Here is a 72089-nt window from a genome sequence, read left to right as displayed (position 1 = left end):
GGCAGCCTAGAAAAGTAAAAGCCCTCCAAACCATACCCAAATACTCTGAGCTTGTTGGCCATGTCCATTTTCCTCTATGAGTTCATGGTGACCTAACCCTAACCCTAAGTGGAATTTTACTCCTATGGGATTTTCCCATGTATTTTACCAGGAAACATAGATAGGGCAGCCTAGAAAAGTAAAAGCCCTCCTAACCATACCCAAGCACTACGAGCTTGGTGGTGTCAATTTTGCTCTATGAGTTCATGGTGACCTAACCCTAACCCTAAGTGGAATTTTCCTCCTATGTGATTTTCCCATGTATTTTACCAGGAAACATAGATAGGGCAGCCTAGAAAAGTAAGTGCCCACATAACGATAACCAAGCACGCCGAGTTTGTTGACGGTGTCCCTTTTGCTCTATGAGTTCATGGTGACCTAACCCTAACCCTAAGTGGAATTTTCCTCCTATGTGATATTCCCATATATTTTACCAGGAAACATGGATAGGGCAGCCTAGAAAAGTAAGTGCCCTCCAAACCATACCCAAATACTCCGAGCTTTTTGGCGGTGTCCATTTTGCTTCTATGAGTTCATGGTGACCTAACCCTAACCCTAAGTGGAATTTTACTCCTATGGGATTTTCCCATGTATTTTACCAGGAAACATTGAGAGGGCAGCCTAGAAAAGTAAAAGCCCTCCAAACCATACCCAAATACTCTGAGCTTGTTGGCCATGTCCATTTTCCTCTATGAGTTCATGGTGACCTAACCCTAACCCTAAGTGGAATTTTACTCCTATGGGATTTTCCCATGTATTTTACCAGGAAACATAGATAGGGCAGCCTAGAAAAGTAAAAGCCCTCCTAACCATACCCAAGCACTACGAGCTTGGTGGTGTCAATTTTGCTCTATGAGTTCATGGTGACCTAACCCTAACCCTAAGTGGAATTTTCCTCCTATGTGATTTTCCCATGTATTTTACCAGGAAACATAGATAGGGCAGCCTAGAAAAGTAAGTGCCCACATAACGATAACCAAGCACGCCGAGTTTGTTGACGGTGTCCCTTTTGCTCTATGAGTTCATGGTGACCTAACCCTAACCCTAAGTGGAATTTTCCTCCTATGTGATTTTCCCATGTATTTTACCAGGAAACATAGATAGGGCAGCCTAGAAAAGTAAGTGCCCTCCAAACCATATGCAAATACTCCGAGCTTTTTGGCGGTGTCCATGTTGCTCTATGAGTTCATGGTGACCTAACCCTAACACTAAGTGGAATTTTACTCCTATGGGATTTTCCCATGTATTTTACCAGGAAACATAGATAGGGCAGCCTAGAAAAGTAAAAGCCCTCCAAACCATACCCAAATACTCTGATCTTGTTGGCCGTGTCCATTTTGCTCTATGAGTTCATGGTGACCTAAACCTAACCGTAAGTGGAATTTTACTCCTATGGGATTTTCCCATCTTTTTACCAGGAAACATAGATAGGGCAGCCTAGAAAAGTAAAAGCCCTCCTAACCATACCCAAGCACTACGAGCTTGGTGGTGTCAATTTTGCTCTATGAGTTCATGGTGACCTAACCCTAACCCTAAGTGGAATTTTCCTCCTATTGGATTTTCCCATGTATTTTACCAGGAAACATAGATAGGGCAGCCTAGAAAAGTAAGTGCCCACATAACCATACCCAAGCACGCCGAGTTTGTTGACGGTGTCCATTTTGCTCTATGAGTTCATGGTTACCTAACTCTAACCCTAGGTGGGATTTTCCTGCTATGTGATTTTCCCATTTATTTTACCAGGAAAAATAGTTAGGGAAGCCTACAAAAGTAAGTGCGCTATTAACCATAGCCAAGAACTCCGATTTTTTTGGTGGTGTCCATTTTGCTCTATGAGTTCATGGTGACCTAACCCTAACCCTAAGTGGAATTTTCCTCCTATGGGATTTTCTCATGTATTTTACAAGGAAACATAGAAAGTTCAGCCTAGAAAAGTAAGTGCCCACATAACCATACCCAAGCACGCCGAGTTTGTTGACGGTATCCATTTTGCTCTAAGAGTTCATAGTGAGCTAACCCTAACCCTAAGTGGAATTTTACTCCTATGGGATTTTCCCATGTATTTTACCAGGAAACATAGAAAGGGCAGTCTAGAAAAGTAAGTGCCCTCCAAACCATAGACAAATACTCCGAGCTTGTTGGCCGTGTCCATTTTGCTCTATGAGTTCATGGTGACCTAACCCTAACCCTAAGTGGAATTTTACTCCTATGGGATTTTCCCATGTATTTTACCAGGAAACATAGAAAGGGCAGTCTAGAAAAGTAAGTGCCCTCCAAACCATACGCAAGCACTCAGAGTTTGTTGGCGGTGTCCATTTTGCTTTATGAGTTCATGGTGACCTAACACTAACCCTAAGTGTAATTTTTCTCCTATTGGATTTTCCCATGTATTTTACCAGGAAACATATATACGGCAGCCTAGAAAAGTAAATGCCCTCCAAACCATACCCAAATACTCTGAGTTTGTAGGCGGTGTCCATTTTGCTCTATGAGTTCATGGTGACCCAACCCTAACCCTAAGTGGAATTTTACTCCTATGGGATTTTCCCATGTATTTTACCAGGAAAAATAGATAGGACAGCTTAGAAAAGTAAGTGCCCTCCTAGCCATACCCAAGAACTCAGAGTTTTTTGGTGGTTTCCATTTTGCTTTGAATTCATGGTGACCTAACCCTAACCCTAAGTGGAATTTTACTCTTATGGGATTTTTCCATGTATTTTACCAGGAAACATAGATAGGACACCCTAGAAAAGTTAGAGCCCTCCTAACCATATCCAAGCACTCCGAGTTTGTAGGTGGTTTCCATTTTGCTCTATGAGTTCATGGTGACCTAACCCTAACCCTAAGTGGAATTTTAGTCCTATGGGATTTTCCCATGTATTTTACCAGGAAACATAGATAGGGCAGCCTAGAAAAGTAAGTGCCCTCCAAACCATACCAAAATACTCCGAGCTTGTTGGCGGTGTCCATTTTGCTCTATGAGTTCATGGTGACCTAACCCTAACCCTAAGTGGAATTTTCTCCTATGGGATTTTTCCATGTATTTTACCAGGAAACATAGATAGGGCAGCCTAGAAAAGTAAAAGCCCTCCAAACCATACCCAAATACTCTGAGCTTGTTCGCCGTGTACATTTTGCTCTATGAGTTCATGGTTACCTAACCCTAACCCTAACCCTAAGTAGAATTTTAGTCCTATGTGATTTTCCCATGTATTTTACCAGGAAACATAGATAGGGCAGCCTAGAAAAGTAAGTGCCCTACAAACCATACCCAAATACTCCGAGCTTGTTGGCGGTGTTCCTTTTGCTCTATGAGTTCATGGTGACCTAACCCTAACCCTAAGTGGAATTTTCTCTTATGGGATTTTTCCATGTATTTTACCAGGAAACATAGATAGGACAGCCTAGAAATTTAGAGCCGTCCAAACCATACCCAAATACTCCGAGTTTGTAGGTGGTTTCCATTTTGCTCTATCAGTTCATGGTGACCTAACCCTAAGAGGAATTTTAGTCCAATGGGATTTTCCCATGTATTTTACCAGGAAACATAGATAGGGCAGCCTAGAAAATAAGTGCCCTCCAAACCATACCCAAATACTCAGAGCTTGTTGGCCGTGTCCATTTTGCTCTATGAGTTCATGGTGACCTAACCCTAACCCTAAGTGGAATTTTACTCCTATGGGATTTTCCCATGTATTTTACCAGGAAACATAGATAGGGCAGCCTAGAAAAGTAAATGCCCTCCAAACCATACTCAAATACTCCGAGTTTGTAAGCGGTGTCCATTTTGCTCTGTGAGTTCATGGTGACCTAACCCTAACCCTAAGTGGAATTTTACTCCTATGGGATTTTCCCATGTATTTTACCAGGAAACATAGATAGGGCAGCCTAGAAAAGTAAGTGCCCTCCAAACCATACCCAAATACTCCGAGCTTGTTGGCCGTGTCCATTTTGCTCTATGAGTTCATGGTGACCTAACCCTAACCCTAAGTGGAATTTTACTCTTATGGGATTTTCCCATGTATTTTCCCAGGAAACATAGAAAGTTCAGCCTAGAAAAGTAAGTACCCACATAACCATACCCAAAGACGCCGAGTTTGTTGACGGTATCCATTTTGCTCTAAGAGTTCATAGTGACCTAACCCTAACCCTAAGTGGAATTTTACTCCTATGGGATTTTCCCATGTATTTTCCCAGGAAACATAGAAAGGGCAATCTAGAAAAGTAAGTGCCCTCCAAACCATACGCAAGCACTCAGAGGTTGTTGACGATCCATTCTTGCTCTAGAGTTCATAGTGACCCTAACCCTAACCCAAGTGAATTTAATCCTAGGGGATGTCCCACAGTATTCGTCCCAGGAAACATAGAGAGGCAATCTAGGAAAGTAAGTTGCACTCCAAACCATACGCAAGCACAGAGTTTTGTTGGTGTGTCCATTTTGCTTTATGAGTTCTTGGTGACCGAACACTAACCCTAAGTGTATTTTTCTCCTATTGTATTTTTACCATGTATTTTACAGGAACAATATATACGGCAGCCTAGAAAAGTAAATGCCCTCCACAAACATACCCAAATACTCGAGTAGTTTGATAGGCGGTGTCCATTTTTGCTCTATGAGTTTTTTTTTCCCCATTTTTGGGGACCTACCCCTAACCCTAAGTGGAATTTACTCTTATGGAAATTTTTCCATGTATTTTACCAGGAATCATAGATAGGACAGCCTAGAAAAGTTAGAGCCCTCCTAACCATACCCAAATACTCCGAGCTTGTTGGCGGTGTCCATTTTGCTCTATGAGTTCATGGTGACCTAACCCTAACCCTAAGTGGAATTTTCCTCCTATGTGATTTTCCCTTGTATTTTACCAGGAAACATAGATAGGGCAGCCTAGAAAAGTAAAAGCCCTCCAAACCATACCCAAATACTCTGAGCTTGTTGGCCGTGTCCATTTTGCTCTATGAGTTCATGGTGACCTAACCCTAACCCTAACCGTAAGTGGAATTTTAGTCCTATGGGATTTTCCCATGTATTTTACTAGGAAAAATAGATAGGGCAGCCTAGAAAAGTAAGTGCCCTACAAACCATACCCAAATACTTCGACCTTGTTGGCGGTGTCCATTTTGCTCTATGAGTTCATGGTGACCTAACCCTAAGTGGAATTTTACTCCTATGGGATTTTCCCATGTATTTTACCAGAAACATAGATAGGCAGCCTAGAAAAAGTTAAGTGCCCACATAACGATAACCAAGCAAGCCGGGTTGTTGACGGTGTCCCTTTTGCCTCTATGAGTTCATAGGGACCTAACCCTACCCTAAGGTGGAATTTACTCCTATGTGATATCCCATAATTTTACCAGGAAACATAGGATAGGGCAGCCTAAGAAAAGTAAGTGCCTCAAACCATACCCACGCACTCCGAGTTTGTTGGCGCTGTCCATTTTCCTCTATGAGTTCATAGGGACCTAACCCTAACCCTAAGTGGAATTTTCCTCCTAAGGGATTTTCCCATGTATTTTACTAGGAAACATAGACAGGCATCCTAGAAAAGTAAGTGCCTCCTAACCATACCCAAATTACTCTGAGGCTTGTGGACATGTCCAGTCCTCTTGAGTGCATGGTTGACTAACCCTAACCCTAAGTGGAAGTTTACTCTATGGATTTTCCCATGTATTTACAGGAAACATAGATAGGGCAGCCTAGGGGAAAAGTAAAAGCCTCCTAACATACCCAAGCAACTACGAGCTTGTTGGGTCAATTTTGCCTCTTATGAGTTCATGGGGACCTAACCTAACCCTAAGTGGCATTTTTCCTCCTATGTGATTTTCCCATGTATTTTACCAGGAAACATAGAGATTAGGCAGCCTGAAAAGTAAGTGCCCACATAAAACGATAACCAAGCACGCCGAGCTTTTTGGCGGTGTCCATTTTGTTCTATGAGTTCATGGTGACCTAACCCTAACCCTAAGTGGAATTTTCCTCCTATGTGATTTTCCCATGTATTTTACCAGGAAACATAGATAGGGCAGCCTAGAAAAGTAAGTGCCCACATAACGATAACCAAGCACGCCGAGTTTGTTGACGGTGTCCCTTTTGCTCTATGAGTTCATGGTGACCTAACCCTAACCCTAAGTGGAATTTTCCTCCTATGTGATTTTCCCATGTATTTTACCAGGAAACATAGATAGGGCAGCCTAGAAAAGTAAGTGCCCTCCAAACCATATGCAAATACTCCGAGCTTTTTGGCGGTGTCCATGTTGCTCTATGAGTTCATGGTGACCTAACCCTAACACTAAGTGGAATTTTACTCCTATGGGATTTTCCCATGTATTTTACCAGGAAACATAGATAGGGCAGCCTAGAAAAGTAAAAGCCCTCCAAACCATACCCAAATACTCTGATCTTGTTGGCCGTGTCCATTTTGCTCTATGAGTTCATGGTGACCTAAACCTAACCGTAAGTGGAATTTTACTCCTATGGGATTTTCCCATCTTTTTACCAGGAAACATAGATAGGGCAGCCTAGAAAAGTAAAAGCCCTCCTAACCATACCCAAGCACTACGAGCTTGGTGGTGTCAATTTTGCTCTATGAGTTCATGGTGACCTAACCCTAACCCTAAGTGGGGATTTTCTGCTATGTGATTTTCCCATTTATTTTAACAGGAAAATAGTTAGGGAAGCCTTACAAAAGTAGTGCGCTATAACCATAGCAAGAACTCCGATTTTTTTGTCGTGCATTGCTCTATGAGTCATGGTGGAACTAACCCTAAACCCTAAGTGGAATTTTCATCTATGGGATTTCTCATGTATTTTACAAGGAAATATAGAAAGAAAGTTCCAGCCTTAGAAAAAGTAAGGCCCACATAAACATACCCAAGCACGCGAGTTGTTGACGGTATCCATTTTGCTTAAGAGTCATCGTGGAGCTAACCCTAACCCTAAGGGAATTTTACTCCTATGGGGATTTCCATGTATTACGGAAACTAGATAAGGGCAAGTCTAGAAAAGTAAGTGCCCTCAAAACATAGACAAATACCACGAGCTTGGGCCGTGTCTATTTTGCTCTATGAGTTCATGGTGACCTAACCCTAACCCTAAGTGGAATTTTACTCCTATGGGATTTTCCCATGTATTTTACCAAGAAACATAGAAAGGGCAGTCTAGAAAATTAAGGTCCCTCCAAACCATACGCAAGCAGTCAGAGTTTTTTGGTGGTGTCCATTTTGCTTTATGAGTTCATGGTGACCTAACACTAACCCTAAGTGTAATTTTCCTCCTATTGGATTTTCCCATGTATTTTACCAGGAACCATAGATAGGGCAGCCTAGAAAAGTAAGTGCCCACATAACCATACTCAAGCACGCCCAGTTTGTTGACAGTATCCATTTTGCTCTAAGAGTTCATAGTGAGCTAACCCTAACCCTTAGTGGAATTTTCCTCCTATGGGATTTTCCCATGTATTTTCCCAGGAAACATAGAAAGGGCAGGTAGAAAAGAAAGTGCCCTCCAAACCATACCCAAGCACTCCGAATTTGTTGACAATGTCCATTTTGCTCTATGAGTTCATGGTGACCTAACCCTAAGTGGAATTTTCCTCCTATGGGATTTTCCCATGTATTTTACCAGGAAACATAGATACGACAGCCTAGAAAAGTATGAGCCCTCCTAACCATACCCAAGAACTCTGGGTTTGAAGGCGGTGTCCATTTTGCTCTATGAGTTCATGGTGACCTAACTCTAAACCTAAGTGGAATTTTCCTCCTATGGGATTTTACCATGTATTTTACCAGGAAACATAGTTAGTGTAGCATAGAAAACTAAATGCCCTCCTAACCATACCCAACAACTCCGAGTTTGTTGGCGGTGTCAATTTTGCTCTATGAGTTCATGGTGACCTAACCCTAAGTGGAATTTTCCTCCTAGGGTATTTTGCCATGTATTTTACCAGGAAAAATAGATAGGGCAGCCTAGAAAGTAAGTGCCGTAATAACCATTACCAAATACTCGGAGCTGTTCGCCGTGTACAGTTGCTCATGAGTTCATGGTTACCTAACCCTACCCTAACCCTAAGTAGAATTTCGTCTATGTGATTTTCCCCATGTATTTTACAGGACACATAGATAGGGCAGCCTAGAAAGTAAGTGCGACTACAAACCATACCAAATACATCGAGCTTGTTGGCTGGGTGTCCATTTTGCTCTATGAGTTCATGGTGAACTAACCCCAAACCTAAGTGGAATTTTCCTCCTATGGGATTTTTCCATGTATTTTACCAAGAAACATAGGTAGGGCAGCCTAGAAAAGTAAGTACCCTCCAAACCATACCAAAATACTCCAAGTTTGTTGGTGATGTCCATTTTGCTCTATGAGTTCATGGTGACCTAACCTAAGAGGGAATTTTAGTTCCAATGGATTTCCCATTATTTTACCAGGAAACATAGATAGGGCAGCCTAGAAAATAAGTGCCCTCCAAACCATACCCAAATACTCAGAGCTTGTTGGCCGTGTCCATTTTGCTCTATGAGTTCATGGTGACCTAACCCTAACCCTAAGTGGAATTTTACTCCTATGGGATTTTCCCATGTATTTTACCAGGAAACATAGATAGGGCAGCCTAGAAAAGTAAATGCCCTCCAAACCATACCCAAATACTCCGAGTTTGTAAGCGGTGTCCATTTTGCTCTGTGAGTTCATGGTGACCTAACCCTAACCCTAAGTGGAATTTTACTCCTATGGGATTTTCCCATGTATTTTACCAGGAAACATAGATAGGGCAGCCTAGAAAAGTAAGTGCCCTCCAAACCATACCCAAATACTCCGAGCTTGTTGGCCGTGTCCATTTTGCTCTATGAGTTCATGGTGACCTAACCCTAACCCTAAGTGGAATTTTACTCTTATGGGATTTTCCCATGTATTTTCCCAGGAAACATAGAAAGTTCAGCCTAGAAAAGTAAGTACCCACATAACCATACCCAAAGACGCCGAGTTTGTTGACGGTATCCATTTTGCTCTAAGAGTTCATAGTGACCTAACCCTAACCCTAAGTGGAATTTTACTCCTATGGGATTTTCCCATGTATTTTCCCAGGAAACATAGAAAGGGCAATCTAGAAAAGTAAGTGCCCTCCAAACCATACGCAAGCACTCAGAGTTTGTTGGTGGTGTCCATTTTGCTTTATGAGTTCATGGTGACCTAACACTAACCCTAAGTGTAATTTTTCTCCTATTGGATTTTCCCATGTATTTTACCAGGAAACATATATACGGCAGCCTAGAAAAGTAAATGCCCTCCAAACCATACCCAAATACTCCGAGTTTGTTCGCCGTGTCTATTTTGCTCTATGAGTTCATGGTGACCTAACCCTAACCCTAAGTGGAATTTTACTCTTATGGGATTTTTCCATGTATTTTACCAGGAATCATAGATAGGACAGCCTAGAAAAGTTAGAGCCCTCCTAACCATACCCAAATACTCCGAGCTTGTTGGCGGTGTCCATTTTGCTCTATGAGTTCATGGTGACCTAACCCTAACCCTAAGTGGAATTTTCCTCCTATGTGATTTTCCCTTGTATTTTACCAGGAAACATAGATAGGGCAGCCTAGAAAAGTAAAAGCCCTCCAAACCATACCCAAATACTCTGAGCTTGTTGGCCGTGTCCATTTTGCTCTATGAGTTCATGGTGACCTAACCCTAACCCTAACCGTAAGTGGAATTTTAGTCCTATGGGATTTTCCCATGTATTTTACCAGGAAAAATAGATAGGGCAGCCTAGAAAAGTAAGTGCCCTACAAACCATACCCAAATACTTCGACCTTGTTGGCGGTGTCCATTTTGCTCTATGAGTTCATGGTGACCTAACCCTAACCCTAAGTGGAATTTTACTCCCATGGGATTTTCCCATGTATTTTACCAAGAAACATAGAAAGGGCAGTCTAGAAAATTAAGTTCCCTCCAAACCATACGCAAGCAGTCAGAGTTTTTTGGTGGTGTCCATTTTGCTTTATGAGTTCATGGTGACCTAACACTAACCCTAAGTGTAATTTTCCTCCTATTGGATTTTCCCATGTATTTTACCAGGAAACATAGAAAGGGCAGCCTAGAAAGGTAAGTGCCCACATACCATACCCAAGTACGCCGAGTTTGTTGACGGTGTCCCTTTTGCTCTATGAGTTCATGGTGACCTAACCCTAACCCTAAGTGGAATTTTACTCCTATGGGATTTTCCCATATATTCTACCAGGAGAAATAGATAGGGCAGCTTAGAAAAGTAAGTGCCCTCCTAGCCATACCCAAGAACTCAGAGTTTTTTGGTGGTTTCCATTTTGCTCTATGAGTTCATGGTGACCTAACCCTAACCCTATGTGGAATTTTACTCCTATGGGATTTTCCCATGTATTTTACCAGGAAACATAGAAAGGGCAGTCTAGAAAAGTAAGTGCCCTCCAAACCAGACGCAAGCACTCAGAGTTTGTTGGCGATGTCCATTTTGCTTTATGAGTTCATGGTGACCTAACACTAACCCTAAGTGTAATTTTCCTCCTATGGGATTTTCCCATGTATTTTACCAGGAAACATATATACGGCAGCCTAGAAAAGTAAATGCCCTCCAAACCATACCCAAATACTCCGAATTTGTAGGCGGTGTCCATTTTGCTCTATGAGTTCATGGTGACCTAACCCTAACCCTAAGTGGAATTTTCCTCCTATGGGATTTTCCCATGTATTTTCCCAGGAAACATAGAAAGGGCAGCTAGAAAAGAAAGTGCCCTCCAAACCGTACCCAAATACTCCGAGTTTGTAGGCGGTGTCCATTTTGCTCTATGAGTTCATGGTGACCTAACCCTAACCCTAAGTGGAATTTTCCTCCTATGTGATTTTCCCATGTATTTTACCAGGAAACATAGATAGGGCAGCCTAGAAAAGTAAGTGCCCTCCAAACCATACCCAAATACTCTGAGCTTGTTGGCCGTGTCCGTTTTGCTCTATGAGTTCATGGTGACCTAACCCTAACCCTAAGTGGAATTTTACTCCTATGCGATTTTCCCATGTATTTTATCAGGAAACATAGATAGGGCAGCCGAGAAAAGTAAAAGCCCTCCTAACCATACCCAAGCACTACGAGCTTGGTGGTGTCAATTTTGCTCTATGAGTTCATGGTGACCTAACCCTAACCCTAAGTGAAATTTTCCTCCTATGTGATTTTCCCATGTATTTTACATTGAAACATAGATAGGGCAGCCTAGAAAAGTAAGTGCCCTCCAAACCATACCCAAATACTCCGAGCTTGTTGACGGTGTCCATTTTTCTCTATGAGTTCATGGTGACCTAACCCTAATCCTAAGTGGAATTTTCCTCCTATGTGATTTTCCCATGTATTTTACCAGGAAACATAGATAGGGCAGCCTAGAAAAGAAAGTGCCCTCCAAACCATACCCAAGCACTCCGAGTTTGTTGACGATGTCCATTTTGCTCTATGAGTTCATGGTGACCTAACCCTAACCCTAAGTGGAATTTTACTCCTATGGGATTTTCCCATGTATTTTACCAGGAAAAATAGATAGGGCAGCTTAGAAATGTAAGTGCCCTCCTAGCCATACCCAAGAACTCAGAGTTTTTTGGTGGTGTCCATTTTGCTCTATGAGTTCATGGTGACCTAACCCTAACCCTAAGTGGAATTTTACTCTTATGGGATTTTCCCATGTATTTTACCAGGAAACATAGATCGGACAGCCTAGAAAAGTTAGAGCCCTCCTAACCATACCCAAGCACTACGAGCTTGGTGGTGTCAATTTTGCTCTGTGAGTTTACGGTGACCTAACCCTAACCCTAAGTGAAATTTTCCTCCTATGTGATTTTCCCATGTATTTTACCAGGAAACTTTGTTAGGGCAGCCTAGAAAAGTAAGTGCCCTCCAAACCATACCCAAATACTCCGAGCTTGTTGGTGGTGTCCATTTTTCTCTATGAGTTCATGGTAACCTAACCCTAATCCTAAGTGGAATTTTCCTCCTATGTGATTTTCCCATGTATTTTACCAGGAAACATAGATAGTGCAGCCTAGAAAAGTAAGTGCCTTCCAAACCATACCCAAATACTCCGGGTTTGTAGGCGGTGTCCATTTTGCTCTATGAGTTCATGGTGACCTAACCCTAACCCTAAGTGGAATTTTACTCCTATGGGATTTTCCCATGTATTTTACCAGGAAAAATAGATAGGGCAGCCTAGAAAAGTAAGTGCCCTACAAACCATACCCAAATACTCCGAGCTTCTTGGGGGTGTCCATTTTGCTCTATGAGTTCATGGTGACCTAACCCTAACCCTAAGTGGAATTTTACTCCTATGGGATTTTCCCATGTATTTTACCAGGAACCATAGATAGGGCAGCCTAGAAAAGTAAAAGCCCTCCTAACCATACCCAAGCACTACGAGTTTGGTGGTGTCCATTTTGCTCTATGGGTTCATGGTGACCTAACCCTAACCCTAAGTGAAATTTTCCTCCTATGTGATTTTCCCATGTATTTTACCAGGAAACATAGATAGGGCAGCCTAGAAAAGTAAGTGCCCTCCAAACCATACCCAAATACTCCGAGCTTCTTGGCGGTGTCCATTTTGCTCTATGAGTTCATGGTGACCTAACCCTAACCCTAAGTGGAATTTTCCTCCTATGTGATTTTCCCATGTATTTTACCAGGAAACATGTTAGGGCAGCCTAGAAAAGTAAGTGCCCTCCAAACCATACCCAAATACTCCGAGCTTGTTGGCGGTGTCCATTTTTCTCTATGAGTTCATGGTAACCTAACCCTAATCCTAAGTGGAATTTTCCTCCTATGTGATTTTCCCATGTATTTTACCAGGAAACATAGATAGTGCAGCCTAGAAAAGTAAGTGCCTTCCAAACCATACCCAAATACTCCGGGTTTGTAGGCGGTGTCCATTTTGCTCTATGAGTTCATGGTGACCTAACCCTAACCCTAAGTGGAATTTTACTCCTATGGGATTTTCCCATGTATTTTACCAGGAAAAATAGATAGGGCAGCCTAGAAAAGTAAGTGCCCTACAAACCCTACCCAAATACTTCGACCTTGTTGGCGGTGTCCATTTTGCTCTATGAGTTCATGGTGACCTAACCCTAACCCTAAGTGGAATTTTACTCCTATGGGATTTTCCCATGTATTTTACCAGGAACCATAGATAGGGCAGCCTAGAAAAGTAAAAGCCCTCCTAACCATACCCAAGCACTACGAGTTTGGTGGTGTCCATTTTGCTCTATGGGTTCATGGTGACCTAACCCTAACTCTAAGTGAAATTTTCCTCCTATGTGATTTTCCCATGTATTTTACCAGGAAACATAGTTAGGGCAGCCTAGAAAAGTAAGTGCCCTCCAAACCATACCCAAATACTCCAAGCTTCTTGGCGGTGTCCATTTTGCTCTATGAGTTCATGGTGACCTAACCCTAACCCTAAGTGGAATTTTCCTCCTATGTGATTTTCCCATGTATTTTACCTGGAAACATAGATAGGGCAGCCTAGATAAGTACCCTCCAAACCATACCCAAATACTCCGAGTTTGTAGGCGTTGTCCATTTTGCTCTATGAGTTCATGGTGACCTAACCCTAACCCTAAGTGGAATTTTCCTCCTATGTGATTTTCCCATGTATTTTACCTGGAAACATAGATAGGGCAGCCTAGATAAGTACCCTCCAAACCATACCCAAATACTCCGAGTTTGTAGGCGTTGTCCATTTTGCTCTATGAGTTCATGGTGACCTAACCCTAACCCTAAGTGGAATTTTCCTCCTATGGGATTTTCCCATGTATTTTCCCAGGAAACATAGAAAGGGCAGCTAGAAAAGAAAGTGCCCTCCAAACCATACCCAAGCACTCCGAGTTTGTTGACGATGTCCATTTTGCTCTATGAGTTCATGGTGACCTCACCCTAACCCTAAGTGGAATTTTCCTCCTATGGGATTTTCCCATGTATATTACCAGGAAAAATAGATAGGGCAGCTTAGAAAAGTAAATGCCCTCCTAGCCATACCCAAGAACTCAGAGTTTTTTGGTGGTGTCCATTTTGCTCTATGAGTTCATGGTGACCTAACCCTAACCCTAAGTGGAATTTTACTCTTATGGGATTTTCCCATGTATTTTACCAGGAAACATATTTATTTATTTATTTTTTTCAGTATTTATATGCCGCCCAATCCCAAAGGACTCAGGGCGGCGTACAAAGTTAAAACAATGATAAAACAATAAAATAAAGCAGTCATACCTCGAGTCCGATCATATCCCGGCCCGCCGTGGACATCAGCCCCAGACCTGCCGGAACAGGAGGGTTGTAACGGCCTTCTTAAAGTCCGGCAGGGTGGGAGTAGTTCGTACCTCGGGGGGAAGCTGATTCCACTAGGTCGGAACCACCACAGAAAAGGCCCTTCCCCAAGGGCCCGCCAGCCAACATTGTCTGGCCGACGGGACCTGAAGGAGGCCCAATCTATGGGACCTCACCGGTCTCTGGGAGCTGTGCGACAGAATGCAGTCCTGTAAGTAACCTGGCCCTATGCCATGCAGGGCTTTAAAGGTGATAACCAACACCTTGAATTGCGTCCGGAGACCCACAGGAAGCCAGTGCAGCTCGCGGAGGATAGGTGACACGTGGGCGTACCTTGGCGCGCCCACAATCGCTCTCGCGGCTGCGTTCTGAACCAACTGCAGCCTCCGAACGCTCTTCAAAGGTAGCCCCATGTAGAGCGCATTACAGTAATCCAATCTTGAGGTGACAAGGGCATGAGTGACTGTGAGTAAAGCCTCCCGGTCCAAATAAGGCCGCAACTGGTGCACTAGGCGAACCTGTGCAAAGGTCCCCCTGGTCACAGCTGATAGATGTTGTTCCAGATTTAGCTGTGAGTCCAGGAGGACACCCAAGTTGCATGCCTGCAGTGAGGGAGGTAAATTTGCCCCCCCCCCCAGGACTAAAGATGGACCATCCAGTTGGCCTTTGGGAGGTAAGACCCAGAGCCACTCGGTCTTGTCAGGGTTGAGTCTAAGCCTGTTCACCCCCATCCAGACCCTCACATCTTCCAGGCACTGGCACATCACGTCGACTGCTTCGCTGAAAGGACACGGGGTGGAGATATACAATTGGGTATCATCCGCGTACTGATGATACCTCACCCCGTGTCGCCGAATCATCTCACCCAGCGGTTTCATGTAGATGTTAAAAAGGAGGGGGGACAGGACCGAGCCCTGAGGCACCCCATGGTCGAGGCGCCTAGGGGTCGATCTCTGTCCGCCCACCAACACCGACTGCGACCTGTCAGAGAGGTAGGAGGAGAACCACCGCAATACGGTGCCGCCCACCCCCACCTCTCCGAGACGACGCAGAAGGATACCATGGTCGATGGTATCGAAAGCCGCTGAGAGGTCAAGAAGCACCAGGATAGAGGAATGACCTCTATCCTGGGCTCCCCAGAGGTCATCGGTCAGTGCGACCAAAGCAGTCTCAGTGCTGTAGCCGGGCCTGAAACCAGATTGAAAAGGGTCCAGATAATTGGTTTCATCCAAGGATCGCAAGAGTTGAAATGCCACCACCTTCTGTACAACCTTCCCCACACAGGGGAGGTTGGAGACGGGACGAAAGTTCTTCAAAACAGCTGGGTCCAGGGAAGGCTTCTTGAGGAGGGGCCTCACCACCGCTTCCTTTAAAGGTGGCGGGAAAGACCCCTCCATCAAGGAAGCATTGATTATCGCCTGGAGCCAGCCTCGTGTCACCTCCCTACTGGCAGAAACCAGCCAGGAGGGGCACGGGTCCAATAAACAGGTGGCGGCATTCATTGCCCTCACGGCCTTGTCCACTTCATCAGGGGTCACAGGTTCAAACTCGCTCCAGATAATATGACTAAGACCAGCCCCTGGCAACTCGGCTGGCACTGCCCAGTCAGAGTCCAGGTCCCTCTGAATCTGAGCGATTTTGTCCAAAAGAAACTGAACAAACTCCTCAGCTCTCCCCTGCAAGGGTTCCTCCGCCTCCTCCACTTTAAGAAGGGAGCGGGTCACCCTAAACAAGGCGGCCGGGCGAGATTCTGCGGACGCAATAAGTGTGGAAAAGTGAACACGCTTTGCCGCCTTTATCGCCACTAAATAAGTCCTAAGATAGGCTCTTAATAGTGATCGGTCAGATTCAGAGTTACTGGCCCTCCAACGTCGCTCTAGACATCTCTTGTGGCGCTTCATCTCCCGGAGCTCCTCAGTAAACCAAGGTGCCCTCCGGGGACCACCACCACAGAGAGGTCGCAAAGGCGCAATTCGATCCAGGGCCCCGGACGCCGCCTCATTCCAGGCCGCAACCAGGGACCCGGACGAGTTGTGGACAAGGGAGTCAGGTATTTCCCCAAGCTCCTCCTGGATCCGATCTGGGTCCATTAGGCGCCTGGGGTGGAACCACCTAGTCGGTTCCCTCTCCCTGCGATGGGGGAATGATGCTCTGAAGTCCAGCCTCAATAGGAAATGATCTGTCCATGACAAGGGCGAGATCTCTATTCCCCTTAATTCCAGATCATGTCTCCATTGCCCCGAGAGAAACACAAGGTCGAGTGTGTGACCACCCCTATGGGTCGGATCCTGAATTACCTGGGTCAGGTCCATGGTTGCCATGGAAGCCATGAACTCCTGCGCCGCCTCTGAGCGATCGCTGAGTGATGGTAGGTTAAAGTCCCCCAGTACTATAAGTCTGGGGAACTCCACCGCCAACCCGGCTACTGACTCCAGCAACGCAGGCAGGGCTGTTGCAACGCAGCTGGGATGTAGGTACGTCAGCAGCAAGCCCAACTGAACCCGTGAACCCAACTTCAATAGGAGGGACTCACACCCAACAACCTCCGGGGCAGGAATCCCACGAGGGCTCAAGGACTTCCGAGCGATGATTGCCACTCCCCCACCCCTGCCCTGATGTCGAGGCTGATGAAGCACCACAAACCCATCCGGGCACATCTCTGAGAGGGAAACAGCCCCCCTCAGGGCCCAGCCAGGTTTCGGTTATACATGCCAGGTCCGCCCCGCTGTCCAATATTAAATCACGGACAAGGGGGGCTTTGCTGACAACGGACCTGGCATTAAGCAACAGCAGCCTACAATTAGGGCCCTGTACTCCCCTGTCACCAGTACTATAGGATGAGCCTTTTGAGGGGCCGGAACAAGGAATCGCTCTAACATAGCGAGTCCTCGTTCCCCAAAGATGGCCTGCCCCTCGGCTCCCGCCGTATCTGCCCATCCCAGTCATGACCGGGATGCTCCGACCTTCTCCCCTCCCCAGAGTACCCCCACCCTCACCAGCCTTCTCCCTTCCTGACCGGACTCGCTTTCCATACAGACCAAGCCCAAGGGTAAGTCCTGCCCCCCCTGCTTTTGCTATTGCACTCAGCAGAGGGGGTACCAGGCTCCACCCCCGACTTCACCATTCTCATACCCCAAACACTCAATACACATTCACATTCAATTAATATACATAGAAAATAAAAATATTCACATTCATACGCCCTAAATACAATAATAAAATTTACACATAACAGGGCCACCATTCATCTACATGCATACTCACATCCACAACAAACAATCTCTAAAAAATAGTATTGCCCCTCTGTGTCCCAGGCTGGTCCAATGTGTGCCAGCCAGGCCCCCCGTGGTACGTGGCAGCCCCACTGGTCTCGCAAGGCCGGACCGACAAACATGGCCACACGATGAAAGGGTGTAGCCCGCCAGAGGTCAGGAGGAGAGAGTGCCTAGTGTTTCTCCTCCTCCCTCTACAGTCGTCCTCTGGAGGCGGCGGTCCTCCCGCAAGGTTCCAGCTGGGCGGTGCCGACGCGGCAATGGCGACTGGCTGGCTCCGTCTCCGGGGCTCTCCTTTCCGCTGGTCTTCCAGCTCCGGGATATGTTGGGATACATATGGGATACGTTGGCCATTACTCACGTAGCGACAGTTCTGTTACACCATTCGTTTCCTGACAATCCTTTTAACCCACGGATTTAACAGTGGTCAATCTCTGGCAGCAGCAGCTTGCACAAGATAATAATAGTCAGTTTCTGGCAATAGCAGCTTGCGTGAGAAAGTAGTTAATCTTTGGGAACAGCAGTTCACATTAGATGATGGTGGTCAGTCTCTGGCAACAGCAGCTTGCATGAGATGATGGTGATCAGCTTTCATGAGATGATGGTGGTCAATCTCTAGCAACAGCAGCTTGTATGAGATGATAATGGTCAGTTTCTAGCAATAGCAGCTTGCGTGAGATGGTAGTTAATCTTTGGGAACAGCAGTTCACATTAGATGATGGTGGTCAGTCTCTGGCAACAGCAGCTTGCATGAGGTGATGGTGGTCAGCTTTCGTGAGATGATGGTGGTCAATCTCTAGCAACAGCAGGTTGCATGAGATGATGGTGGTCAGTCTCTGGCAGCAGCAGCTCATGTGAGGAAATAGTTATTGGTTTCTCACAGCAGCAGCTTGCAGGAGATAATGGTAGGACAGCCTAGAAAAGTTAGAGCCCTCCTAACCATACCCAAGCACTCCGAGTTTGTAAGGTGGTTTCCATTTTGCTCTATGAGTTCATGGTGACCTAACCCTAAACCTAAGTGGAATTTTCCTCCTATGGGATTTTCCCATGTATTTTACCAGGAAAAATAGATAGGGAAGCTTAGAAAATAAGTGCTCTCCTAGCCATACCTAAGCACTCAGAGTTTTTTTGGTGGTGTCCATTTTGCTCTATGAGTTCATGGTGACCTAACCCTAACCCTAAGTGGAATTTTACTCTTATGGGATTTTCCCATGTATTTTACCAGGAAACATAGGTAGGACCGGATAGAAAAGTGAGAGCCCTCCTAACCCTACCAAAGCTCTCCGAGTTTGTAGGCGGTGTCCATTTTGCTCTTTGAGTTCATGGTGACCTAACACTAAACCTAAGTGGAATTTTCCTCCTATGGGATTTTCCCATGTATTTTCCCAGGAAACATAGAAAGGGCAGCTAGAAAAGAAAGTGCCCTCCAAACCATACGCAACCACACCGAGTTTGTTGACAGTGTCCATTTTGCTCTATGAGTTCATGGTGACCTAACCCTAACCCTAGGTGGGATTTTCCTCCTATGTGATTTTCCCATGTATTTTACCAGGAAACATAGAAAGTTCAGCCTAGAAAAGTAAGTACCCACATAACCATACCCAAACACGCCGAGTTTGTTGACGGTATCCATTTTGCTCTAAGAGTTCATAGTGAGCTAACCCTAACCCTAAGTGGAATTTTCCTCCTGTGGGATTTTCCAATGTATTTTCCCAGGAAACATAGAAAGGGCAGCCTAGAAAAGTAAGTGCCCTCCTAGCCATACCCAATAACTCAGAGTTTTTTGGTGGTGTCCATTTTGCTCTGAGTTCATGGTGACCTAACCCTAACCCTAAGTGGAATTTTACTCCTATGGGATTTTCCCATGTATTTTACCAGGAAACATAGAAAGGGCAGTCTAGAAAAGTAAGTGCCCTCCAAATCATACGCAAGCACTCAGAGTTTGTTGGCGGTGTCCATTTTGCTTTATGAGTTCATGGTGACCTAACACTAACCCTAAGTGTAATATTCCTCCTATTGGATTTTCCCATGTATTTTACCAGGAAACATATATACGGCAGGCTAGAAAAGTAAATGCCCTCCAAACCATACCCAAATACTTCGAGTTTGTAGACGGTGTACATTTTGCTCTATGAGTTCATGGTGACCTAACCCTAACCCTAAGTGGAATTTTACTCCTATGGGATTTTCCCATGTATTTTACCAGGAAACATAGATAGGGCAGCCTAGAAAACTAAGTGCCCTCCAAACCATACCCAAATACTCCGAGCTTGTTGGCCGTGTCCATTTTGCTCTATGAGTTCATGGTGACCTAACCCTAACCCTAAGTGGAATTTTACGACTATGGGATTTTGCCATGTATTTTACCAGGAAAAATAGATAGGGCAGCTTAGAAAAGTAAATGCCCTCCTAGCCATACCCAAGAACTTAGAGTTTTTTGGTGGTGTCAATTTTGCTCTATGAGTTCATGGTGACCTAACCCTAACCCTAAGTGGAATTTTACTCTTGTGGGATTTTCCCATGTATTTTACCAGGAAACATAGATAGGACAGCCTAGAAAAGTTAGAGCCCTCCTAACCATACCCAAGCACTCCGAGTTTGTAGGTGGTTTCCATTTTGCTCTATGAGTTCATGGTGACCTAACCCTAAGTGGAATTTTACTCCTATGGGATTTTCCCGTGTATTTTACCAGGAAACATAGAAAGGGCAGTCTAGAAAAGTAAGTGCCCTCCAAACCATATGCAAGCACTCAGAGGTTGTTGGCGGTGTCCATTTTGCTTTATGAGTTCATGGTGACCTAACACTAACCCTAAGTGTAATTTTCCTCCTATGTGATTTTCCCATGTATTTTACCAGGAAACATGGATAGGGCAGCCTAGAAAAGTAAGTGCCCTACAAACCATACCCAAATACTCCAAGCTTGTTGGCAGTGTCCATTTTGCTCTATGAGTTCATGGTGACCTAACCCTAACCCTAAGTGGAATTTTCCTCCTATGTGATTTTCCAATGAATTTTACCAGGAAACATAGATAGGGCAGCCTAGAAAAGGAAGTGCCCTCCAAACCATATCCAAGCACTCCGAGTTTGTTGACGGTGTCCATTTTGCTCTATGAGTTCATGGTGACCTAACCCTAACCCTAAGTGGAATTTTCCTCCTATGGGATTTTCCCATGTATTTTACCAGGAAACATAAAAAGGGCAGCCTAGAAAAGTAAGTGCCCACATAACCATACCCAAGCACGCCGAGTTTGTTGACGGTGTCCATTTTGCTCTATGAGTTCATGGTGACCTAACCCTAACCCTAGGTGGGATTTTCCTGCTATGGGATTTTCCCATTTATTTTACTAGGAAAAATAGTTAGGGAAGCCTACAAAAGTAAGTGCCCTATTAACCATACCCAAGAACTCCGATTTTTTTGGTGGTGTCCATTTTACTCTATGAGTTCATTGTGACCTAACCCTAAACCTAAGTGGAATTTTCCTCCTATGGGATTTTCCCATGTATTTTACCAGGAAAAATAGATAGGGCAGCTTAGAAAATAAGTGCTCTCCTAGCCATACCCAAGCACTCAGAGTTTTTTTGGTGGTGTCCATTTTGCTCTATGAGTTCATGGTGACCTAACCCTAACCCTAAGTGGAATTTTACTCTTATGGGATTTTCCCATGTATTTTACCAGGAAACATAGGTAGGACCGGATAGAAAAATGAGAGCCCTCCTAACCCTACCAAAGCTCTCCGAGTTTGTAGGCGGTGTCCATTTTGCTCTTTGAGTTCATGGTGACCTAACACTAAACCTAAGTGGAATTTTCCTCCTATGGGATTTTCCCATGTATTTTCCCAGGAAACATAGAAAGGGCAGCTAGAAAAGAAAGTGCCCTCCAAACCATAGGCAACCACACCGAGTTTGTTGACAGTGTCCATTTTGCTCTATGAGTTCATGGTGACCTAACTCTAACCCTAGGTGGGATTTTCCTCCTATGTGATTTTCCCATGTATTTTACCAGGAAACATAAAAAGGGCAGCCTAGAAAAGTAAGTACCCACATAACCATACCCAAACACGCCGAGTTTGTTGACGGTATCCATTTTGCTCTAAGAGTTCATAGTGAGCTAACCCTAACCCTAAGTGGAATTTTCCTCCTGTGGGATTTTCCAATGTATTTTCCCAGGAAATATAGAAAGGGCAGCCTAGAAAAGTAAGTGCCCTCCTAGCCATACCCAATAACTCAGAGTTTTTTGGTGGTGTCCATTTTGCTCTGAGTTCATGGTGACCTAACCCTAACCCTAAGTGGAATTTTACTCCTATGGGATTTTCCCATGTATTTTACCAGGAAACATAGAAAGGGCAATCTAGAAAAGTAAGTGCCCTCCAAACCATACGCAAGCACTCAGAGTTTGTAGGCGGTGTCCATTTTGCTCTATCAGTTCATGGTGACCTAACCCTAACCCTAAGTGGAATTTTAGTCCTATGGGATTTTCCCGTGTATTTTACCAAGAAACATAGATAGGGCAGCCTAGAAAAGTAAGTGCCCTCCAAACCATACCCAAATACTCCGAGCTTGTTGGCGGTGTCCATTTTGCTCTATGAGTTCATGGTGACCTAACCCTAACCCTAAGTGGAATTTTCCTCCTATGTGATTTTCCCATGTATTTTACCAGGAAACATAGATAGGGCAGCCTAGAAAAGTAAAAGCCCTCCAAACCATACCCAAATACTCTGAGCTTGTTGGCCGTGTCCATTTTGCTCTATGAGTTCATGGTGACCTAACCCTAACCCTAACCGTAAGTGGAATTTTAGTCCTATGGGATTTTCCCATGTATTTTACTAGGAAAAATAGATAGGGCAGCCTAGAAAAGTAAGTGCCCTACAAACCATACCCAAATACTTCGACCTTGTTGGCGGTGTCCATTTTGCTCTATGAGTTCATGGTGACCTAACCCTAAGTGGAATTTTACTCCTATGGGATTTTCCCATGTATTTTACCAAGAAACATAGAAAGGGCAGTCTAGAAAATTAAGTTCCCTCCAAACCATACGCAAGCAGTCAGAGTTTTTTGGCGGTGTCCATTTTTCTTTATGAGTTCATGGTGACCTAACACTAACCCTAAGTGTAATTTTCCTCCTATTGGATTTTCCCATGTATTTTACCAGGTAACATAGAAAGGGCAGCCTAGAAAGGTAAGTGCCCACATACCATACCCAAGTACGCCGAGTTTGTTGACGGTGTCCATTTTGCTCTATGAGTTCATGGGGACCTAACCCTAACCCTAGGTGGGATTTTCCTGCTATGGGATTTTCCCATTTATTTTACCAGGAAAAACAGTTAGGGAAGCCTACAAATTAAGTGCCCTATTAACCATACCCAAGAACTCCGATTGTTTTGGTGGTGTCCATTTTGCTCTATGAGTTCATGGTGACCTAACCCTAACCCTAAGTGGAATTTTCCTCCTATGGGATTTTCCCATGTATTTTACCAGGAAACATAGAAAGTTCAGCCTAGAAAAGTAAGTACCCACATAACCATACCCAAACACGCCAAGTTTGTTGACGGTATCCATTTTGCTCTATGAGTTCATGGTGACCTAACCCTAACCCTAAGTGGAATTTTCCTCCTATGTGATTTTCCCATGTATTTTACCAGGAAACATAGATAGGGCAGCCTAGAAAAGTAAGTGCCCTCGAAACCATACCCAAATACTCCGAGCTTGTTGGCCGTGTCCATTTTGCTCTATGAGTTCATGGTGACCTAAACCTAACCCTAAGTGGAATTTTCCTCCTATGTGATTTTCCCAAGTATTTTACCAGGAAACATAGAAAGGGCAGCTTATAAAAGTAAGTGCCCTAATAACCATACCCAAGCACTCCGGGTTTGTTGGTGGTGTCCATTTTCTCTATGAGTTCATGGTGACCTAACCCTAACCCTAAGTGGAATTTTCCTCCTATGTGATTTTCCCAAGTATTTTACCAGGAAACTTAGAAAGGGCAGCTTATAAAAGTAAGTGCCCTCATAACCATACCCAAGCAATCCGAGTTTGTTGGTGGTGTCCAAGTTTTTTTCCCATGTATTTTACCAGGAAACATATATAGGGCAGCTTGGAAAACTAATTTCCAGGACAGCTTAGAAAAGTAAGTGCCCTTCTAACCATACCCAAGCACTCCGAATTTTTTGGTGGTGTCCATTTTGCTCTATGAGTTCATGGTGACCTAACACTAACCTTAAGTGGAATTTTACTCCTATGGGATTTTTCCCATGTATTTTACCAGGAAACATAGATAGGGCAGCCTGGAAAAGTAATTTCCCTCGTAACCATACCAAAGCACTACGAGTTTGTTGGTGGTGTCCATTATGCTCTAAGAGGAAAATTCCACTTACGGTTAGTGTTAGGTCACTATGAACTCATAGAGCATAATGGACACCGCCAAGAAACTCGGAGTATTTGGTTATGGATTGGAGGGCACTTACTTTTCTAGGCTGCCCTATCTATGTTTCCTGGTAAAATACATGGGAAAATCCCATAGGAGGAAAATTCCACTTAGGGTTAGTGTTAGGTCACCATGTACTCATAGAACAAAATGGACACCGCCAACAAACCTGGGGTGCTTGGGTATGGTTAGGAGGGCACTTACTTTTCTAGGCTGCCGTATCTATGTTTCCTGGTAAAATACATGGGAAAATCCCATAGGAGGAAAATTCCACTTAGGGTTAGGGTTAGGTCACCATGAACTCATAGAACAAAATGGACACCACCAACAAACTCAGAGTATTTGGGTATGGATTCGAGGGCACTTACCTTTCTAGGCTGTCCTATCTATGTTTCCTGATAAAATATTTGGGAAAATCTCATAGGAGTAAAATTCCACTTAGTATTAGTGTTAGGTCACCATGAACTCATAGAACAAAATGGACACCGCCAACAAACTCGGAGTGCTTGGGTATGGTTAGGAGGGCACTGACTTTTCTAGGCTGCCCTATCTATGTTTCCTGGTAAAATAAATGGAAAAATCCCATAGGAGGAAATTTCCACTTAGGGTTAGGTCACCATGAAGTCATAGAACAAAATGGACAGTGCCAACAAACTCGGAGTGCTTGGGTGGGGTTAGGAGGCCACTTACTTTTCTTGGCTGCCCTATCTATGTTTCCTGGTAAAATAGATGGGAAAATCCCATAGGAGGAAATTTCCACTTAGGGTTGGGGTTAGGTGACCATGAACTCTTAGAGCATAATGGACACCGCCAGCAAACTTGTAATATTTGGGTATGGTTTGAGCAAAATGGACACCACCTACAAACTCGGAGTGCATGGGCAACAAAATTGCATGCCAACAAAATTTCAGACTTAGTCTAATTGGAGCAGATAGATTAAGACAACCCATCCGTGGGTTCTCCAACCAATCATGCTGGAGAATATATAGGAAAATCCTATTGGAGCAAAATTCTACTTAGGGTTAGGGTTAGGTCACCATGAACTCATAGAACAAAATGGACACCACCAACAAACTCAGAGTATTTGGGTATGGATTCGAGGGCACTTACCTTTCTAGGCTTTCCTATCTATGTTTCCTGATAAAATATTTGGGAAAATCTCATAGGAGTAAAATTCCACTTAGTATTAGTGTTAGGTCACCATGAACTCATAGAACAAAATGGACACCGCCAACAAACTCGGAGTGCTTGGGTATGGTTAGGAGGGCACTGACTTTTCTAGGCTGCCCTATCTATGTTTCCTGGTAAAATAAATGGAAAAATCCCATAGGAGGAAATTTCCACTTAGGGTTAGGTCACCATGAAGTCATAGAACAAAATGGACATTGCCAACAAACTCGGAGTGCTTGGGTGGGGTTAGGAGGCCACTTACTTTTCTTGGCTGCCCTATCTATGTTTCCTGGTAAAATAGATGGGAAAATCCCATAGGAGGAAATTTCCACTTAGGGTTGGGGTTAGGTGACCATGAACTCTTAGAGCATAATGGACACCGCCAGCAAACTTGGAATATTTGGGTATGGTTTGAGCAAAATGGACACCACCTACAAACTCGGAGTGCATGGGCAACAAAATTGCATGCCAACAAAATTTCAGACTTAGTCTAATTGGAGCAGATAGATTAAGACAACCCATCCGTGGGTTCTCCAACCAATCATGCTGGAGAATATATAGGAAAATCCTATTGGAGCAAAATTCTACTTAGGGTTAGGGTTAGGTCACCATGAACATAGAGCAAAATTGAGCCCACCAACAAACTCGGAGTGCTTGGGTTTGGTTAGGAGGGCACTTATTTTTCTAGGCTGCCCTATCTATGTTTCCTGGTAAAATAGATGGGAAAATCCCATAGGAGGAAATTTCCACTTAGGGTTAGGGTTAGGTCACCATGAACTCAAAGAGCAAAATGGACACCGCCAACAAACTCGGAGTATTTGGGTATGGTTTGAGCAAAATGGACTCGGTGTACAAACTCGGAGTGCTTGGGTATGGTTTGAGCAAAATGGACACGGCGTAAAAACTCGGAGTGATTGGGCATGGTTAAGAGGGCTCTTACTTTTCTAGGCTGTCCTATCTATGTTTCCTGGTAAAATACATGGGAAAATTCCATAGGAGTAAAATTCCACTTAGGGTTAGGGTTAGGTCACCATGAACTCATAGAGCAAAATGGACATCGTCAACAAACTCGGAGTGCTTGTGTATGGTTAGCAGGGCAATTACTTTTCTAGGCTGCCCTGTCTATGTTTCCTGGTAAAATACATGGGAAAATCCCATAGGAGGAAAATTCCAGTTAGGATTAGGGTTAGGTCACCATGAACTCATAGAGGAAAATGGACACCACCAACAAACTCGGAGTATTTGGATGTGGTTTGGAGGGCACTTACTTTTCTCGGCTGCACTATCTAGGTTTCCTGGTAAAATACATGGGAAAATCCCATAGGACGAGTATTCCAGTTAGGGTTAGGTTTAGGTCACCATGAACTCATAGAGCAAAATGGATACCACCAACAAACTCGGAGTGCTTGGGTATGGTATGGAGGGCACTTACTTTTATAAGCTGCCCTTTCTATTTTTCCTGGTAAAATACTTGGAAAAATCACACAGGAGGAAAATTACACTTAGTGTTAGGTTTAGGTTACCCTGAACTCATAGAGAAAATGGACACCACCAACAAACCCGGACTGCTTGGGTATGGTTACAAGGGCTCTTCCTTTTCTAGGCTGCCCTATCTATGTTTCCTGGTAAAATACATGGGAAAATCCCACAGGAGGAAAATTCCACTTAAGTTTAGGGTTACGTCACCATGAACCCATAGAGCAAAATGGACACTGCCAACAAACTCGCAGTATTTGGGTATGGTTTTAGCTAAATGGAGACCACCAACAAACTCGTAGTATTTGGGTGCTGTTTGGAGGGCACTTACTTTTCTCGGCTGCACTATCTAGGTTTCCTGGTAAAATAGATGGGAAAATCCCATAGGAGGAAAATTCCACTTAGGGTTAGGGTCGGGTGACCATGAACTCATAGAGCATAATGGACACCGCCAGCAAATTTGGATTATTTGGGTATGGTTTGAGCAAAATGGACACCGCCTTCAAACTCGGAGTGTATGGGCATGGTTAGGAGGGCTCTTACTTTTCTAGGCTGTCCTATCTATGTTTCCTGGTAAAATACATGAAAAAATCCCATAGGAGTAAAATTCCACTTAGGGTTAGGGTTAGGTCACCATGAACACATAGAGAAAATGGATACCACGAACAAACCCGGAGTGCTTGGGTATGGTTAGGAGGGCACTTATTTTTCTGGCTGCGCTATTTATGTTTCCTGGTAAAATACATGAGAAAATCCCACAGGAGGAAAATTCCACTTAGGGTTAGGATTAGGTCACCATGAACTCAAAGAGCAAAATGGACACCGCCAACAAACTCGGAGTATTTGGGTATGGAGTGGAGGGCACTTACTTTTCTAGGCTGCCCTATCTATGTTTCCTGGTAAAATACATGGGAAAATCCCATAGGAGGAATATTCCATTTAGGGATAGGGTTAGGTCAGCATGAACTCATAGAGCAAAATGGACATTGCCAACAAACTCGGAGTATTTTGGTATGGTTTGAGCAAAATGGACACGGCGTACAAACTCGGAGTTCTTGGGCATGGTTAGGAGGGCTCTTACTTTTATAGGTTGTCCTATCTATGTTTCCTGGTAAAATACATGGGAAAATCCCATAGGAGGAAAATTCCACTTAGGGTTAGGGTTAGGTCAGCATGAACTGATAGAGCAAAATTGACACCGCCAACAAACTCGGAGTGTTTGTGGTTTGGAGGGCACTTACTTTTCTCGGATGCACTATCTATGTTTCCAGGTAAAATACATGAGAAAATCCCATAGGAGTAAAATTCCACTTAGGGTTAGGGTTAGGTCACCATGAACTCATAGAGAAAATGGACACCACCAACAACCCCGGAGTGCTTGGGTATGGTTAGGAGGGCACTTACTTTTCTGGCTGCGCTATCTATGTTTCCTGGTAAAATAGAGGGCCAAATCCCATAGAAGGAAAATTCCACTTAGAGTTAGGATTAGGTCACCATGAAGTCATAGACCAACATGGACACCACCAACAAACTCGCAGTATTTGGGTATGGTTTGAGCAAAATGGACAACGCCTACAAACCCGGAGTATTTGGGTGTGGTTTGGAGGGCACTTACTTTTCTGGGATGCCTTATCTATGTTTCCTGGTAAAATACATGGGTAAATCCTATAGGAGGAAAATTCGACTTAGGTATAGGGCTAGGTCAGCATGAACTCATAGAGCAAAATTGACACCGCCAACAAACTCGGAGTGTTTGTGGTTTGGAGGGCACTTACTTTTCTCGGCTGCACTATCTAGGTTTCCAGGTAAAATAGATGGCAAAATCCCATAGGAGGAAAATTCCACTTAGAGTTAGGGTTAGGTCACCATGAACTCATAGAGCAACATGGACACACCAACAAACTCGCAGTATTTGGATATGGTTTGAGCAAAATGGACAACGCCTACAAACCCGGAGTATTTGGGTGTGGTTTGGAGGGCACTTACTTTTCTGAGGAAATTTCCACTTAGGGTTAGGGTCAGGTCACCATGAACTCATAGAACAAAATAGACACCGCCAACAAACTCGCAGTATTTGGGTATGGTTTGAGCAAAATGGACAACGCCTACAAACCCATAGTATTTGGGTATGGTTAGTAGGGCATTTACTTTTCTAAACTGCACTATCTATGTTTCCTGGTAACATACATGGAAAAATCCCATATGAGGAAATTTCCACTTAGGGTTAGGGTCAGGTCACCATGAACTCATAGAGCAAAATGTTCACAACCAACAAAATCGGAGTATTTGGGTATGGTTTGGAGGGGACTTACTTTTATAAGCTGCCCTTTCTATGTTTCCTGGTAAAAAATCAGAAAATCTGATAGGAGGAAAATTCCACTTAGGGTTAGGGTTAGGTCAACATGAACTGATAGACCAAAATGGACACTGCCAACAAACTCGCAGTATTTGGGTATGGTTTTAGCAATATGGACACCGCCTACAAATTTGGAGTATTTGCGTGTGGTTTGGAGGGACTTACTTTTCTAGGATGCCTTATCTATGTTTCTTAGTAAAATACATGGGAAAATCCCATAAAAGGAAAATTCCACTTAGAGTTAGGGTTAGGTCACCATGAACTCAAAGAGCAACATGGACACCACCAACAATCTCGGATTGCTTGGGTATGGTTATGAGGGCACTTACTTTTATAAGCTGCCCTTTCTATGTTTCCTGGAAAAATACTTGGGAAAAACACATAGGAGGAAAATTCCACTTAGGGTTAGGGTTAGGTCACCATGAACTCAAAGAGCAACATGGACACCACCAACAATCTCGGATTGCTTGGGTATGGTTATGAGGGCACTTACTTTTATAAGCTGCCCTTTCTATGTTTCCTGGTAAAATACATGGGAAAATCTCATAGGACGAAAATTCCACTTAGGGTTAGGGTTAGGTCACCATGAACTCATAGAGCAAAATGGACACTGCCAACAAACTCGCAGTATTTGGGTATGGTTTTAGCAAAATGGACATCGCCTACAAATTCGGAGTATTTGGGTGCGGTTTGGAGGGCACTTACTTTTCTAGGATGCCTTATCTATGTTTCCTAGTAAAATACATGGGAAAATCCCATAGGAGGAAAATTCCACTTAGGGTTAGGATTAGGTCACCATGAACTCATAGAGAAAATGGACACCACCAAGAAACTCGGATTGTTTGGGTATGGTTATGAGGGCACTTACTTTTCTAGGCTGCCCTTTGTATGTTTCCTGGTAAAATAGATGGGAAAATCCCATAGGAGGAAAATTCCACTTAGAGTTACGGTTAGGTCACCATGAACTCATAGAGCAACATGGACACCACCAACAAACTCGGATTGCTTGGGTATGGTTATGAGGGCACTTACTTTTATAAGCTGCCCCTTCTATGTTTCCTGGTAAAATACTTGGGAAAATCACATAGGAGGAAAATTCCACTTAGGGTTAGTGTTAGGTCACCATGAACTCATATAGAAAATGGACAGCACCAACAAACCCGGAGTTTTTGGGTATAGTTAGTAGGGCATTTACTTTTCTAGGCTGCGCTATCTATGTTTCCTCGTAAAATAGATGGGAAAATCCCATAAGAGGAAAATTCCACTTAGAGTTAGGGTTAGGTCACCATGAACTCATAGAGCAAAATGGACACCACCAAAAAGTTCGGATTGCTTGGGTATGGTTTGGAGGGCACTTACTTTTATAAGCTTCGCTTTCTATGTTTCCTGGTAAAATACATGAGAAAATCTCATAGGAGGAAATATCCACTTAGGGTTAGGGTTAGGTCACCATGAACCCATAGAGCAAAATGGAAACTGCCAACTAACTCGCAGTATTTGGGTATGGTTTGAGCAAAATGGACACCGCCTACAAACTCGGAGTATTTGGGTATGGTTTGGAGGGCACTTACTTTTATAAGCTTCGCTTTCTATGTTTCCTGGTAAAATACTTGGGAAAATCCCATAGGAGGAAAATTCCACCTAGGGTTAGGTTTAGGTCACCATGAACTCATATAGAAAATGGACACCACCAACAATCCTGGAGTGCTTGGGTATGGTTTGGAGGGCACTTACTTTTTTAGGCTGCCCTATCTATGTTTCCTGGTAAAATACATGAGAAAATCCCATAGGAGGAAAATTCCACCTAGGGTTAGGTTTAGGTCACCATGAACTCATATAGAAAATGGACACCACCAACAATCCTGGAGTGCTAGGGTATGGTTTAGAGGGCACTTACTTTTTTAGGCTGCCCTATCTATGTTTCCTGGTAAAATACATGAGAAGATCCCATAAGAGGAAAATTCCACTTAGGGTTAGGGTTAGGTCACCATGAACTCATAGAGAAAATGGACACTACCAACAAACTCGGAGTGCTTGGGTATGGTTTGGAGGGCACTTACTTTTTTAGGCTGCGCTATCTATGTTTCCTGGTAAAATATTTGGGAAAATCCCATAGGAGGAAGATTCCACTTAGAGTTAGGGTTAGGTCACCATGAACTCATAGAGCAACATGGACACCACCAACAAACTCGGAGTATTTGAATATGGTTTGGAGGGCATTTACTTTTCTAGGTTGCCCTATCTAAATTTCCTGGTAAAATACATGGGAAAATCCCATAGGAGGAAGATTCCACTTAGAGTTAGGGTTAGGTCACCATGAACTCATAGAGCAACATGGACACCGCCTACAAACTCGGAGTGCTTGGGCATGATTTGGAGGGCACTTACTTTTCTAGGATTCCTTATCTATGTTTTCTGGCAAAACACATGGGAAAATCCCATAGGAGGAAAATTCCACTTAGGGTTAGGTTTAGATCACCATGAACTCATAGAGCAAAATGGACACCACCAACAAACTCGGATTGCCTGGGTATGATTTGGAGGGCACTTACTTTTATAAGCTTCCCTTACTATGTTTCCTGGTAAAATACTTGGGAAAATCCCATAGGAGGAAAATTCCACTTAGGGTTAGGTTTAGGTCACCATGAACTCATAGAGCAAAATGGACACCACCAACAAACTAGGATTGCTTGGGTATGATTTGGAGGGCACTTATTTTTATAAGCTTCCCTTACTATGTTTCCTGGTAAAATACTTGGGAAAATCCCATAGGAGGAAAATTCCACTTAGGGTTAGGTTTAGGTAACCATGAACTCATAGAGAAAATGGACACCACCAACAAATTCGGAGTGCTTGGGTATGATTTGGAGGGCACTTACTTTTCAAGGCTGCACTATCTATGTTTCCTGGTAAAATAGATGGGAAAATCCGATAGGAGGAAAAATCCACTTAGAGTTAGGGTTAGGTCACCATGAACTCAGAGAGCAAAATGTTCACAACCAACAAACTTGGAGTATTTGGGTATGGTTTGGAGGGCACTTACTTTTTTAGGCTGCCCTATCTATGTTTCCTGGTAAAATACATGGGAATATCTCATAGGAGGAAAATTCCACTTAGGGTTAGGGTTAGGTCACCATGAACTCATAGAGCAAAATGGACACTGCCAACAAACTTGCAGTATTTGGGTATCGTTTTAGCAAAATGGACACCGCCTACAAATTCGGAGTATTTGGGTGCGGTTTGGAGGGCAATTACTTTTCTAGGAGCCTTATCTATGTTTCCTTGTAAAATACATGGGAAAATCCCATAGGAAGAAAATTCCACTGAAAGTTAGGGTTAGGTCACCATGAACTCATAGAGCAACTTGGACACCACCAACAAACTCGGATTGCTTGGGTATGGTTATGAGGGCACTTACTTTTATAAGCTGCCCTTTCTATGTTTCCTGGTAAAATACTTGGGAAAATCACATAGGAGGAAAATTCCACTTAGGGTTAGGGTTAGGTCACCATGAACTCATAGAGAAAATGGACACCACCAACAAACCCGGAGTGCTTGGGTATGGTTATTAGGGCACTTACTTTTATAAGCTGCCCTTTCTATGTTTCCTGGTAAAATACTTGGGAAAATCACATAGGAGGAAAATTCCACTTAGGGTTAGGTTTAGGTCACTATGAACTCATAGAGCAAAATGGACACCGTCAACAAACTTGGTGTTCTTGGGTATGGTTAGGATGGGACTTACTTTTCTAGGCTGCCCTTTCTATGTTTCCTGATAAAATATATGGGAAAACCCCATTGGAGCAAAATTCTACTTAGGGTTAGGGTTAGGTCACCATGAGTAGTTAGAGCAAAATGGACACCACCAATTAACTCGGAGTGCTTGGGTATGGTTTTGAGGGCACTCACTTTTCTAGCCTGCCCTATCTATGTTTCCTGGTAAAATACATGGGAAAATCCCATAGGAGGAAAATTCCACTTAGGATTATGGTTAGGTCACCATGAACTCATAGAGCAAAATGGACACCGGCAACAAACTCGGAGTGCTTCGGTATGGTTAGGAGGTCACTTACTTTTGTAGGCTGCCCTATCTATGTTTCCTGGTAAAATACATGGGAAAATCCCATAGGAGGAAAATTCCACTTAGGGTTAGGTTTAGGTCACCATGAACTCATAGAGCAAAATAGACACCGTCAACAAACTCGGTGTTCTTGGGTATGGTTAGGATGGGACTTACTTTTCTAGGCTGCCCTTTCTATGTTTCCTGATAAAATATATGGGAAAATCCCATTGGAGCAAAATTCTACTTAGGGTTAGGGTTAGGTCACCATGAGTAGTTAGAGCAAAATGGACACCACCAATTAACTCGGAGTGCTTGGGTATGGTTTTGAGGGCACTCACTTTTCTAGCCTGCCCTATCTATGTTTCCTCGTAAAATAGATGGGAAAATCCCATAAGAGGAAAATTCCACTTAGAGTTAGGGTTAGGTCACCATGAACTCATAGAGCAAAATGGAGACCACCAAAAAGCTCGGATTGCTTGGTTATGGTTTGGAGGGCACTTACTTTTATAAGCTTCGCTTTCTATGTTTCCTGGTAAAATACTTGGGAAAATCCCATAGGAGGAAAATTCCACTTAGGGTTAGGTTTAGGTCACCATGAACTCATAGAGAAAATGGACACCACCAACAATCCTGGAGTGCTTGGGTATGGTTTGGAGGGCACTTACTTTTTTAGGCTGCCCTATCTATGTTTCCTGGTAAAATACATGAGAAAATCCCATAGGAGGAAAATTCCACCTAGGGTTAGGTTTAGGTCACCATGAACTCATATAGAAAATGGACACCACCAACAATCCTGGAGTGCTAGGGTATGGTTTAGAGGGCACTTACTTTTTTAGGCTGCCCTATCTATGTTTCCTGGTAAAATACATGAGAAGATCCCATAAGAGGAAAATTCCACTTAGGGTTAGGGTTAGGTCACCATGAACTCATAGAGAAAATGGACACTACCAACAAACTCGGAGTGCTTGGGCATGGTTTGGAGGGCACTTACTTTTTTAGGCTGCGCTATCTATGTTTCCTGGTAAAATATTTGGGAAAATCCCATACGAGGAAGATTCCACTTAGAGTTAGGGTTAGGTCACCATGAATTCATAGAGCAACATGGACACCACCAACAAACTCGGAGTATTTGAGTATGGTTTGGAGGGCATTTACTTTTCTAGGCTGCCCTATCTATGTTTCCTGGTAAAATACATGGGAAAATGCCATTGGAGGAAAATTCCATTTAGGGTTAGGGCTAGGTCACCATGAACTCATAGAGCAAAATGGACACCACCAACAAACTAGGATTGCTTGGGTATGATTTGGAGGGCACTTACTTTTATAAGCTTCCCTTACTATGTTTCCTGGTAAAATACTTGGGAAAATCCCATAGGAGGAAAATTCCACTTAGGGTTAGGTTTAGGTAACCATGAACTCATAGAGAAAATGGACACCACCAACAAATTCAGAGTGCTTGGGTATGATTTGGAGGGCACTTACTTTTTTAGGCTGCCCTATCTATGTTTCCTGGTAAAATACATGGGAATATCTCATAGGAGGAAAATTCCACTTAGGGTTAGGGTTAGGTCACCATGAACTCATAGAGCAAAATGGACACTGCCAACAAACTTGCAGTATTTGTGTATCGTTTTAGCAAAATGGACACCGCCTACAAATTCGGAGTATTTGGGTGCGGTTTGGAGGGCAATTACTTTTCTAGGATGCCTTATCTATGTTTCCTTGTAAAATACATGGGAAAATCCCATAGGAAGAAAATTCCACTGAAAGTTAGGGTTAGGTCACCATGAACTCATAGAGCAACTTGGACACCACCAACAAACTCGGATTGCTTGGGTATGGTTATGAGGGCACTTACTTTTATAAGCTGCCCTTTCTATGTTTCCTGGTAAAATACTTGGGAAAATCACATAGGAGGAAAATTCCACTTAGGGTTAGGGTTAGGTCACCATGAACTCATAGAGAAAATGGACACCACCAACAAACCCGGAGTGCTTGGGTATGGTTATTAGGGCACTTACTTTTATAAGCTGCCCTTTCTATGTTTCCTGGTAAAATACTTGGGAAAATCACATAGGAGGAAAATTCCACTTAGGGTTAGGTTTAGGTCACTATGAACTCATAGAGCAAAATGGACACCGTCAACAAACTTGGTGTTCTTGGGTATGGTTAGGATGGGACTTACTTTTCTAGGCTGCCCTTTCTATGTTTCCTGATAAAATATATGGGAAAATCCCATTGGAGCAAAATTCTACTTAGGGTTAGGGTTAGGTCACCATGAGTAGTTAGAGCAAAATGGACACCACCAATTAACTCGGAGTGCTTGGGTATGGTTTTGAGGGCACTCACTTTTCTAGCCTGCCCTATCTATGTTTCCTGGTAAAATACATGGGAAAATCCCATAGGAGGAAAATTCCACTTAGGATTATGGTTAGGTCACCATGAACTCATAGAGCAAAATGGACACCGGCAACAAACTCGGAGTGCTTCGGTATGGTTAGGAGGTCACTTACTTTTGTAGGCTGCCCTATCTATGTTTCCTGGTAAAATACATGGGAAAATCCCATAGGAGGAAAATTCCACTTAGGGTTAGGTTTAGGTCACCATGAACTCATAGAGAAAATGGACACCACCAACAAATTCGGAGTGCTTGGGTATGATTTGGAGGGCACTTACTTTTCAAGGCTGCACTATCTATGTTTCCTGGTAAAATAGATGGGAAAATCCCATAGGAGGAAAATTCCACTTAGGGTTAGGTTTAGGTCACCATGAACTCATAGAGAAAATGGACACCACCAACAAATTCGGAGTGCTTGGGTATGATTTGGAGGGCACTTACTTTTCAAGGCTGCACTATCTATGTTTCCTGGTAAAATAGATGGGAAAATCCGATAGGAGGAAAAATCCACTTAGAGTTAGGGTTAGGTCACCATGAACTCAGAGAGCAAAATGTTCACAACCAACAAACTTGGAGTATTTGGGTATGGTTTGGAGGGCACTTACTTTTTTAGGCTGCCCTATCTATGTTTCCTGGTAAAATACATGGGAATATCTCATAGGAGGAAAATTCCACTTAGGGTTAGGGTTAGGTCACCATGAACTCATAGAGCAAAATGGACACTGCCAACAAACTTGCAGTATTTGGGTATCGTTTTAGCAAAATGGACACCGCCTACAAATTCGGAGTATTTGGGTGCGGTTTGGAGGGCAATTACTTTTCTAGGATGCCTTATCTATGTTTCCTTGTAAAATACATGGGAAAATCCCATAGGAAGAAAATTCCACTGAAAGTTAGGGTTAGGTCACCATGAACTCATAGAGCAACTTGGACACCACCAACAAACTCGGATGCTTGGGTAGGTTATGAGGGCACTTATTTCTAAGTGCACTTCTATGTTCCTGTAACTACTGGGAAAATACATAGGAGGAAAATTCCACTTAGGGTTCGGGTTAGGTCACCATGTAACTCATAGAGAAATGGACTCAACCAACCAACAAACCCGGAGTGGCTTGGGGCTCATGGTTATAGGGCACTTATTTAATAAGCTGCCCTTTCTTATGTTTCCTGGTAAAATACTTGGGAAAAATCACATAGGAGGAAAATTCCACTTAGGGTTAGGTTAGGTTCACTCTGAACATTAGAGCAAAATGGACACCGGCAACAAACTCGGTGTTCTTGGGTATGGTTAGGATGGGACTTACTTTTCTAGGCTGCCCTTTCTATGTTTCCTGATAAAATATATGGGAAAATCCCATTGGAGCAAAATTCTACTTAGGGTTAGGGTTAGGTCACCATGAGTAATTAGAGCAAAATGGACACCACCAATTAACTCGGAGTGCTTGGGTATGGTTTTGAGGGCACTCACTTTTCTAGCCTGCCCTATCTATGTTTCCTGGTAAAATACATGGGAAAATCCCATAGGAGGAAAATTCCACTTAGGATTATGGTTAGGTCACCATGAACTCATAGAGCAAAATGGAACCGGCAACAAACTCGGAGTGCTTGTAGGTAGGAGGAGTCACTTACTTTTCTAGGCTGCCCTATCTATGTTTCCTGGTAAAATACATGGGAAAATCCCATAGGAGGAAAATTCCACTTAGGGTTAGGTTTAGGTCACCATGAACTCATAGAGCAAAATGGACACCGTCAACAAACTCGGTGTTCTTGGGTATGGTTAGGATGGGACTTACTTTTCTAGGCTGCCCTTTCTATGTTTCCTGATAAAATATATGGGAAAATCCCATTGGAGCAAAATTCTACTTAGGGTTAGGGTTAGGTCACCATGAGTAGTTAGAGCAAAATGGACACCACCAATTAACTCGGAGTGCTTGGGTATGGTTTTGAGGGCACTCACTTTTCTAGCCTGCCCTATTTATGTTTCCTCGTAAAATAGATGGGAAAATCCCATAAGAGGAAAATTCCACTTAGAGTTAGGGTTAGGTCACCATGAACTCATAGAGCAAAATGGAGACCACCAAAAAGCTCGGATTGCTTGGTTATGGTTTGGAGGGCACTTACTTTTATAAGCTTCGCTTTCTATGTTTCCTGGTAAAATACTTGGGAAAATCCCATAGGAGGAAAATTCCACTTAGGGTTAGGTTTAGGTCACCATGAACTCATAGAGAAAATGGACACCACCAACAATCCTGGAGTGCTTGGGTATGGTTTGGAGGGCACTTAATTTTTTAGGCTGCCCTATCTATGTTTCCTGGTAAAATACATGAGAAAATCTCATAGGAGGAAATATCCACTTAGGGTTAGGGTTAGGTCACCATGAACCCATAGAGCAAAATGGAAACTGCCAACTAACTCGCAGTATTTGGGTATGGTTTGAGCAAAATGGACACCGCCTACAAACTCGGAGTATTTGGGTATGGTTTGGAGGGCACTTACTTTTATAAGCTTCGCTTTCTATGTTTCCTGGTAAAATACTTGGGAAAATCCCATAGGAGGAAAATTCCACCTAGGGTTAGGTTTAGGTCACCATGAACTCATATAGAAAATGGACACCACCAACAATCCTGGAGTGCTTGGGTATGGTTTGGAGGGCACTTACTTTTTTAGGCTGCCCTATCTATGTTTCCTGGTAAAATACATGAGAAAATCCCATAGGAGGAAAATTCCACCTAGGGTTAGGTTTAGGTCACCATGAACTCATATAGAAAATGGACACCACCAACAATCCTGGAGTGCTTGGGTATGGTTTGGAGGGCACTTACTTTTTTAGGCTGCCCTATCTATATTTCCTGGTAAAATACATGAGAAGATCCCATAAGAGGAAAATTTCACTTAGGGTTAGGGTTAGGTCACCATGAACTCATAGAGAAAATGGACACTACCAACAAACTCGGAGTATTTGAGTATGGTTTGGAGGGCATTTACTTTTCTAGGTTGCCCTATCTAAGTTTCCTGGTAAAATACATGGGAAAATCCCATAGGAGGAAGATTCCACTTAGAGTTAGGGTTAGGTCACCATGAACTCATAGAGCAACATGGACACCGCCTACAAATTCGGAGTGCTTGGGCATGATTTGGAGGGCACTTACTTTTCTAGGATGCCTTATCTATGTTTCCTGGCAAAACACATGCGAAAATCCCATAGGAGGAAAATTCCACTTAGGGTTAGGTTTAGGTCACCATGAACTCATAGAGCAAAATGGACACCACCAACAATCTCGGATTGCCTGGGTATGATTTGGAGGGCACTTACTTTTATAAGCTTCCCTTACTATGTTTCCTGGTAAAATACTTGGGAAAATCCCATAGGAGGAAAATTCCACTTAGGGTTAGGTTTAGGTCACCATGAACTCATAGAGCAAAATGGACACCACCAACAAACTAGGATTGCTTGGGTATGATTTGGAGGGCACTTACTTTTATAAGCTTCCCTTACTATGTTTCCTGGTAAAATACTTGGGAAAATCCCATAGGAGGAAAATTCCACTTAGGGTTAGGTTTAGGTAACCATGAACTCATAGAGAAAATGGACACCACCAACAAATTCAGAGTGCTTGGGTATGATTTGGAGGGCACTTACTTTTTTAGGCTGCCCTATCTATGTTTCCTGGTAAAATACATGGGAATATCTCATAGGAGGAAAATTCCACTTAGGGTTAGGGTTAGGTCACCATGAACTCATAGAGCAAAATGGACACTGCCAACAAACTTGCAGTATTTGTGTATCGTTTTAGCAAAATGGACACCGCCTACAAATTCGGAGTATTTGGGTGCGGTTTGGAGGGCAATTACTTTTCTAGGATGCCTTATCTATGTTTCCTTGTAAAATACATGGGAAAATCCCATAGGAAGAAAATTCCACTGAAAGTTAGGGTTAGGTCACCATGAACTCATAGAGCAACTTGGACACCACCAACAAACTCGGATTGCTTGGGTATGGTTAGGAGGTCACTTACTTTTGTAGGCTGCCCTATCTATGTTTCCTGGTAAAATACATGGGAAAATCCCATAGGAGGAAAATTCCACTTAGGGTTAGGTTTAGGTCACCATGAACTCATAGAGCAAAATAGACACCGTCAACAAACTCGGTGTTCTTGGGTATGGTTAGGATGGCACTTACTTTTCTAGGCTGCCCTTTCTATGTTTCCTGATAAAATATATGGGAAAATCCCATTGGAGCAAAATTCTACTTAGGGTTAGGGTTAGGTCACCATGAGTAGTTAGAGCACAATGGACACCACCAATTAACTCGGAGTGCTTGGGTATGGTTTTGAGGGCACTCACTTTTCTAGCCTGCCCTATCTATGTTTCCTGGTAAAATACATGGGAAAATCCCATAGTAGGAAAATTCCACTTAGGATTATGGTTAGGTCACCATGAACTCATAGAGCAAAATGGACACCGGCAACAAACTCGGAGTGCTTGGGTATGGTTAGGAGGTCACTTACTTTTGTAGGCTGCCCTATCTATGTTTCCTGGTAAAATACATGGGAAAATCCCATAGGAGGAAAATTCCACTTAGGGTTAGGTTTAGGTCACCATGAACTCATAGAGCAAAATAGACACCGTCAACAAACTCGGTGTTCTTGGGTATGGTTAGGATGGCACTTACTTTTCTAGGCTGCCCTTTCTATGTTTCCTGATAAAATATATGGGAAAATCCCATTGGAGCAAAATTCTACTAAGGGTTAGGGTTAGGTCACCATGAAGTAGTTAGAGCAAAATGGACACCACCAATTAACTCGGAGTGCTTGGGTATGGTTTTGAGGGCACTCACTTTTCTAGGCTGCCCTATCTATGTTTCCTGGTAAAATACATGGGAAAATCCCATAGGAGGAAAATTCCACTTAGGATTATGGTTAGGTCACCATGAACTCATAGAGCAAAATGGACACCGGCAACAAACTCGGAGTGCTTGGGTATGGTTAGCAGGTCACTTACCTTTGTAGGCTGCCCTATCTATGTTTCCTGGTAAAATACATGGGAAAATCCCATAGGAGGAAAATTCCACTTAGGGTTAGGTTTAGGTCACCATGAACTCATAGAGCAAAATAGACACCGTCAACAAACTCGGTGTTCTTGGGTATGGTTAGGATGGCACTTACTTTTCTAGGCTGCCCTTTCTATGTTTCCTGATAAAATATATGGGAAAATCCCATTGGAGCAAAATTCTACTAAGGGTTAGGGTTAGGTCACCATGAACATAGAGTAAAATGGAGACAACCAATAAACTCGGAGTGCTTGGGTATGGTTACGAGGCCACTTATTTTTCTAGGCTGCCCTATCTATGTTTCCTGGTAAAATACATGGGAAAATGCCATTGGAGGAAAATTCCATTTAGGGTTAGGGCTAGGTCAACATGAACTCATAGAGCAAAATGGACACCGTCAACAAACTTGGTGTTCTTGGGTATGGTTAGGATGGCCCTTACTTTTCTAGGCTGCCCTTTCTATGTTTCCTGATAAAATATATGGGAAAATCCCATTGGAGCAAAATTCTACTTAGGGTTAGGGTTAGGTCACCATGAGTAGTTAGAGCAAAATGGACACCACCAATTAACTCGGAGTGCTTGGGTATGGTTTTGAGGGCACTCACTTTTCTAGCCTGCCCTATCTATGTTTCCTGGTAAAATAAATGGGAAAATCCCATAGGAGGAAAATTCCACTTAGGATTATGGTTAGGTCACCATGAACTCATAGAGCAAAATGGACACCGGCAACAAACTCGGTGTTCTTGGGTATGGTTAGGATGGGACTTACTTTTCTAGGCTGCCCTTTCTATGTTTCCTGATAAAATATATGGGAAAATCCCATTGGAGCAAAATTCTACTTAGGGTTAGGGTTAGGTCACCATGAGTAGTTAGAGCTAGGCTAACAGAATAAGAAAAAGGGAAAATACACAGTCTTTGCTCCAGGAGCGACGAAAAAACGCGTCTTAGAGCAAAGAGACTAAGTCTAAAACTGGGGTGCAGTTGGCACAGAGGGGGCGGTACTAAATTTCAGACTTAGTCTAATTGGAGCAGATAGATTAAGACAACCCATCCGTGTGTTCTCCATCCAATCATGCTGGAGAATATATGGGAAAATGGAAAATGGACATCTCCAACAAATTCGGTGTGCTTAGATATGGTTAGGAAGGCACTGACCTTTCTAGTCTGCCCTATCTATGTTTCCTGGTAAAATACATGGGAAAATCCCATAGGAGGAAAATTCCACTTAGGGTTAGGGTTAGATCACCATGACCTCATAGAGAAAATGGACACCACCAACAAACCCGGAGTGCTTGGGTATGGTTATTAGGGCACTTACTTTTATAAGCTGCCCTTTCTATGTTTCCTGGTAAAATACTTGGGAAAATCACATAGGAGGAAAATTCCACTTAGGGTTAGGTTTAGGTCACTATGAACTCATAGAACAAAATGGACACCGTCAACAAACTCGGTGTTCTTGTGTATGGTTAGGATGGGACTTACTTTTCTAGGCTGCCCTTTCTATGTTTCCTGATAAAATATATGGGAAAATCCCATTGGAGCAAAATTCTACTTAGGGTTAGGGTTAGGTCACCATGAGTAGTTAGAGCAAAATGGACACCACCAATTAACTCGGAGTGCTTGGGTATGGTTTTGAGGGCACTCACTTTTCTAGCCTGCTTTATCTATGTTTCCTGGTAAAATACATGGGAAAATCCCATAGGAGGAAAATTCCACTTAGGATTATGGTTAGGTCACCATGAACTCATAGAGCAAAATGGACACCGGCAACAAACTCGGAGTGCTTGGGTATGGTTAGGAGGTCACTTACTTTTGTAGGCTGCCCTATCTATGTTTCCTGGTAAAATACAGGGAAAATCCCATAGGAGGAAAATTCCACTTAGGGTTAGGTTTAGGTCACCATGAACTCATAGAGCAAAATAGACACCGTCAACAAACTCGGTGTTCTTGGGTATGGTTAGGATGGCACTTACTTTTCTAGGCTGCCCTTTCTATGTTTCCTGATAAAATATATGGGAAAATCCCATTGGAGCAAAATTCTACTTAGGGTTAGGGTTAGGTCACCATGAGTAGTTAGAGCAAAATGGACACCACCAATTAACTCGGAGTGCTTGGGTATGGTTTTGAGGGCACTCACTTTTCTAGCCTGCTTTACTATGTTTCCTGGTAAAATACATGGGAAAATCCCATAGGAGGAAAATTCCACTTAGGATTATGGTTAGGTCACCATGAACTCATAGAGCAAAATGGAACACCGGCAACAAACTCGGAGTGCTTGGGTATGGTTAGGAGGTCACTTACTTTTGTAGGCTGCCCTATCTATGTTTCCTGGTAAAATACATGGGAAAATCCCATAGGAGGAAAATTCCACTTAAGGGTTAGGTTTAGGTCACCATGAACTCATAGAGCAAATAGACACCGTCAACAAAACTCGGTGTTCTTGGGTATGGTTAGGATGGCACTTACTTTTCTAGGCTGCCCTTTCTATGTTTCCTGATAAAATATATGGGAAAATCCCATTGGAGCAAAATTCTACTTAGGGTTAGGGTTAGGTCACCATGAGTAGTTAGAGCAAAATGGACACCACCCATTAACTCGGAGTGCTTGGGTATGGTTTTGAGGGCACTCACTTTTCTAGCCTGCCCTATCTATGTTTCCTGGTAAAATACATGGGAAAATCCCATAGGAGGAAAATTCCACTTAGGATTATGGTTAGGTCACCATGAACTCATAGAGCAAAATGGACACCGGCAACAAACTCGGAGTGCTTGGGTATGGTTAGGAGGTCACTTACTTTTGTAGGCTGCCCTATCTATGTTTCCTGGTAAAATACAGGGAAAATCCCATAGGAGGAAAATTCCACTTAGGGTTAGGTTTAGGTCACCATGAACTCATAGAGCAAAATAGACACCGTCAACAAACTCGGTGTTCTTGGGTATGGTTAGGATGGCACTTACTTTTCTAGGCTGCCCTTTCTATGTTTCCTGATAAAATATATGGGAAAATCCCATTGGAGCAAAATTCTACTTAGGGTTAGGGTTAGGTCACCATGAGTAGTTAGAGCAAAATGGACACCACCAATTAACTCGGAGTGCTTGGGTATGGTTTTGAGGGCACTCACTTTTCTAGCCTGCTTTATCTATGTTTCCTGGTAAAATACATGGGAAAATCCCATAGGAGGAAAATTCCACTTAGGATTATGGTTAGGTCACCATGAACTCATAGAGCAAAATGGACACCGGCAACAAACTCGGAGTGCTTGGGTATGGTTAGCAGGTCACTTACCTTTGTAGGCTGCCCTATCTATGTTTCCTGGTAAAATACATGGGAAAATCCCATAGGAGGAAAATTCCACTTAGGGTTAGGTTTAGGTCACCATGAACTCATAGAGCAAAATAGACACCGTCAACAAACTCGGTGTTCTTGGGTATGGTTAGGATGGCACTTACTTTTCTAGGCTGCCCTTTCTATGTTTCCTGATAAAATATATGGGAAAATCCCATTGGAGCAAAATTCTACTAAGGGTTAGGGTTAGGTCACCATGAACATAGAGTAAAATGGAGACAACCAATAAACTCGGAGTGCTTGGGTATGGTTACGAGGCCACTTATTTTTCTAGGCTGCCCTATCTATGTTTCCTGGTAAAATACATGGGAAAATGCCATTGGAGGAAAATTCCATTTAGGGTTAGGGCTAGGTCAACATGAACTCATAGAGCAAAACGGACACCACCAACAAACTCGGATTGCTTGGGTATGATTTGGAGGGCACTTACTTTTCTAGGCTGCACTATCTATGTTTCCTGGTAAAATAGATGGGAAAATCCGATAGGAGGAAAATTCCACTTAGAGTTAGGGTTAGGTCACCATGAACTCATAGAGCAAAATGGACACCACCAACAAACTTGGAATATTTGGGTATGGTTTGGAGGACACTTACTTTTCTAGGTTGCCCTATCTATGTTTCCGGTAAAACACATGGGAAAATCCCATAGGATGATAATTCCACTTAGGGTTAGGGTTAGGTCACCATGAACTCATAGAGCAAAATGGACACCACCAACAAACACGGAGCGCTTGGGTATGGTTAGGAGGGCACTTACTTTTCTAGGCTGCCCTATCTATGTTTCCTGGTAAAATACATTGGAAAATCCCATAGGAGGAAAATTCCACCTAAGGTTAGGGTTAGGTCACCATGAACTCATAGAGCAAAATGGACACCGTCAAAAAACCCGGAGTGCTTGGGTATTGTTATGAGGGCACTGACTTTTCTATGCTGCCCTTTCTATGTTTCCTGGTAAAATACAGGGGAAAATCACATAGGAGGAAAATTCCAGTTTTCGTTAGGGTTAGGTAACCACAAACTCATAGAGCAAAGTGGGCACCGCCAACAAACTTGGAGTATTTGGGTATGGTTTTCAGGGCACTTACTTTTCTAGGCTGCCGTATATAGGTTTCCTGGTAAAATACATGGGAAAATCCCATAGGAGGAAAATTCCACTTAGGGTTGGGGTTAGTTCACCATGAACTCATAGAGCAAAATGGACACCGCCTTCAAACCCGGAGTGCTTGGGTATGGTTTGGAGGGCTCATGCTTTTCTAGGCTGTCCTATCTATGTTTCCTGGTAAAATACATGGGAAAATCCCATAGGAGTAAAATTCCACTTAGTATTAGGGTTTTGTCAACGTGATTTCATAGAGAAAAATGGAAACCACCAAAAAACTCCGAGTGCTTGGGTATGGTTAGGAGGGCACTTACTTTTCTGCACTGTCTATGCTTCCTGGTGAAACACATGGGAAAATCCCATAGGATGAAATTTCCACTTAGGGTTAGGGTTAGGTCACCATGAACTCATAGAGCAAAATGGACACCGCCTACAAACTCGGAGTATTTGGGTATGGTTAGGAGGGCACTTACTTTTCTAGGCTGCTTTATCTATGTTTCCTGGAAAAAAAATGGGAAAATCCCATAGGAGGAATATTCCACTTAGGGTTAGGGTTAGGTCACCATGAACTCATAGAGCAAAATGGACAATGTCAAAAAACCCGGAGTGCTTGGGTATTGTTATGAGGGCACTGACTTTTTTAGGCTGCCCTATCAATGTTTCCTGGAAAAAACATGGGAAAATCCCATAGGAGGAATATTCCACTTAGGGTTAGGGTTAGATCACCATGAACTCATAGAGCAAAATGGACAACGTCAAAAAACTCGGAGTGCTTGGGTATTGTTATGAGGGCACTTACTTTTCTAGGCTGCCCTTCCTATGTTTCCTGGTAAAATACAGGGGAAAATCCCATAGGAGGAAAATTCCAGTTTCGGTTAGGTTTAGGTCACCATAAACTCAGAGAGCAAAGTGGGCACCGCCAACAAACTCGGAGTGCTTGGGTATGGTTTTCAGGGCACGTACTTTTCTAGGCTGCCCTATCTATGTTTCCTGGTAAAATACATGGGAAAATCCCATAGGAGGAAAATTCCACTTAGGGTTGGTTTTTGTTCACCATGAACTCATAGAGCAAAATGGACACCGCCTTCAAACCCAGAGTGCTTGGGTATGGTTAGGAGGGGTCATACTTTTCTAGGCTGTCGTATCTATGTTTCCTGGTAAAACACATGGGGAAATACCATAAAATGATAATTCCACTTAGGTTTAGGGTAATGTCACCATGAACTCATAGAGCAAAATGGACACCACCAACAAACTTGGAATATTTGGGTATGGTTTGGAGGGCACTTACTTTTCTAGGCTGCCCTATCTATGTTTCCTGGTAAAATACATGGGAAAATCCCATAGGAGTAAAATTCCACTTAGGATTAGGGTTAGGTAAACATGATCTCATAGAGCAAAATTGACACCACCAAAAAACTCCGAGTGCTTGGGTATTGTTATGAGGGCACTTAGTTTTCTAGGCTGCCCTATTTATGTTTCCTGGTAAAATACATGGTAAAATCCCATAAAAGGAAAATTCCACCTAAGGTTTAGAGTTAGGTCACCATGAACTCATAGAGCAAAATGGACACCGTCAGAAAACCCGGAGTGCTTGAGTATTGTTATGAGGGCACTTACTTTTCTAGGCTGCCCTATCAATGTTTCCTGGTAAAATACATGGGAAAATCCCATAGGAGTAAAATTCCACTTACGGTTAGGGTTAGGTCACCATAAACTCATAGAGCAAAAGGGACACCGCCAACAAAGTCGGAGTTCTTCGGTATGGTTAGGAGGGCACTTACTTTTCTACGCTGCCCTATCTATGTTTCCTGGTAAAACACATGGGGAAATACCATAGGATGATAATTCCTCTTAGGTTTAGGGTAAGGTCACCATGAACTCATAGAGCAAAATGGACACCACCAACAAACTTGGAATATTTGGGTATGGTTTGGAGGGCACTTACTTTTCTAATCTGCCCTATCTATGTTTCCAGTAAAACACATGGGAAAATCCGATAGGATGATAATTCCACTTAGGGTTAGGGTTAGGTCACCATGAACTCATAGAGCAAAATGGACACCTCCAACAAACATGGAGTGCTTGGGTTTGGTTAGGAGGGCACTTACTTTTCTAGGCTGCCCTATCTATGTTTCCTGGTAAAATACATTGGAAAATCCCATAGGAGGAAAATTCCACCTAAGGTTAGCGTTAGGTCACCATGAACTCATAGAGCAAAATGGACACCGTCAAAGAACCCGGAGTGCTTGGGTATTGTTATGAGGGCAGTGACCTTTCTAGGCTGCCCTATCAATGTTTCCTGGAAAAAACATGGGAAAATCCCATAGGAGGAATATTCCAGTTAGGGTTAGGGTTAGGTCACCATGAACTCATAGAGCAAAATGGACACCGTCAAAAAACCCGGAGTGCTTGGGTATTGTTATGAGGGCACTGACTTTTCTATGCTGCCCTTTCTATGTTTCCTGGTAAAATACAGGGGAAAATCACATAGGAGGAAAATTCCAGTTTTCGTTAGGGTTAGGTAACCACAAACTCATAGAGCAAAGTGGGCACCGCCAAGAAACTTGGAGTATTTGGGTATGGTTTTCAGGGCACTTACTTTTCTAGACTGCCGTATATAGGTTTCCTGGTAAAATACATGGGAAAATCCCATAGGAGGAAAATTCCACTTAGGGATGGGGTTAGTTCACCATGAACTCATAGAGCAAAATGGACACCGCCTTCAAACCCGGAGTGCTTGGGTATGGTTTGGAGGGCTCATGCTTTTCTAGGCTGTCCTATCTATGTTTCCTGGTAAAATACATGGGAAAATCCCATAGGAGTAAAATTCCACTTAGTATTAGGGTTTTGTCAACGTGATTTCATAGAGAAAAATGGAAACCACCAAAAAACTCCGAGTGCTTGGGTATGGTTAGGAGGGCACTTACTTTTCTGCACTGTCTATGCTTCCTGGTGAAACACATGGGAAAATCCCATAGGATGAAATTTCCACTTAGGGTTAGGGTTAGGTCACCATGAACTCATAGAGCAAAATGGACACCGCCTACAAACTCGGAGTATTTGGGTATGGTTAGGAGGGCACTTACTTTTCTAGGCTGCTTTATCTATGTTTCCTGGAAAAAAAATGGGAAAATCCCATAGGAGGAATATTCCACTTAGGGTTAGGGTTAGGTCACCATGAACTCATAGAGCAAAATGGACAATGTCAAAAAACCCGGAGTGCTTGGGTATTGTTATGAGGGCACTGACTTTTTTAGGCTGCCCTATCAATGTTTCCTGGAAAAAACATGGGAAAATCCCATAGGAGGAATATTCCACTTAGGGTTAGGGTTAGATCACCATGAACTCATAGAGCAAAATGGACACCGCCTTCAAACCCGGAGTGCTTGGGTATGGTTTGGAGGGCTCATGCTTTTCTAGGCTGCCCTATCTATGTTTCCTGGTAAAATACATGGGAAAATCCCATAGGAGGAAAATTCCACTTAGGGTTGGTTTTAGTTCACCACAAACTCATAGAGCAAAGTGGGCACCGCCAAGAAACTTGGAGTATTTGGGTATGGTTTTCAGGGCACTTACTTTTCTAGGCTGCCGTATATAGGTTTCCTGGTAAAATACATGGGAAAATCCCATAGGAGGAAAATTCCACTTAGGGATGGGGTTAGTTCACCATGAACTCATAGAGCAAAATGGACACCGCCTTCAAACCCGGAGTGCTTGGGTATTGTTATGAGGGCACTTACTTTTCTAGGCTGCCCTTCCTATGTTTCCTGGTAAAATACAGGGGAAAATCCCATAGGAGGAAAATTCCAGTTTCGGTTAGGGTTAGGTCACCATAAACTCAGAGAGCAAAGTGGGCACCGCCAACAAACTCGGAGTGCTTGGGTATGGTTTTCAGGGCACGTACTTTTCTAGGCTGCCCTATCTATGTTTCCTGGTAAAATACATGGGAAAATCCCATAGGAGGAAAATTCCACTTAGGGTTGGTTTTAGTTCACCATGAACTCATAGAGCAAAATGGACACCGCCTTCAAACCCAGAGTGCTTGGGTATGGTTAGGAGGGGTCATACTTTTCTAGGCTGTCGTATCTATGTTTCCTGGTAAAACACATGGGGAAATACCATAAAATGATAATTCCACTTAGGTTTAGGGTAATGTCACCATGAACTCATAGAGCAAAATGGACACCACCAACAAACTTGGAATATTTGGGTATGGTTTGGAGGGCACTTACTTTTCTAGGCTGCCCTATCTATGTTTCCTGGTAAAATACATGGGAAAATCCCATAGGAGTAAAATTCCACTTAGGATTAGGGTTAGGTAAACATGATCTCATAGAGCAAAATTGACACCACCAAAAAACTCCGAGTGCTTGGGTATTGTTATGAGGGCACTTACTTTTGTAGGCTGCCCTTTCTATGTTTCCTGGTAAAATACATGGTAAAATCCCATAAAAGGAAAATTCCACCTAAGGTTTAGAGTTAGGTCACCATGAACTCATAGAGTAAAATGGACACCGTCAGAAAACCCGGAGTGCTTGAGTATTGTTATGAGGGCACTTACTTTTCTAGGCTGCCCTATCAATGTTTCCTGGTAAAATACATGCGAAAATCCCATAGGAGTAAAATTCCACTTACGGTTAGGGTTAGGTCACCATAAACTCATAGAGCAAAAGGGACACCGCCAACAAAGTCGGAGTTCTTCGGTATGGTTAGGAGGGCACTTACTTTTCTACGCTGCCCTATCTATGTTTCCTGGTAAAACACATGGGGAAATACCATAGGATGATAATTCCTCTTAGGTTTAGGGTAAGGTCACCATGAACTCATAGAGCAAAATGGACACCACCAACAAACTTGGAATATTTGGGTATGGTTTGGAGGGCACTTACTTTTCTAATCTGCCCTATCTATGTTTCCAGTAAAACACATGGGAAAATCCGATAGGATGATAATTCCACTTAGGGTTAGGGTTAGGTCACCATGAACTCATAGAGCAAAATGGACACCTCCAACAAACACGGAGTGCTTGGGTTTGGTTAGGAGGGCACTTACTTTTCTAGGCTGCCCTATCTATGTTTCCTGGTAAAATACATTGGAAAATCCCATAGGAGGAAAATTCCACCTAAAGTTAGCGTTAGGTCACCATGAACTCATAGAGCAAAATGGACACCGTCAAAGAACCCGGAGTGCTTGGGTATTGTTATGAGGGCAGTGACTTTTCTAGGCTGCCCTATCAATGTTTCCTGGAAAAAACATGGGAAAATCCCATAGGAGGAATATTCCAGTTAGGGTTAGGGTTAGGTCACCATGAACTCATAGAGCAAAATGGACACCGTCAAAAAACCCGGAGTGCTTGGGTATTGTTATGAGGGCACTGACTTTTCTATGCTGCCCTTTCTATTTTTCCTGGTAAAATACAGGGGAAAATCACATAGGAGGAAAATTCCAGTTTTCGTTAGGGTTAGGTAACCACAAACTCATAGAGCAAAGTGGGCACCGCCAAGAAACTTGGAGTATTTGGGTATGGTTTTCAGGGCACTTACTTTTCTCGGCTGCCGTATATAGGTTTCCTTGTAAAATACATGGGAAAATCCCATAGGAGGAAAATTCCACTTAGGGTTAGGGTTAGGTCACCATGAGTAATTAGAGCAAAATGGACACCGCCTTCAAACCCGGAGTGCTTGGGTATGGTTTGGAGGGCTCATGCTTTTCTAGGCTGTCCTATCTATGTTTCCTGGTAAAATACATGGGAAAATCCCATAGGAGTAAAATTCCACTTAGTATTAGGGTTTTGTCAACGTGATTTCATAGAGAAAAATGGAAACCACCAAAAAACTCCGAGTGCTTGGGTATGGTTAGGAGGGCACTTAATTTTCTGCACTGTCTATGCTTCCTGGTGAAACACATGGGAAAATCCCATAGGATGAAATTTCCACTTAGGGTTAGGGTTAGGTCACCATGAACTCATAGAGCAAAATGGACACCGCCTACAAACTCGGAGTATTTGGGTATGGTTAGGAGGGCACTTACTTTTCTAGGCTGCTTTATCTATGTTTCCTGGAAAAAAAATGGGAAAATCCCATAGGAGGAATATTCCACTTAGGGTTAGGGTTAGGTCACCATGAACTCATAGAGCAAAATGGACAATGTCAAAAAACCCAGAGTGCTTGGGTATTGTTATGAGGGCACTTACTTTTCTAGGCTGCCCTTCCTATGTTTCCTGGTAAAATACAGGGGAAAATCCCATAGGAGGAAAATTCCAGTTTCGGTTAGGGTTAGGTCACCATAAACTCAGAGAGCAAAGTGGGCACCGCCAACAAACTCGGAGTGCTTGGGTATGGTTTTCAGGGCACGTACTTTTCTAGGCTGCCCTATCTATGTTTCCTGGTAAAATACATGGGAAAATCCCATAGGAGGAAAATTCCACTTAGGGTTGGTTTTAGTTCACCATGAACTCATAGAGCAAAATGGACACCGCCTTCAAACCCAGAGTGCTTGGGTATGGTTAGGAGGGCTCATACTTTTCTAGGCTGTCGTATCTATGTTTCCTGGTAAAACACATGGGGAAATACCATAAAATGATAATTCCACTTAGGTTTAGGGTAATGTCACCATGAACTCATAGAGCAAAATGGACACCACCAACAAACTTGGAATATTTGGGTATGGTTTGGAGGGCACTTACTTTTCTAGGCTGCCCTATCTATGTTTCCTGGTAAAATACATGGGAAAATCCCATAGGAGTAAAATTCCACTTAGGATTAGGGTTAGGTAACCATGACTCATAGAGCAAAATTGACACCCAAAAAACTCGAGTGCTTGGGTATTGTTATGAGGGCACTTACTTTTCTAGGCTGCCCTTTCTATGTTTCCTGGTAAAATACATGGTAAAATCCCATAAAAGGAAAATTCCACCTAAGGTTTAGAGTTAGGTCACCATGAACTCATAGAGCAAAATGGACACCGTCAAAAAACCCGGAGTGCTTGAGTATTGTTATGAGGGCACTTACTTTTCTAGGCTGCCCTATCAATGTTTCCTGGTAAAACACATGGGAAAATCCCATAGGAGTAAAATTCCACTTAGGATTAGGGTTAGGTAAACATGATCTCATAGAGCAAAATTGACACCACCAAAAAACTCCGAGCGCTTGGGTATGGTTTGGAGGGCACTTTCTTTTCTAGCTGCCCTTTCTATGTTTCCGGGGAAAATACATGGGAAAATCCCATAGGAGGAAATTTCCCCTTACGGTTAGGGCTGGGTCACAATGAACTCATACAGCAAAATGGACACCGTCAAAAAACTTGGAGTGCTTGGGTATTGTTATGAGGGCACTAACTTTTCTAGGCTGCCCTATCAATGTTTCCTGGTAAAAACTTGGGAAAATCCCATAGGATGAAAATTCCACTTAGGGTTAGGGTTAGGTCACCATGAACTCATAAAGCAAAATGGACACCGCCAACAAACACGGAGTGCTTTGGTATGGTTAGGAGGGCACTTACTTTTCTAGGCTGCCCTATCTATGTTTCCTGGTAAAATACATTGGAAAATCCCATAGGAGGAAAATTCCACCTACGGTTAGGGTTAAGTCACCATGAACTCATAGAGCAAAATGGACACCATCAAAAAACCCGGAGTGCTTGGGTATTGTTATGAGGGCACTGACTTTTCTAGGCTGCCCTATCAATGTTTCCTGGAAAAAACATGGGAAAATCCCATAGGAAGAATATTCCACTTAGGGTTAGGGTTAGGTCACCATGAACTCATAGAGCAAAATGGACACCGTCAAAAAACTCGGAGTGCTTGGGTATTGTTATGAGGGCACTTACTTTTCTAGGCTGCCCTTTCTATGTTTCCTGGTAAAATACAGGGGAAAATCTCATAGGAGGAAAATTCCAGTTTTGGTTAGGGTTAGGTCACCACAAACTCATAGAGCAAAGTGGGCACCGCCAAGGAACTCGGAGTTCTTGGGTATGGTTAGGAGGGCACTTAATTTTCTAGGCTTCACTAACTTATGTTTCCTGGTAAAATACATGGTAAAATCCCATAAAAGGAAAATTCCACTTAGGTTTAGATTTAGGTCACCATGAACTCATAGAGCAAAATGGACACCGCCTTCAAACCCAGAGTGCTTGGGTATGGTTAGGAGGGCTCATACTTTTCTAGGCTGCCCTATCTATGTTTCCTGGTAAAATACATGGGAAAATCCCATAGGATGAAAATTCCACTTAGGTTTAGGGTTAGGTCACCATGAACTCATAGAGCAAAATGGACAGCACCAACAAACTTGGAGTATTTGGGTATGGTTTTCAGGGCACTTACTTTTCTATGCTGCCGTATATAGCTTTCCTGGTAAAATACATGGGAAAATCCCATAGGAGGAAAATTCCACTTAGGGTTGGGGTTAGTTCACCATGAACACATAGAGCAAAATGGACACCGCCTTCAAACCCGGAGTGCTTGGGTATGGTTTGGAGGGCTCATACTTTTCTAGGCTGTCCTATCTATGTTTCCTGGTAAAATACATGGGAAAATCCCATAGGAGTAAAATTCCACGTAGGATTAGGGTTAGCTCAACGTGATCTCATAGAGAAAAATGGACACCGTCAAAAAACCCGGAGTTCTTGGGTATTGTTATGAGGGCACTGACTTTTCTAGGCTGCCCTATCAATGTTTCCTGGAAGAAACATGGGAAAATCCCATAGGAGGAATATTCCACTTAGGGTTAGGTCACCATGAACTCATAGAGCAAAATGGACACCGTCAAAAAACTCGGAGTGCTTGGCTATTGTTATGAGGGCACTTACTTTTCTAGGCTGCCCTTTCTATGTTTCCTGGTAAAATACAGGGGAAAATCCCATAGGAGGAAAATTCCAGTTTCGGTTAGGGTTAGGTCACCATAAACTCATAGAGCAAAGTGGGCACCGCCAAAAAACTCGGAGTGCTTGGGTATGGTTTTCAGGGCACGTACTTTTCCAGGCTGCCCTATCTATGTTTCCTGGTAAAATAAATGGGAAAATCCCATAGGAGGAAAATTCCAGTTTCGGTTAGGGTTAGGTCACCATAAACTCATAGAGCAAAATGGACACCGTCAACAAAGTCGGAGTTCTTCGGTATGGTTAGGAGGGCACTTACTTTTCTAGGCTGCCCTATCTATGTTTCCTGGTAAAACACATGGGGAAATACCATAGGATGATAATTCCACTTAGGTTTAGGGTAAGGTCACCATGAACTCATAGAGCAAAATGGACACCACCAACAAACTTGGAATATTTGGGTATGGTTTGGAGGGGACTTACTTTTCTAGGCTGCCCTATATATGTTTCCTGGTAAAACACATGGGAAAATCCCATAGGATGATAATTCCACTTAGGGTTAGGGTTAGGTCACCATGAACTCATAGAGCAAAATGGACACCGTCAAAAAACTCCGAGTGCTTGAGTATTGTTATGAGGGCACTGACTTTTCTAGGCAGCCCTATCAATGTTTCCTGGAAAAAACATGGGAAAATCCCATAGGAGAAATATTCCACTTAGGGTTAGGGTTAGGTCACCATGAACTCATAGAGCAAAATGGACACCGTCAAAAAACTCGGAGTGCTTGGGTATTGTTATGAGGGCACTTACTTTTCTAGGCTGCCCTTTCTATGTTTCCTGGTAAAATACAGAGAAAAATCCCATAGGAGGAAAATTCCAGTTTCGGTTAGGGTTAGGTCACCATAAACTCATAGAGCAAAATGGAGACCGCCAACAAACTCGGAGTGCTTGGGTATGGTTAGCAGGGCCCTTACTTTTCTAGGCTGCCCTATCTATGTTTCCTGGTAAAATACATGGGAAAATCCCATAGGATGATAATTCCACTTAGGGTTAGGGTTAGGTCACCATGAACTCATAGAGCAAAATGGACACCACCAACAAACACGGAGTGCTTGGGTATGGTTAGGAGGGCACTTACTTTTCTAGGCTGCCCTATCTATGTTTCCTGGTAAAATACATTGGAAGATCCCATAGGAGGAAAATTCCACCTAAGGTTAGGGTTAGGTCACCACGAACTCATAGAGCAAAATGGACACCGTCAAAAAACTCGGAGTGCTTGAGTATTGTTATGAGGGCACTGACTTTTCTAGGCTGCCCTATCAATGTTTCCTGGTAAAATACATGGGAAAATCCCATAAGAGTAAAATTCCACTTAGGATTAGGGTTAGGTAAACATGATCTCATAGAGCAAAATTGACACCACCAAAAAACTCCGAGTGCTTGGGTATTGTTATGAGGGCACTTACTTTTGTAGGCTGCCCTTTCTATGTTTCCTGGTAAAATACATGGTAAAATCCCATAAAAGGAAAATTCCACCTAAGGTTTAGAGTTAGGTCACCATGAACTCATAGAGCAAAATGGACACCGTCAGAAAACCCGGAGTGCTTGAGTATTGTTATGAGGGCACTTACTTTTCTAGGCTGCCCTATCAATGTTTCCTGGTAAAATACATGGGAAAATCCCATAGGAGTAAAATTCCACTTACGGTTAGGGTTAGGTCACCATAAACTCATAGAGCAAAAGGGACACCACCAAGAAACTTGGAATATTTGGGTATGGTTTGGAGGGCACTTACTTTTTAATCTGCCCTATCTATGTTTCCAGTAAAACACATGGGAAAATCCGATAGGATGATAATTCCACTTAGGGTTAGGGTTAGGTCACCATGAACTCATAGAGCAAAATGGACACCTCCAACAAACACGGAGTGCTTGGGTTTGGTTAGGAGGGCACTTACTTTTCTAGGCTGCCCTATCTATGTTTCCTGGTAAAATACATTGGAAAATCCAATAGGAGGAAAATTCCACCTAAGGTTAGCGTTAGGTCACCATGAACTCATAGAGCAAAATGGACACCGTCCAAGAACCCGGAGTGCTTGGGTATTGTTATGAGGGCAGTGACCTTTCTAGGCTGCCCTATCAATGTTTCCTGGAAAAAACATGGGAAAATCCCATAGGAGGAATATTCCAGTTAGGGTTAGGGTTAGGTCACCATGAACTCATAGAGCAAAATGGACACCGTCAAAAAACTCGGAGTGCTTGGGTATTGTTATGAGGGCACTTACTTTTCTAGGCTGCCCTTTCTATGTTTCCTGGTAAAATACATGGTAAAATCCCATAAAAGGAAAATTCCACCTAAGGTGTAGAGTTAGGTCACCATGAACTCATAGAGCAAAATGGACAACGCCTTCAAACCCAGAGTGCTTGGGTATGGTTAGGAGGGCTCATCCTTTTCTAGGCTGTCGTATCTATGTTTCCTGGTAAAATACATGGGAAAATCCCATAGGAGTAAAATTCCACTTAGGATTAGGGTTAGGTAAACATGATCTCATAGAGCAAAATTGACACCACCAAAAAACTCCGAGCGCTTGGGTATGGTTTGGAGGACACTTTCTTTTCTAGCTGCCCTTTCTATGTTTCCGGGGAAAATACATGGGAAAATCCCATAGGAGGAAATTTCCCCTTACGGTTAGGGCTGGGTCACAATGAACTCATACAGCAAAATGGACACCGTCAAAAAACTTGGAGTGCTTGGGTATTGTTATGAGGGCACTAACTTTTCTAGGCTGCCCTATCAATGTTTCCTGGTAAAAACTTGGGAAAATCCCATAGGATGAAAATTCCACTTAGGGTTAGGGTTAGGTCACCATGAACTCATAAAGCAAAATGGACACCGCCAACAAACACGGAGTGCTTTGGTATGGTTAGGAGGGCACTTACTTTTCTAGGCTGCCCTATCTATGTTTCCTGGTAAAATACATTGGAAAATCCCATAGGAGGAAAATTCCACCTACGGTTAGGGTTAAGTCACCATGAACTCATAGAGCAAAATGGACACCATCAAAAAACCCGGAGTGCTTGGGTATTGTTATGAGGGCATTGACTTTTCTAGGCTGCCCTATCAATGTTTCCTGGAAAAAACATGGGAAAATCCCATAGGAAGAATATTCCACTTAGGGTTAGGGTTAGGTCACCATGAACTCATAGAGCAAAATGGACACCGTCAAAAAACTCGGAGTGCTTGGGTATTGTTATGAGGGCACTTACTTTTCTAGGCTGCCCTTTCTATGTTTCCTGGTAAAATACAGGGGAAAATCTCATAGGAGGAAAATTCCAGTTTTGGTTAGGGTTAGGTCACCACAAACTCATAGAGCAAAGTGGGCACCGCCAAGGAACTCGGAGTTCTTGGGTATGGTTAGGAGGGCACTTAATTTTCTAGGCTTCACTAACTTATGTTTCCTGGTAAAATACATGGTAAAATCCCATAAAAGGAAAATTCCACTTAGGTTTAGATTTAGGTCACCATGAACTCATAGAGCAAAATGGACACCGCCTTCAAACCCAGAGTGCTTGGGTATGGTTAGGAGGGCTCATACTTTTCTAGGCTGCCCTATCTATGTTTCCTGGTAAAATACATGGGAAAATCCCATAGGATGAAAATTCCACTTAGGTTTAGGGTTAGGTCACCATGAACTCATAGAGCAAAATGGACACCACCAACAAACTTGGAGTATTTGGGTATGGTTTTCAGGGCACTTACTTTTCTATGCTGCCGTATATAGGTTTCCTGGTAAAATACATGGGAAAATCCCATAGGAGGAAAATTCCACTTAGGGTTGGGGTTAGTTCACCATGATCTCATAGAGAAAAATGGACACCGTCAAAAAACCCGGAGTGCTTGGGTATTGTTATGAGGGCACTGACTTTTCTAGGCTGCCCTATCAATGTTTCCTGGAAGAAACATGGGAAAATCCCATAGGAGGAATATTCCACTTAGGGTTAGGTCACCATGAACTCATAGAGCAAAATGGACACCGTCAAAAAACTCCGAGTGCTTGAGTATTGTTATGAGGGCACTGACTTTTCTAGGCAGCCCTATCAATGTTTCCTGGAAAAAACATGGGAAAATCCCATAGGAGAAATATTCCACTTAGGGTTAGGGTTAGGTCACCATGAACTCATAGAGCAAAATGGACACCGTCAAAAAACTCGGAGTGCTTGGGTATTGTTATGAGGGCACTTACTTTTCTAGGCTGCCCTTTCTATGTTTCCTGGTAAAATACAGAGAAAAATCCCATAGGAGGAAAATTCCAGTTTCGGTTAGGGTTAGGTCACCATAAACTCATAGAGCAAAATGGAGACCGCCAACAAACTCGGAGTGCTTGGGTATGGTTTGCAGGGCCCTTACTTTTCTAGGCTGCCCTATCTATGTTTCCTGGTAAAATACATGGGAAAATCCAATAGGATGATAATTCCACTTAGGGTTAGGGTTAGGTCACCATGAACTCATAGAGCAAAATGGACACCACCAACAAACACGGAGTGCTTGGGTATGGTTAGGAGGGCACTTACTTTTCTAGGCTGCCCTATCTATGTTTCCTGGTAAAATACATTGGAAGATCCCATAGGAGGAAAATTCCACCTAAGGTTAGGGTTAGGTCACCATGAACTCATAGAGCAAAATGGACACCGTCAAAAAACTCGGAGTGCTTGAGTATTGTTATGAGGGCACTGACTTTTCTAGGCTGCCCTATCAATGTTTCCTGGAAAAAACATGGGAAAATCCCATAGGAGGAATATTCCACTTAGGGTTAGGGTTAGGTCACCATGAACTCATAGAGCAAAATGGACACCGTCAAAAAACTCGGAGTGCTTGGGTATTGTTATGAGGGCACTTACTTTTCTAGGCTGCCCTTTCTATGTTTCCTGGTAAAATACAGAGAAAAATCCCATAGGAGGAAAATTCCAGTTTCGGTTAGGGTTAGGTCACCATAAACTCATAGAGCAAAATGGAGACCGCCAACAAACTCGGAGTGCTTGGGTCTGGTTAGCAGGGCCCTTACTTTTCTAGGCTGCCCTATCTATGTTTCCTGGTAAAATACATGGGAAAATCCCATAGGATGTAAATTCCACTTAGGTTTAGGGTTAGGTCACCATGAACTCATAGAGCAAAATGGACACCACCAATAAACTCCGAGTGCTTGGGTATGGTTTGGAGGGCTCATACTTTTCTAGGCTTTGCTATCTATGTTTCCTGGTAAAATACATGGGAAAATCCCATAGGAGTAAAATTCCACTTAGGGTTAGGGTTAGGTCACCATGAACTCATAGAGGAAAATGGACACCGTCAAAAAACTCGGAGTGCTTGGGTATTGTTATGAGGGCAGTTACTTTTCTAGGCTGCCCTATCTATGTTTCCTGGTAAAATAAATGGGAAAATCCCATAGGAGGAAAATTCCAGTTTCGGTTAGGGTTAGGTCACCATAAACTCATAGAGCAAAATGGACACCGCCAACAAATTCGGAGTTCTTCGGTATGGTTAGGAGGGCACTTACTTTTCTAGGCTTCCCTATCTATGTTTCCTGGTAAAACACATGGGGAAATACCATAGGATGATAATTCCACTTAGGTTTAGGGTAAGGTCACCATGAACTCATAGAGCAAAATGGACACCACCAACAAACTTGGAATATTTGGGTATGGTTTGGAGGGCACTTACTTTTCTCGGCTGCCTTATCTATGTTTCCTGGTAAAATACATTGGAAAATCCCATAGGAGGAAAATTCCACCTAAGGTTAGGGTTAGGTCACCATGAACTCATAGAGCAAAATGGACACCGTCAAAAAACTCGGAGTGCTTGGGTATTGTTATGAGGGCACTTACTTTTCTAGGCTGCCCTTCCTTTGTTTCCTGGTAAAATACAGGGGAAAATCCCATAGGAGGAAAATTCCAGTTTCGGTTAGGGTTAGGTCACCATAAACTCAGAGAGCAAAGTGGGCACCGCCAACAATCTCGGAGTGCTTGGGTATGGTTTTCAGGGAACGTACTTTTCTAGGCTGCCCTATCTATGTTTCCTGGTAAAATACATGGGAAAATCCCATAGGAGGAAAATTCCACTTAGGGTTGGTTTTAGTTCACCATGAACTCATAGAGCAAAATGGACACCGCCTTCAAACCCGGAGTGCTTGGGTATGGTTAGGAGGGCACTTAATTTTCTAGGCTTCACTAACTATGTTTCCTGGTAAAATACATGGTAAAATCCCATAAAAGGAAAATTCCACTTAGGCTTAGAGTTAGGTCACCATGAACTCATAGAGCAAAATGGACACCGCCTTCAAACCCAGAGTGCTTGGGTATGGTTAGGAGGGCTCATATTTTTCTAGGCTGTCGTATCTATGTTTCCTGGTAAAACACATGGGGAAATACCATAGGATGATAATTCCACTTAGGTTTAGGGTAATGTCACCATGAACTCATAGAGCAAAATGGACACCACCAACAAACTTGGAATATTTGGGTATGGTTTGGAGGGCACTTACTTTTGTAGGCTGCCCTATATATGTTTCCTGGTAAAACACATGGGAAAATCCCATAGGATGATAATTCCACTTAGGGTTAGGGTTAGGTCACCATGAACATATAGAGCAAAATGGACACTGCCACCAAACCCGGAGTGCTTGGGAATGGTTAGGAGGGGACTTACTTTTCTAAGCTGCCCTATCGATGTTTCCTGGTGAAATACATGGGAAAATCCCATAGGAGGAAAATTCCACTTAGGGTTAGGGTTAGGTCACCATGAACTCATAGAGCAAAATGGACACCACCTTCAAACCCAGAGTGCTTGGGTATGGTTAGGAGGGCTCATCCTTTTCTAGGCTGTCGTACCTATGTTTCCTGGTAAAATACATGGGAAAATCCCATAGGAGTAAAATTCAATTTAGGATTAGGGTTAGGTAAACATGATCTCATAGAGCAAAATTGACACCACCAAAAAACTCCGAGTGCTTGGGTATTGTTATGAGGGCACTTACTTTTCTAGGCTGCCCTATTTATGTTTCCTGGTAAAATACATGGTAAAATCCCATAAAAGGAAAATTCCACCTAAGGTTTAGAGTTAGGTCACCATGAACTCATAGAGCAAAATGGACACCGTCAAAAAACCCGGAGTGCTTGAGTACTGTTATGAGGGCACTTACTTTTCTAGGCTGCCCTATCAATGTTTCCTGGTAAAATACATGGGAAAATCCCATAGAAGTAAAATTCCACTTACGGTTAGGGTTAGGTCACCATAAACTCATAGAGCAAAAGGGACACCGCCAACAAAGTCGGAGTTCTTCGGTATGGTTAGGAGGGCACTTACTTTTCTAGGCTGCCCTATCAATGTTTCCTGGTAAAATACATGGGGAAATACCATAGGATGATAATTCCACTTAGGTTTAGGGTAAGGTCACCATGAACTCATAGAGCAAAATGGACACCACCAACAAACTTGGAATATTTGGGTATGGTTTGGAGGGCACTTACTTTTCTAATCTGCCCTATCTATGTTTCCGGTAAAACATATGGGAAAATCCGATAGGATGATAATTCCACTTAGGGTTAGGGTTAGGTCACCATGAACTCATAGAGCAAAATGGACACCTCCAACAAACACGGAGTGCTTGGGTTTGGTTAGGAGGGCCCTTACTTTTCTAGGCTGCCCTATCTATGTTTCCTGGTAAAATACATTGGAAAATCCCATAGGAGGAAAATTCCACCTAAGGTTTAGAGTTAGGTCACCATGAACTCATAGAGCAAAATGGACACCGTCAAAAAACCCGGAGTGCTTGGGTATTGTTATGAGGGCAGTGACCTTTCTAGGCTGCCCTATCAATGATTCGTGGAAAAAACATGGGAAAATCCCATAGGAGGAATATTCCACTTAGGGTTAGGGTTAGGTCACCATGAACTCATAGAGCAAAATGGACACCGTCAACAAACTCGGAGTGCTTGGGTATTGTTATGAGGGCACTTACTTTTCTAGGCTGCCCTTTCTATGTTTCCTGGTAAAATACATGGTAAAATCCCATAAAAGGAAAATTCCACCTAAGGTTTAGAGTTAGGTCACCATGAACTCATAGAGCAAAATGGACAACGCCTTCAAACCCAGAGTGCTTGGGTATGGTTAGGAGGGCTCATACTTTTCTAGGCTGTCGTATCTATGTTTCCTGGTAAAATACATGGGAAAATCCCATAGGAGTAAAATTCCACTTAGGATTAGGGTTAGGTAAACATGATCTCATAGAGCAAAATTGACAACACCAAAAAACTCCGAGCGCTTGGGTATGGTTTGGAGGGCACTTTCTTTTCTAGCTGCCCTTTCTATGTTTCCGGGGAAAATACATGGGAAAATCCCATAGGAGGAAATTTCCCCTTACGGTTAGGGTTGGGTCACAATGAACTCATACAGCAAAATGGACACCGTCAAAAAACTTGGAGTGCTTGGTTATTGTTATGAGGGCACTTACTTTTCCAGGCTGCCCTATCTATTTTTCCTGGTAAAATACATGGGAAAATACCGTAGGAGGAAAATTCCACTTAGGGTTAGGGTTAGGTCACCATGAACTCATAGAGCAAAATGGACACCACCAACAAACTCGGAGTATTCGGGTATGGTTTGGAGGGCATTTACTTTTCTAGGCTACCCTATCTATGTTTCCTGGTAAAATACATTGGAAAATCCCATAGGAGGAAAATTCCACCTAAGGTTAGGGTTAGGTCACCATGAACTCATAGAGCAAAATGGACACCGTCAAAAAACTTGGAGTGCTTTGGTATGGTTAGGAGGGCACTAACTTTTCTAGGCTGCCCTATCTATGTTTCCTGGTAAAATACATTGGAAAATCCCATAGGAGGAAAATTCCACCTACGGTTAGGGTTAAGTCACCATGAACTCATAGAGCAAAGTGGGCACCGCCAAGAAACTCGGAGTTCTTGGGTATGGTTTTCAGGGCACTTACTTTTCTTTGCTGCCGTACATAGGTTTCCTGGTAAAATACATGGGAAAATCCCATAGGAGGAAAATTCCACTTAGGGTTGGGGTTAGTTCACCATGAACTCATAGAGCAAAATGGACACCGCCTTCAAAGCCGGAGTGCTTGGGTATGGTTTGGAGGGCTCATACTTTTCTAGGCTGTCCTATCTATGTTTCCTGGTAAAATACATGGGAAAATCCCATAGGATGAAAATTCCACTTAGGATTAGGGTTAGGTAAACATGATCTCATAGAGCAAAATTGACACCACCAAAAAAACTCCGAGTGCTTGGGTATGGTTTGGAGGGCACTTTCTTTTCTAGGTGCCCTTTCTATGTTTCCGGGGAAAATACATGGGAAAATCCCATAGGAGGAAATTTCCACTTACGGTCAGGATTGGGTCACCATGAACTCATAGAGCAAAATGGACACCGTCAAAAACCCGGAGTGCTTGGGTATTGTTATGAGGGCACTGACTTTTCTAGGCTGCCCTATCAATGTTTCCTGGAAGAAACATGGGAAAATCCCATAGGAGGAATATTCCACTTAGGGTTAGGTCACCATGAACTCATAGAGCAAAATGGACACCGTCAAAAAACTCGGAGTGCTTGGGTATTGTTATGAGGGCACTTACTTTTCTAGGCTGCCCTTTCTATGTTTCCTGGTAAAATACAGGGGAAAATCCCATAGGAGGAAAATTCCAGTTTCGGTTAGGGTTAGGTCACCATAAACTCATAGAGCAAAGTGGGCACCGCCAACAAACTTGGAGTGCTTGGTTATGGTTTTCAGGGCACGTACTTTTCCAGGCTGCCCTATCTATGTTTCCTGGTAAAATAAATGGGAAAATCCCAAAGGAGGAAAATTCCAGTTTCGGTTAGGGTTAGGTCACCATAAACTAATAGAGCAAAATGGACACCGTCAACAAAGTCGGAGTTCTTCGGTATGGTTAGGAGGGCACTTACTTTTCTAGGCTGCCCTATCTATGTTTCCTGGTAAAACACATGGGGAAATACCATAGGATGATAATTCCACTTAGGTTTAGGGTAAGGTCACCATGAACTCATAGAGCAAAATGGACACCACCAACAAACGTGGAATATTTGGGTATGGTTTGGAGGGCACTTACTTTTCTAGGCTGCCCTATATATGTTTCCTGGTAAAACACATGGGAAAATCCCATAGGATGATAATTCCACTTAGGGTTAGGGTTAGGTCACCATGAACTCATAGAGCAAAATGGACACCACCAACAAACACGGAGTGCTTGGGTATGGTTAGGAGGGCACTTACTTTTCTAGGCTGCCCTATCTATGTTTCCTGGTAAAATACATTGGAAAATCCCATAGGAGGAAAATTCCACTTAGGATTAGGGTTAGGTCAACATAATCTCATAGAGCAAACTGGAAACCACCAAAAAACTCCGAGTGCTTGGGTATGGTTAGGAGGGCACTTAGTTTTCTAGGCTGCCCTATCTATGCTTCCTGGTGAAACACATGGGAAAATCCCATAGGATGAAAATTCCACTTAGGGTTAGGGTTAGGTCACCATGAACTCATAGAGCAAAATGGACACCGCGTACAAACTCGGAGTATTTGGGTATGGTTAGGAGGGCACTTACTTTTCTAGGCTGCTTTATCTATCTTTCCTGGTAAAATACATGGAAAATCCCATAAGAGGAAAACTCCACCTAGGGTTAGGGTTGGGTCACAATGAACTCATATAGCAAAATGGACACCGTCAAAAAAATTGGAGTGCTTGGTTATTGTTATGAGGGCACTTACTTTTCTAGGCTGCCCTATCTATTTTTCCTGGTAAAATACATGGGAAAATCCCATAGGAGGAAAATTCCACTTAGGGTTAGGGTTAGATCACCATGAACCCATAGAGCAAAATGGACACCACCAACAAACTCGGAGTAGTTGGGTATGGTTTGTGGGGCATTTACTTTTCTAGGCTACCCTATCTATGTTTCCTGGTAAAATACATTGGAAAATCCCATAGGAGGAAAATTCCACCTAAGGTTAAGGTTAGGTCAACATGAACTCATAGAGCAAAATGTACACTGTCAAAAAACTCGGAGTGCTTGGGTATTGTTATGAGGGCACTTACTTTTCTAGGCTGCCCTATCAATGTTTCCTGGTAAAATACATGGGAAAATCCCATAGGAGTAAAATTCCACTTAGGGTTAGGTCACCACGAACTCATAGAGCAAAATGGACCCCGCCAACAAACACGGAGTGCTTGGGTATGGTTATGTGGGCACTTACTTTTCAAGGCTGAACTTTCTAAGTTTCCTGGTAAAATACATGGGAAAATGCCATAGGAGTAAAATTCCACTTAGGGTTAGGGTTAGGTCACCATGAACTCATAGAGCAAAATGGACACCGTCAAAAAACTCGGAGTGCTTGGGTATTGTTATGAGGGCGGTTACTTTTCTAGGCTGCCCTATCTATGTTTCCTGGTAAAATAAATGGGAAAATCCCATAGGAGGAAAATTCCAGTTTCGGTTAGTGTTAGGTCACCATTACCTCATAGAGCAAAATGGACACCGCCAACAAAGTCGGAGTTCTTCGGTATGGTTAGGAGGGCACTTACTTTTCTAGGCTGCCCTATCTATGTTTCCTGGTAAAACACATGGGAAAATCCCATAGGATGATAATTCCACTTAGGGTTAGGGTTAGGTCATCATGAACTCATAGATCAAAATGGACACCATCAACAAACACGGAGTGCTTGGGTATTGTTATGTGGGCACTTATTTTTCTAGGCTGTCCTTTCTATGTTTCCTGGTAAAATACAGAGGAAAATCCCATAGGAGGAAAATTCCAGTTTCGGTTAGGGTTAGGTCACCATAAACTCATAGAGCAAAATGGAGACCGCCAACAAACTTGGAGTGCTTGGGTATTGTTAGCAGGGCACTTACTTTTCTAGGCTGCCCTATCTATGTTTCCTGGTAAAATACATGGGAAAATCCCATAGGATGAAAATTCCACTTAGGTTTAGGGTTAGGTCACCATGAACTCATAGAGCTAAATGGACACCACCAACAAACTTGGAGTATTTGGGTATGGTTTTCAGGGCACTTACTTTTCTAGGCTGCCCTATCTATGTTTCCTGGTAAAATACATGGGAAAATCCCATAGGAGGAAAATTCCACTTAGGGTTAGGGTTAGTTCACCATGAACTCATAGAGCAAAATGGACACCGCCTTCAAACCCGGAGTGCTTGGGTATGGTTTGGAGGGCTCATACTTTTCTAGGCTGTGCTATGTATGTTTCCTGGTAAAATACATGGGAAAATCCCATAGGAGGAAAATTCCACCTAAGGTTAGGGTTAGGTCACTATGAACTCATAGAGCAAAATGGACACTGTCAAAAAACTCGGAGTGCTTGGGTATTGTTATGAGGGCACTTACTTTTCTAGGCTGCCCTATCAATGTTTCCTGGTAAAATACATGGGAAAATCCCATAGGAGTAAAATTCCACTTAGGGTTAGGTCACCACGAACTCATAGAGCAAAACGGACCCCGCCAACAAACACGGAGTGCTTGGGTATGGTTATGTGGGCACTTACTTTTCAAGGCTGAACTTTCTAAGTTTCCTGGTAAAATACATGGGAAAATCCCATAGGAGTAAAATTCCACTTAGGGTTAGGGTTAGGTCACCATGAACTCATAGAGCAAAATGGACACCGTGAAAAAACTCGGAGTGCTTGGGTATTGTTATGAGGGCAGTTACTTTTCTAGGCTGCCCTACCTATGTTTCCTGGTAAAATAAATGGGAAAATCCCATAGGAGGAAAATTCCAGTTTCGGTTAGGGTTATGTCACCATAAACTCATAGAGCAAAATGGACACCGCCAACAAAGTCGGAGTTTTTCGGTATGGTTAGGAGGGCACTTACTTTTCTAGGCTGCCCTATCTATGTTTCCTGGTAAAACACATGGGGAAATACCATAGGATGATAATTCCACTTAGGTTTAGGTAAAGGTCACCATGAACTCATAGAGCAAAATGGACACCACCAACAAACTCGGAGTATTTGGGTATGGTTTGTGGGGCATTTACTTTTCTAGGCTACCCTATCTATGTTTCCTGGTAAAATACATTGGAAAATCCCATAGGAGGAAAATTCCACCTAAGGTTAGTGTTAGGTCACCATGAACTCATAGAGCAAAATGGACACTGTCAAAAAACTCGGAGTGCTTGGGTATTGTTATGAGGGCACTTACTTTTCTAGGCTGCCCTATCAATGTTTCCTGGTAAAATACATGGGAAAATCCCATAGGAGGAAAATTCCACCGAAGGTTAGGGTTAGGTCACCATAAACTCATAGAGCAAAATGGACACCGCCAACAAAGTCGGAGTTCTTCGGTATGGTTAGGAGGGCACTTACTTTTCTAGGCTGCCCTATCTATGTTTCCTGGTAAAACACATGGGAAAATCCCATAGGATGATAATTCCACTTAGGGTTAGGGTTAGGTCATCATGAAATCATAGATCAAAATGGACACCACCAACAAACACGGAGTGCTTGGGTATTGTTATGAGGGCACTTACTTTTCTAGGCTGTCCTTTCTATGTTTCCTGGTAAAATACAGAGGAAAATCCCATAGGAGGAAAATTCCAGTTTCGGTTAGGGTTAGGTCACCATAAACTCATAGAGCAAAATGGAGACCGCCAACAAACTCGGAGTGCTTGGGTATGGTTAGCAGGGCATTTACTTTTCTAGGCTGCCCTATCTATGTTTCCTGGTAAAATACATGGGAAAATCCCATAGGATGAAAATTCCACTTAGGTTTAGGGTTAGGTCACCATGAACTCATAGAGCAAAATGGACACCACCAACAAACTTGGAGTATTTGGGTACGGTTTTCAGGGCACTTACTTTTCTAGGCTGCCGTATATATGTTTCCTGGAAAAAACATGGGAAAATCCCATAGGAGGAATATTCCACTTAGGGTTAGGGTTAGGTCACCATGAACTCATAGAGCAAAATGGACACCACCAACAAACCTGGAGTATTTGGGTATGGTTTTCAGGGCACTTACTTTTCTAGGCTGCCCTATCTATGTTTCCTGGTAAAATACATGGGAAAATCCCATAGGATGATAATTCCACTTAGGGTTAGGGTTAGGTCACCATGAACTCATAGAGCAAAATGGACACCACCAACAAACACGGAGTGCTTGGGTATGGTTAGGAGGGCACTTACTTTTCTAGGCTGCCCTATCTATGTTTCCTGGTAAAATACATTGGAAGATCCCATAGGAGGAAAATTCCACCTAAGGTTAGGGTTAGGTCACCATGAACTCATAGATCAAAATGGACACCGTCAAAAAACTCGGAGTGCTTGGGTTTTGTTATGAGGGCACTTACTTTTCTAGGCTACCCTATCTATGTTTCCTGGTAAAATACATTGGAAAATCCCATAGGAGGAAAATTCCACCTACGGTTAGGGTTAAGTCACCATGAACTCATAGAGCAAAGTGGGCACCGCCAAGAAACTCGGAGTTCTTGGGTATGGTTTTCAGGGCACTTACTTTTCTTTGCTGCCGTACATAGGTTTCCTGGTAAAATACATGGGAAAATCCCATAGGAGGAAAATTCCACTTAGGGATGGGGTTAGGTCACCATGAACTCATAGAGCAAAATGGACACCGCCTTCAAACCCGGAGTGCTTGGGTATGGTTTGGAGGGCTCATGCTTTTCTAGGCTGTCCTATCTATGTTTCCTGGTAAAATACATGGGAAAATCCCATAGGAGTAAAATTCCACTTAGGATTAGGGTTTTATCAACGTGATTTCATAGAGAAAAATGGAAACCACCAAAAAACTCCGAGTGCTTGGGTATGGTTAGGAGGGCACTTACTTTTCTGCACTGTCTATGCTTCCTGGTGAAACACATGCGAAAATCCCATAGGATGAAATTTCCACTTAGGGTTAGGGTTAGGTCACCATGAACTCATAGAGCAAAATGGACACCGCCTACAAACTCGGAGTATTTGGGTATGGTTAGGAGGGCACTTACTTTTCTAGGCTGCTTTATCTATGTTTCCTGGAAAAAAAATGGGAAAATCCCATAGGAGGAATATTCCACTTAGGGTTAGGGTTAGGTCACCATGAACTCATAGAGCAAAATGGACAATGTCAAAAAACCCGGAGTGCTTGGGTATTGTTATGAGGGCACTGACTTTTTTAGGCTGCCCTATCAATGTTTCCTGGAAAAAACATGGGAAAATCCCATAGGAGGAATATTCCACTTAGGGTTAGGGTTAGATCACCATGAACTCATAGAGCAAAATGGACAACGTCAAAAAACTCGGAGTGCTTGGGTATTGTTATGAGGGCACTTACTTTTCTAAGCTGCCCTTCCTATGTTTCCTGGTAAAATACAGGGGAAAATCCCATAGGAGGAAAATTCCAGTTTCGGTTAGGGTTAGGTCACCATAAACTCAGAGAGCAAAGTGGGCACCGCCAACAAACTCGGAGTGCTTGGGTATGGTTTTCAGGGCACGTACTTTTCTAGGCTGCCCTATCTATGTTTCCTGGTAAAATACATGGGAAAATCCCATAGGAGGAAAATTCCACTTAGGGTTGGTTTTTGTTCACCATGAACTCATAGAGCAAAATGGACACCGCCTTCAAACCCAGAGTGCTTGGGTATGGTTAGGAGGGCTCATACTTTTCTAGGCTGTCGTATCTATGTTTCCTGGTAAAACACATGGGGAAATACCATAAAATGATAATTCCACTTAGGTTTAGGGTAATGTCACCATGAACTCATAGAGCAAAATGGACACCACCAACAAACTTGGAATATTTGGGTATGGTTTGGAGGGCACTTACTTTTCTAGGCTGCCCTATCTATGTTTCCTGGTAAAATACATGGGAAAATCCCATAGGAGTAAAATTCCACTTAGGATTAGGGTTAGGTAAACATGATCTCATAGAGCAAAATTGACACCACCAAAAAACTCCAAGTGCTTGGGTATTGTTAGGAGGGCACTTACTTTTCTACGCTGCCCTATCTATGTTTCCTGGTAAAACACATGGGGAAATACCATAGGATGATAATTCCACTAAGGTTTAGTGTAAGGTCACCATGAACTCATAGAGTAAAATGGACACCACCAACAAACTTGGAATATTTGGGTATGGTTTGGAGGGCACTTACTTTTCTAATCTGCCCTATCTATGTTTCCGGTAAAACACATGGGAAAATCCGATAGGATGATAATTCCACTTAGGGTTAGGGTTAGGTCACCATGAACTCATAGAGCAAAATGGACACCTCCAACAAACACGGAGTGCTTGGGTTTGGTTAGGAGGGCACTTACTTTTCTAGGCTGCCCTATCTATGTTTCCTGGTAAAATACATTGGAAAATCCCATAGGAGGAAAATTCCACCTAAGGTTAGCGTTAGGTCACCATGAACTCATAGAGCAAAATGGACACCGTCAAAGAACCCGGAGTGCTTGGGTATTGTTATGAGGGCAGTGACCTTTCTAGGCTGCCCTATCAATGTTTCCTGGAAAAAACATGGGAAAATCCCTTGGGAGGAATATTCCAGTTAGGGTTAGGGTTAGGTCACCATGAACTCATAGAGCAAAATGGACACCGTCAAAAAACTCGGAGTGCTTGGGTATTGTTATGAGGGCACTTACTTTTCTAGGCTGCCCTTTCTATGTTTCCTGGTAAAATACATGGTAAAATCCCATAAAAGGAAAATTCCACCTAAGGTTTAGAGTTAGGTCACCATGAACTCATAGAGCAAAATGGACAACGCCTTCAAACCCAGAGTGCTTGGGTATGGTTAGGAGGGCTCATCCTTTTCTAGGCTGTCGTATCTATGTTTCCTGGTAAAATACATGGGAAAATCCCATAGGAGTAAAATTCCACTTAGGATTAGGGTTAGGTAAACATGATCTCATAGAGCAAAATTGACACCACCAAAAAACTCCGAGTGCTTGGGTATTGTTATGAGGGCACTTACTTTTCCAGGCTGCCCTATCTATTTTTCCTGGTAAAATACATGGGAAAATACCATAGGAGGAAAATTCCACTTAGGGTTAGGGTTAGGTCACCATGAACTCATAGAGCAAAATGGACACCACCAACAAACTCGGAGTATTCGGGTATGGTTTGGAGGGCATTTACTTTTCTAGGCTACCCTATCTATGTTTCCTGGTAAAATACATTGGAAAATCCCATAGGAGGAAAATTCCACCTAAGGTTTAGAGTTAGGTCACCATGAACTCATAGAGCAAAATGGACAACGCCTTCAAACCCCGAGTGCTTGGGTATGGTTAGGAGGGCTCATCCTTTTCTAGGCTGTCGTATCTATGTTTCCTGGTAAAATACATGGGAAAATCCCATAGGAGTAAAATTCCACTTAGGATTAGGGTTAGGTAAACATGATCTCATAGAGCAAAATTGACACCACCAAAAAACTCCGAGTGCTTGGGTATGGTTAGGAGGGCACTTACTTTTCTGCACTGTCTATGCTTCCTGGTGAAACACATGGGAAAATCCCATAGGATGAAATTTCCACTTAGGGTTAGGGTTAGGTCACCATGAACTCATAGAGCAAAATGGACACCGCCTACAAACTCGGAGTATTTGGGTATGGTTAGGAGGGCACTTACTTTTCTAGGCTGCTTTATCTATGTTTCCTGGAAAAAAAATGGGAAAATCCCATAGGAGGAATATTCCACTTAGGGTTAGGGTTAGGTCACCATGAACTCATAGAGCAAAATGGACAATGTCAAAAAACCCGGAGTGCTTGGGTATTGTTATGAGGGCACTGACTTTTTTAGGCTGCCCTATCAATGTTTCCTGGAAAAAACATGGGAAAATCCCATAGGAGGAATATTCCACTTAGGGTTAGGGTTAGATCACCATGAACTCATAGAGCAAAATGGACAACGTCAAAAAACTCGGAGTGCTTGGGTATTGTTATGAGGGCACTTACTTTTCTAAGCTGCCCTTCCTATGTTTCCTGGTAAAATACAGGGGAAAATCCCATAGGAGGAAAATTCCAGTTTCGGTTAGGGTTAGGTCACCATAAACTCAGAGAGCAAAGTGGGCACCGCCAACAAACTCGGAGTGCTTGGGTATGGTTTTCAGGGCACGTACTTTTCTAGGCTGCCCTATCTATGTTTCCTGGTAAAATACATGGGAAAATCCCATAGGAGGAAAATTCCACTTAGGGTTGGTTTTAGTTCACCATGAACTTCTAGAGCAAAATGGAC

The sequence above is a fragment of the Crotalus tigris genome, unplaced genomic scaffold (genome assembly GCF_016545835.1).
Source record: "Crotalus tigris isolate CLP2741 ecotype Arizona unplaced genomic scaffold, ASM1654583v1 scf7180000020652.315424, whole genome shotgun sequence".
Taxonomy (NCBI): domain Eukaryota; kingdom Metazoa; phylum Chordata; class Lepidosauria; order Squamata; family Viperidae; genus Crotalus; species Crotalus tigris.
The sequence above is the reverse complement of the archived record's forward strand: the minus strand, read 5'-3'. Positions refer to the sequence as shown.